Source organism: Moschus berezovskii, chromosome 22 (genome assembly GCF_049115385.1).
Source record: "Moschus berezovskii isolate FMDL1 chromosome 22, NW_MosBer_1.0, whole genome shotgun sequence".
Classification (NCBI taxonomy): Eukaryota; Metazoa; Chordata; class Mammalia; order Artiodactyla; family Moschidae; genus Moschus; species Moschus berezovskii.
The window spans coordinates 9,911,295-9,980,563 of NC_142481.1; the positions used below are offsets into that span (position 1 = coordinate 9,911,295).

At 51.8% G+C, this 69,269-nt stretch overlaps 3 protein-coding genes across 10 annotated transcripts in view; 2 read left to right on the plus strand and 1 right to left on the minus strand.

Annotated features, from left to right (window-relative positions):
* The first annotated feature begins 22,914 nt into the window (after positions 1–22,914).
* On the plus strand, positions 22,915–38,268 carry SLC1A5 (solute carrier family 1 member 5). Its single transcript, XM_055411784.2, has 8 exons — positions 22,915–24,130; positions 26,662–26,704; positions 27,135–27,182; positions 28,005–28,171; positions 32,009–32,242; positions 32,987–33,181; positions 33,328–33,462; positions 34,896–38,268. Exons 1-8 carry the CDS (start codon positions 23,562–23,564, stop codon positions 35,128–35,130), a joined length of 1,626 nt encoding a protein of 541 aa, XP_055267759.2. The 5' UTR covers positions 22,915–23,561; the 3' UTR covers positions 35,131–38,268.
* Positions 38,269–40,931: 2,663 nt separating this feature from the next.
* FKRP (fukutin related protein) lies at positions 40,932–50,865 on the minus strand. Of its 5 annotated transcripts, XM_055411787.2 has the most exons (4): positions 49,959–50,381; positions 49,669–49,729; positions 49,296–49,357; positions 40,932–44,678 (listed from the first exon to the last, which is right to left on the minus strand). In XM_055411787.2, exon 4 carries the CDS (start codon positions 44,637–44,639, stop codon positions 43,152–43,154), a length of 1,488 nt encoding a protein of 495 aa, XP_055267762.2. In that variant the 5' UTR covers positions 44,640–44,678; positions 49,296–49,357; positions 49,669–49,729; positions 49,959–50,381; the 3' UTR covers positions 40,932–43,151. The 5 variants fall into 5 exon arrangements, with proteins under 5 accessions (XP_055267762.2, XP_055267767.2, XP_055267766.2 ...); XM_055411792.2 differs by lacking the exons at positions 49,669–49,729; positions 49,959–50,381 and adding an exon at positions 50,844–50,865; XM_055411791.2 differs by lacking the exon at positions 49,669–49,729.
* STRN4 (striatin 4) overlaps positions 50,465–69,269 on the plus strand; it is a 24,816-nt gene continuing 6,011 nt past the window's right edge. The window contains exons 1-9 of one of the 4 annotated variants that reach the window (XM_055411780.2): positions 50,465–50,788; positions 57,662–57,765; positions 58,228–58,301; positions 59,229–59,307; positions 61,348–61,545; positions 63,697–63,871; positions 66,986–67,142; positions 67,690–67,803; positions 68,142–68,257. In XM_055411780.2, the coding sequence (XP_055267755.1) occupies positions 50,504–50,788; positions 57,662–57,765; positions 58,228–58,301; positions 59,229–59,307; positions 61,348–61,545; positions 63,697–63,871; positions 66,986–67,142; positions 67,690–67,803; positions 68,142–68,257 (1,302 nt within the window). In that variant the 5' untranslated portion in view covers positions 50,465–50,503. The remainder of the gene's footprint in view (positions 50,789–57,661; positions 57,766–58,227; positions 58,302–59,228; positions 59,308–61,347; positions 61,546–63,696; positions 63,872–66,985; positions 67,143–67,689; positions 67,804–68,141; positions 68,258–69,269) is intronic. The other 3 variants (XM_055411781.2, XM_055411782.2, XM_055411783.2) reach the window with 3 other exon arrangements.

Sequence of the window (69,269 nt, forward strand, 5' to 3'; positions counted from 1 at the left end):
TCTCTCAACTGCCCTCAACCCTTGGTTCCCCTGACTCATCAGTCTCAAGGAGAAGACCACCCCCCCAACACACACCCAGCAACTCTCCCGCTATGGTGGGTTGTCCCTGATTAGCATCTTAGTGGGTCTACTCTTACTTCAGGACCATGAACCTCTAGGGGGCGCTCATGTTATCCAGCAACTCTTAGATTCCCTAGGCCACTGGCTTTTCCAGTACCTTTAAATATTTTTTTAAAAATTGTTGTTAAAAATACATAAAATAAAAATTTACCATTTTATGCTGGACAAGGTGTGGAAAAAAGAGAATCATCCTATACTGTTGGTAGAAATGTAAGCCGATGCAGCCACTATGGAAAACAGTATGGAGGTTCTAAAAATAGAGTTACCATTTGATCCAGTAACCGCATTCTTAGGCATATATCTGGAAAAACGAAAACTCTAATTTGAAAAGGTGCATGCACACCAGTGTTCATAGCAGCACTGTTTACAATAGCCAGGACACATAAGCAGATGAATGGATAAAGAAAATGTGGTTTATATAGAAATATATATGTGTGTGTAGAATGGAATACTACTGAGCCATTAAAAAGAATGAATAATGCCATCTGCAGCAACATGGATGGACCTAGAGATTATCATACTAAGTGAAGTAAGTCAGACAGAGAAATATGACAAATATGTCAGACAGTGACAAATATGTCACTTCCACATGGAATCTAAAAATGATTACAAGTGAACTTATTTATGAAACAAACAGACTCACATAGAAAACTAAATTTTGGTTACCAAAGGAGAAAATTAGGAATTTGGGATTAATAGATACACACTACTTGATGTAAAATAGATAACAACAAGAATTTGCTGAGTAACACAGGCGAAACCATGTTCAATATCTTTAATAACCTATAAAGGAAAAGAATCGGAAAAAAATCTATATGTATATCTGAGTCACTTTGTGGCACACCTGAAACTAACACAATACTGTAAGTCAATCATTTGTTGTTGTTTATTAAGTCTTGTCCGACTCTTTACAATCCAATGGACTGCAGTACACCAGGCTTCCCTATCCTTCACTATCTCCTGGAGTTTACTCAAATTCATGTACATTGAGTCAGTGATGCTATGTAACCATCTCATCCTCTGCTGCTCTCTTTTCCTTTTGCCTTCAATCTTTCTCAGCATCAGGGGCTTTTCTGATGAGTTGGCTCTTTGCATCAGGTGGCCAAAGTATTGGAGCTGGAGCTTCAGCTTCAGCATCAGTCCTTCTAATGAATATTCAGGATTGATTTCCTTTAGGATTGACTGGTTTGATCTCCTTGTAGTCCAAGGGACTCTCAAGAGTCTTCTTCAGCACCACAGTTCAAAAGCATCAATTCTTTGGTGTTCAGCTTTCTTTGTAGTCCAACTCTTATATCCATACATGACTACTGGGAAAACCAGCTGAGCTATTTTTAAATCCTAAAAGATGATGCTGTCAAAGCACTGCACTCAATATGTCAGCAAGTTTGGAAAACTCAGCAGTGGCCACAGACTGGAAAAGGTCAGTTTTCATTCCAATCCCAAAGGATAGTGCCAAATAATGTTTGAACTACTGAACAACTGCATTCATTTTGCATGCTAGTAAGGTTATGCACAAAATCAATCATACTTCATTTTTTTTAAATTACCATTATAGCATGTACAATTTGGTATCATTAAGCATGTTCATAATGTAATGCTACCATCACCACTATCCATTTCCACAGCTTTTTCATCATCCCCAATAGACACCCTGTACCCATTAAGCAATAACTCCCCACTCCCTCCTCCTAGCTCCTGGTAACCTTTATTCTCCTTTCTCTGTGAAAGTACCTATTCTGGGTACTTCGTGTAAGTGAACCAGTACAATATTTGTTCTTTTGTGTTTGGCTTGTTCCGTTTAGCATAAGATTTTCAAGGCTCGTCTGTGTTGTAACATGTGTCAGAATTTCACTCCATTTTTTTTCCATTGAGGTATTTTATCTGTATGTTGTGTTATAGCTCTAGAAAAAAGAATCTGAGGGCTGTCCCTCCCATGTGCTTTTGTCTCGCTTCCTCTTGGTCCGTGATGCCAGCTGTGGTCATCAGAACAATGAAACTAAACTAACGGGACGGGCTTGTGAGGTTCACAACCACTCACCCTGCTCTGTTATCATCAATGTTTTCAAATTTGCCAATGTAATCACGTTTCATCATCACTATTAAAAGCTGGAAAATTACTTTGGAACATAGCCTAACAAGAACTTGGCATCTGCTTCTTATTTTGGCCTTGCTGATGTCCTCGAGAACTTCATCCTGGTCATTCATGCCAGCATAATGGTGGCACTTAAAGATGGCAGCTTAATAATATTCCATTGTGTAGACATACTGTGTTTTGTTCATCCCTTCATTTTTTGATGTCAGTTGGTTTGCTTCCTAGACTTTAACATTTTTAATTGATTAATTAATTTTAGTTTTTGGCTGCACTGTGTCTCTGTTGCTGTGCTCAGGCTTCTCTAGTTGCAGCAGGTAGGGGCTACTCTCTAGTTGCGGTGTATGGGCTTCTCATTGCGGTGGCCTCTCTTGTGGTGGAGCACGAGCCCTAGGGATCACAGTCTTCGGCAGTTGCAGCTCCTGGGCTCCAGAGCACAGTCTCAGTAGTCGTGGCACATGGGCTTAGTTGCTTCAAGGCATGTGGGATCCTCCCGGAACCAGGGATCGAACCCTTGTCTCTTGCATTGTCAGGCAGATTCTTTACCCCTGAGCCCCCAGGGAAGCCCCCCCAACAGGCCTTTCGAGTCTTCTGAATTCAGCACCCCGACCAGATCTTATCCATTTAAATTAATAAATGACAATATTTTAAAAATTAGCCCAGCACCTGGCATGAAATGAGTCGGCAACTGGAAGTTATGTGTTTATGACCATGGGGAAACAAATGGGCTCCTTGGCTGGCTCCACGTGCTCCCTCCTCCTCAACTCCCCCATTCTCCATTCTGGAACACTCCTGCCTGGGAAGCTGCATCTCCTCTGACCCTCCCCCACGCTGGCCCAGCCCAAGGCCAGCTCTAGAGATGTTTGATCTGACCACTTCAGAGCCTTCATCTTGGGCCTGCAGCCCATCAGAGGTGGCTGGAACTGGGAATCCTCCCCACATGGGCCTTTGAGGATAAGACGAAAGAGGCTGGGGATCCTCCCTAGAGGATCCTTTGAGGATGGGATGAAAGAGGCTGGGCTGGGTCAGGAAGAGGCGTAAGCAGAAGGGAGGCCAGGAGGCAGAGAAGGCAGGCCTTCCTGGTGATGACCAGGGCATTTACTGAGCACTTGCTGTGTACTCAGGCTTGTGCTGCGTAGTGCTGGAGATACAGTTGTGACTGGCTCTGACTTCACAGGGCAGAGAGGGAGACAGGTCTGTGACCAGGGAACTACAACTTACAGTGAACAGGATTAGGGTGAGGGAACCTGATGCAGTCAAGGAGGGCTTCCTGGAGGAGGGGACACCCAGCTCCTTACAGAGTCTCTGACATCCCTCATGGAAACCTACCTTTCCAGTTGCCTCTGATGATACTTTCCCTCATTCCCTCGAATCTAGCCACACTGGCCTTCTCTCTGATTCCACAACTCTCTGAGCTCATTCCCATCCTCTGAGCCATCACACTTGCTGTTCCCTCCTCCTGATTCTCTCTTCCCAGTTCTTCACCAAGTGAACTTCTCCATTCAAACTGCAGACCACTTACTCTTGCAGTTTTTAGTTCTTTTAAAGAATTCTCTTGTTTCTAGTTCCTACTGACTCCTTTGTTTCCTGCCCTTCCCAGCTAGGATGTGGCCTCTCCTTAGCGCTTGCTCTCCGACCCCTGGCAGGGCGCCTGACAAACGCTTGATGCCTGGTAAATCTCTGTGACGTGAAGGAAGGAAGCTAAGACCTCCGGGCTAAACCAGGGTCCAGGGAAGAGGCAGGGGAAAGGAGTTCCAGTCAGAGGGAACAGAAGCGACAAAGGCATGGAGCCTTTGGAGACACAGTTGGTGTTTCAGAGGCGCTGGGGAGGTGGTGTGTGGCTGGAGGGAGGCTCCAGACGAGGGAAGCAGGGAAGCGGGAGGAGGCGGCGGGTAGAGGAGCAGGGAGCAGAAAGAGAGAGGAGGAGGTTGGAGGATGAGTGGGAAGGCAGGGGGAGAGCAAGAGAGAGGAGCTTTTATACCCTGACCTGACCGGCTGGGGAAAGTGGACTCTTACGGGGATCTTTTTATGTAGAGGCAGAGCTGCCTTTTTTTGGGAGACCCGCCTGTCTGGCTTGCAAAAACCCCAGGCTTGAGGGACAGGCCTGGCCTCCCAGAGCCTTCTAAGGGCTTCATGGAGGACATTCCACAGTCGGACCTTCTGGAACAGGCCATGAATACTTGGCAGCCGCATCCGGCCCTCCCCAGGTCACTGCCCTGGCCTACTCCTGGCTCGGGCTCTCACTCCTCGGTGTCCCAGCTCCCCACGGCAGCCTGTGGCAGTGCTTTTAATAGAACACTTGAAAAAAAATATTAATAGGTAATTAAAGGCACATGGCACAGATTTCCAAAGGTACACAAGGGACACAGCGAAACCTTTCTCGTCTCCATTACCCCGGAGTGCTTCCTGCGAGGCTCTGCGGCCGGCAGTCTCTTGGATTTTCTCCCAGAGACTGTCTGTCATATGTAAGTATAGCTAGGGGAATATTATTCAGGTTATTTACACGATTCTGCAGCTTATTTAAAAACATTTTTTTAATTCATTTTTTAAAAACTGACCTAGAGTTGATTTACAACGTTGTGTTAGTTTCTGGTATACAACAAAGTGATTTAGATATATATGTGTGTGTGTATTTTCAGGTTGTTTTTCATTTTAGGTGATCATCGCTGTTATTGTTCGGTTGCCAAATCGTGTCTGACTCCGCACGACCCCGTGGACTGCAGCACGCCAGGCTTCCCTATCCTTCACCATCTCCCAGAGTTTGCCCAGGTTATAGGTTATTACGAGAGACTGAACAGAGTTCCCTGTGCTGTATACAGTAGGTCCTTGTTTATCTATGTTATATATGGTAGCTTGTACCTGTTAATCCCAAACTCCTAATTCATCCCTCCCCACTTTCCCCTTTCAGTTCAGTTCAGTTCAGTTCAGTCGCTCAGTCGTGTCCGACTCTCTGCGACCCCATAAATTTCTTTTCTGTGTTTGACTCTGCTTTTTAAATAAGTTAATCTGTTTTTATTTTTTGGCCACAGTGAGGCTTGTGGGATCTCAGTTCCCCAAGCAGGGATCCGACCAAGACCTCAGCAGTGAAACCACTGAGTCCTGCCCACTGGTTGTCATTGTTGTTCGGTTGCTAACTTGTGTCCAGTGGACCACAGGGAATTCCCCATCTGTGTGATTACTTTTTAGATTCCACATGTAAGTGATATCATATGATATTTGTCTTTCTCTGTCTGACTTACTTCGCTTCGCGTGATGACCTCTAGGTCTGTCCATGTTGCTGCAGAGAGCATTACTTCATTCTTTTTCATGGCTGAGTAGTATTCTATTCTGTCTATGTACAGCATCTTCTTTACCCATTTATCTGTTGATGGATACTTAGGTGGCTTCCATGTCTTGGCCATTGTAAATAGTCTATGCTTCATTTTTTAACCTAAGTGTATACTCATTTATTCAATAAATATTTACTGAGCACCCTCTCTGCCAGGCACTCTTCTAGGCACTGGAGTTAAAGCAGAGAAGAAAACAGACAGAACCCCCTGCTTTCAAGGAGCTAATATTCTAATGGGGGAGACAGACAGTCAATGAATAAAATGACAAGCACTTTTTTTTTTGGCTGCAGGGTCATGTGGGGTCTTAGCACTGCGTGTGTGATCTTAATTCCCAGACCAGGGATCAAAGCCACGCCCCCTTCATTAGAAGTGTGGAGTCTTAACCATTGGATCACCAGGGAAGCCCTGGCAGGTATTAATACATTTTAACATTACATAGTAGGTCGGATGGCACAGTCAGTGCTGTTGCTAAAACATAAGGCAAACAAAGAAGATGGAGTGTTGAGGAGGCTGGAAGGTTTCTTTTTTTTTAACAGGGTGGTCAGAGAAAGCCTCAATAAAGGTGGCATTTGAGTAAAGGCCTGGAGGAGGTGAGGAAGCGAGTCATGTGGGTTAAGTGAGGGAGAGCAGGGGAACAGCAAGTGCAAAGGCCCTGAGGTAGGTGTGAGCTTGAAGTGTTCCAGATCCATCCTGGAAAGGAGAAGTAACGAGGAGGGCGTGTGCATATGTAGGGGGTGAGATACAGTCCTGCAGAGCTTTGTCCATAAATTGACTTTGCTGTTTCATCTTGGAACTGTGCCGTGGTGTGTGGGTGCCAACTTGTAACAGTTTCTGAGGGCTGATTGCTAAACTTCCGGGAATTGTGCAAGCCTGTGATTAAGGATAGCTTTTACTAAAACTTAAATTATAAAAACTTACAACTCAATAAATTTGTACATTGCCTGGGAAATCCACTGGACAGAGGAGAAAGGCAGGCTACAGTCCATGGGGTGGCAAAGAGTCAAACACGACTTAATGACTAAACAACTCAATAAATTCTATTATGCACAACGATACGTAGTCACAATTTATCGCTTCTTAACTGTTTTCCTAAAGAAAATCAATCCTGAATATTCATTGGAAGGACTGATGATGGAGCTGAAGCTCTAGTACTTTGGCCACCTGATGCAAAGAGCCAGCTCATTAGAAAAGACCCTGATGCCGAGAAAGATTGAGGCAGGAGGAGAAGGGGATGACAGAGGATGAATTGGTTGGATGGCATCACTGACTCAATGGACGTGAGTTTGAGCAAGCTATAGCAGATGGTGAAGGACGGGGAAGCCTGGCATGCTGCTGACCATGGGATCGCAAAGAGTCGGACACAACCGAGCAACTGAACAACAACAGTTGTTATACTACATCTTACTGCTGTCTTTGCTCTAAAGGGTATGAAAATCTCACATCACGGTGAGCTATTGAGGAGCTCTTCCAAGTTCTGCTTTCAGTGAGGCCACGTTGGTAGCTTAAAATCAGCTGTGATGGTTCAGTCATGTCTGACTCTGGAACCCAATGGACTGTAGCCCGCCAGGCTCTTCTGTCCATGGGGATTCTCTGGGCAAGAAAAATGGAGTGGGTTGCCGTGCCCTCCTCCAGGGTATCTTCCTGACCCAAGGATCAAACCCACTCCTCTTATGTCTCCTGCCTTGGCAGACAGGTTCTTTAACTAGTGCCACAGACACTGGCAAATGCTACATGTTAAGACTGTTTCTTCCCCCAGAAACCTGGCAGTTAAACATTTACCAGCCCACCAACCTAATGCATAGAGATGTGGCTCATTCTTTTGTAAAGGTGCGTAGTACTCCAATGCACAGATGGGCCATGGCGTAGTTTGCTGCCCCCTTCCTGATGGTTGTTTGACTAGCATCCAGTCTCTTATGGACACAAACAGTGTTGATTTCCCACATGTGTGCCTATAACTGTAGAATCAACTCCTTGAGGAACTGCTGTGTCAGAGGCCATGGGACCTTCTAATGTGAATCCCTCTTGCCTAATACATCTCCATGGAGGCTGTACCAATATCCATAGCCTCCAGCAAATGGGTCAGAGTGCAGAGGCTTCTTCTAAGGACGCAGATTTGATTGTGTCACTCTGCTGTTTAAATCCTTAAATGACTACTGCTGCTCCTAGGACAAAGCCTTTCGGTTTTTCCCAAGGTCTAGGCCCCTCATCAGCAGGCCTTGTCCTTTTCTTTCTGCAAGTGGAGGGTGGCACCATGACCCTACTGTGACCCCTTGTAAATTCCACATTGCAGTCACCTTGATCATCTGCTGTCTGTCCCCCGAAATGGGCCATGTTCCCACCCACTCTTGTTTGTTCATGCCTGTCCCTTCCCTGGGAACTTCCCAGCATCTTAATCACCTGGCTAACTCCCACTCCATCCTTTCTATCCCTTAAAAAAAAAATCATTTATTTTAGTTTTGGCCACACTGCACAGCATGTGAAATCTTACTTCCCCAACCAGGGATTGAACTTATGCCCCCTGCAGTGGAAGCTCAAAGTCCTAACCACTGTACTGCCAGGGAAGTCCCAATTATGTCCCTTTTTGTTTCAAGAGGCTGAAAACCCCAGGGTAACTGTCTTCTGCAAAATCGGGAATTGATCAGCTCATCTGAGTAATGAAATCGAGTCGACTGGTTTCAGGCATAGCTGGTTTCAGGAGTTTGGATGATCCCATGAAGCCAGTCTTGGCCTGTCAGTTCTGTTCTCTTCAACATCGGGACCCTTTGGCACCCCTGCCTTCAGAAAGGTGGCTGAGCAGGTAGAGAATCCACTTGCAATGAGGGAGATGCAGGAAAAGTGGATTCGATCTCTGGGTCAGGAAGTTCCCTGGAAGAGGGTATGGGAGCCCACTCCAGTATTCTTGCCTGGAGAATCCCATGAACATGAGCCTGGCGGGCTACAGTCCATGGGGTCGCAAAAGAGTCGGACACAAGAGCATGCATGCATGCCTTTAGAAACTCCCTCATGGTCAGAGGAGGCAAAGAGTTAGAGATGGAAAAGAAGGTTCTAGGCAGAGAAAACAGCCCAGAACTGGTGTTTGTAAACCCAGATCCTGACTGGGCGTGGTGGATAACCTGATAGGTTCATAACATCCTGCAGGGTGAACTCCAAGGAGAAGACAAATTCTTGCCCCCATGCTAAATTCTTCAACTGAGGGGTCTTCCCTGGTGATCTAGGGGCTAAGACTTCACATTACCAACGCAGGGGGCCTGGGTTCAATCCCTCATCAGGGAGCTAGATCTCGAATGCTGCAACTAAAGAGCCCAGATGCGTGTGTGCTTAGTCGCTTCAGTCGTGTCCGACTCTTTACTATGAACTGGAGCCGGCCAAGCTCCTCTGTCCATGGGGATTCTCCAGACAGGAATACTGGAGTGGGTTGCCGAGCCCTCCTCCAGGGGATCTTCCTGACCCAGGGATCGAACTCAAGTCTCTTATATCTCCTGCATTGTCAGGCGGGTTCTTCACCACTAGCGCCAACTGGGAAGCCCCAACTGAGACCCAGCACAGCCAAATAAAGAAATAAATACATGTTTTGAGAAAAATAAATAAATTCTTCAACTGGGAGGCAGGGTAGGAAGAGCTGCTTGGGTTCTGGAGGTAGAAAACCGGGGTTCAAATCCTAGGGTGATGAAAAATATTCAGAACTAGGTAGGGGTGATGGTTACACAACACTGGGAATGTGCTCAAGGCCACTGAACCGGACACTTGAAAATGGTTGACAGGGTCACTGTCACATTATGTATCTTTTACCACAGTACAAAAATAATGAGGCTGACGATGCTAAAAAAAAAAAAAAGAATAAAAATACAAAGAGGAAAAAAAGCCTGACTCTACCACTTCCCAACCATACGACTTCTCTGTTGTTTTTCTGTTGCTCAGTCATGTCCAGCTCTTTTCGACCCCGTAACCTGGAGCACACCATACTTCTCTGTACTCTTGTTTATTGAACTATAAAATGAAGACAATAATAGGACCCCCCACCACACCTGCTTATTTGAGCCTCAGGTAGATTAACACATGTACAGTCCTCAGGGTAGTACTTGGGATCTAGTCACTTCAGTTCAGTTCAGTCGCTCAGTCGTGTCTGGCTCTCTGCGACCTCAGGAACTGCAGCATGCCATGCCTCCTTGTCCATCACCAGCTCCTGGAGCTTACCCAAACTCACGTGCATCGAGTTGGTGATGCCATCCAACATCTCATCCTCTGTCGTCCCCTTCTCCTCCTGCCCCCAATCCTTCCCAGAATCAGGGTCTTTTCCAATGGGTCAGCTCTTTGCGTGAGGTGGCCAAAGTGTTGGAGTTTCAGCCTCAGTATCAGTCCTTTCAATGAACACCCAGGACTGGTCTCCTTTAGGATGGACTGGTTGGATCGCCTTGCAGTTCAAGGGACTCGCAAGAGTCTTCTCCAACACCACAGTTCAAAAGCATCAATGCTTTGGTGCTCAGCTTTCTTCACAGTCCAACTCTCACATCCATACATGACCACTGGAAAAACCACAGCCTTGACTAGATGGACCTTTGTTGGCAAAGTAATGTCTCTGCTTTTTAATGTGCTATCTAGGTCGGTCATAACTTTCCTTCCAAGAAGTAAGCATCTTTTAATTTCATGGCTGCAATCAGCATCTGCAGTAATTTTGGAGCCAAAAAAAAAATAAAGTCCTACACTGTTTCCACTGTTTGCCCATCTATTTCCCATGAAGTGATGGGACCAGATGCCATGATCTTAGTTTTCTGAATGTTGAGCTTAAGCCAAGTTTTTCACTCTCCTTTTTCACTTTCATCAAGAGGCTTTTTATCCTCTTCACTTTCTGCCATAAGGGTGGTGTCACCTGCATATCTGAGGTTATTGATATTTCTCCAGGGATCTAGTTAAGAGTTCAATAAATGTTAGTTTTTATGGTTAAATCAAAATATTGGATGGATGGCCCTGTGAAATAGGCCAGATGCAGAAGATTACTGCTTTAGCTTGTTTGGGCTGCTGCTCTAACAAAAACCACAGATGGGGTGGCTTATGAATAACATAAATGCATTTCTCAGGACTTCCCTGGCAGTCCAGTGGTTAAGACTCTGCTCTTTCAATGCAAGGGGCATGTGTTTGAACTTCCTTAGCTCCTGGCAAGGTCCAGGAACTAAGATCCCACAAGCTAAGTGGCATGGCCAAGAAAATTTTTTTTTTCTTTTTAATGTATTTCTCACAGTTCTGGAGGCTGCAAGTCCACGATTAGGGTAAGTGGTTGGCTGAGGGCGCTCTTCTGGGTTGTAGACTTCTCATTGTATCCTCCTCACATGGGCAGAAGAGGTGAGGCATCTCTCCGGAGCCTCTTTTATAAGGGCAATAATCCCAACCTTAGGGCACCACCCTCATGACCTAATGATCTCCCAAAGGCCCTACCTCCTAACACCGTCATCTTGGGGGTTACACTTCTTTTCTTTACATGCATATATATCTATATTTTTAGCTTCTTTTCCTTTATGGGTTATTACAAGATACTGAGTCTAGTAGGCCCTTGTTGGTTATCTATTTTATGTATGTGTGTGTGTGTGTGTGTGAGTGTGTGCGCATGCTGTGGTTTCCCTCATATACGGGTGGTGTCAGTGGTAATTAATCCGTATGCAGTGCAGGAGATGCAGGTTTGATCCCTGGGTCGGGAAGATCCCCTGAAGGAAGGCATGGCAACCCACTCCAGTATTCTTGCCTGGAAAATCCCATGGACAGAGGAGCCTGGCAGGCTACAGAGGTCCGTGGGGCTGCAGAGTTGGACACAACAACTGATTGGGCATGCAAGCATACCTATGTTAATCGCAAACTCCTAATTTAATCTTCCCCCTTCCTCTTTGGTAACCATCAGTTTTTGTTTTGTTTTTTTTCCTTATGTCTGTGGGTCTATTTCTGTTTTGTATATAAGTTCATTTGTATTATTTTTTAAGATTCCACAGGTAGTGATATCTTATGATCTTTGTCTTTATCTGACTTCACTTAGTACAATAATTTCTAGGTCCATCCATGTTGCTGCAAATGGCATGATTTCATTCTCTTTTTTTTGTCACTGAGTAATATTTCTTATATAAATATACCACATCTTCTTTATCCATTCCTCTGTTGATGGATATTTAGGTGGCTTCCATGTCTTGGCTATTGTAAATAGGGCTGCAAGGTAGATTTCAACATATGAAATTGGATGGGGGGGAGGGGATGCAAATACTCAGACTATCACAGTCACATATTGTAGGATTCCATTTGTCTGAAAACATCCAGAATACGCAAATCCTTAGAGACAGAAAGTAGACTAGTGGCTGCCAGGATCCGGTGGGAGGGGACACAGAGTGACTGCTGGATGGGTGTGGGGTTTCCTTTGGGAAGATGATGAGAAAGATTTGAAAGTACCTAGAGGCGACGGCTGTGCAATATTGTGAAGTTACTAAATGCCGTTGTGTCATACACTTTAAAACGGTTGGTTTTTATGTGAATTTTTACCTCAAAAATTGTTTTCCATTCGTACTTTGGAAAAAAAAAATGGATGGAATATATCTTGATGTCCTTCTCAGGCTGCAAAGCCTTGAGACTTCGTTGTCCTGGATAGATTGGGCCCTTCCCTCTTCCAGGGACTGATAAATCACCCCTACCCTGGGCCTTAGCTGGCTTGGCTTACAACTCATCCCCTGGGTCTTGCAATAATTAGCTGTGGGTCTTTGGAGCTCAGTGTCCTTGTCTGTACCAAGAGAGCCTTGGACCCATTGGTTTCTCTCTTTTTTTGGCCATGCTGTGAGGATTTCAGGGGCTTCCCGGGGCTTCCCAGATGGCTCAGTGATAAAGAGTCCACTTGCCAATGCAGGAGACGCTGGTCTAATCCCTGGGTTGGGAAGATCCCCTGGAGAAGGAAATGGCAACAGATGCCAGTATTTTGGTCCCAAAAATCTCTCGGTCTGAGGAACCTGGCCGGCTATGGTCCACGGGGTTACAAAGAGTCAGACACAACCAAGTGACTGAGCACGCATGCACACACACATGTGAGGCTTGTAGGATCTTAGTTCCCCAACCAGGGGTTGAACCTGGGCTATGGCAGTGAAAGTGCTGAGTCCTAATCACTGAATCTCCAGGGAATTCACTGGTTTCCAATGAGTCGTCAGATTTCGCAGGCCCAGGCATTACTTGAGCCCAATGCTGAAGTTGAAGCTCCAATCCTTTGGCCACCTGATGCGAAGAGCCAACTCCCTGGAAAAGACCTTGATGCTGGGAAAGAATGAGGGCTGGAAGAAAAGATGGCGACAGAGCATGAGATGGTTGGATGGCATCACCAGCTCAACGGATGTGAGTCTGAGCAAACTCCGGGTGACGGTGAGAGACAGGGAAGCCTGGCGTGCTACACTTCATGGGGTTGCAAAGAGTCAGACATGACTTAGTGACTGAACAACAAAACAACAGGTGGTACCCCCTTCACCCTACCCTTCCCCCTCTAAATGCAGACTCCCTCCCAGCTCTAGCAGGATTTTGCACAGAGCCTGGGAATCAGCATTCAGACACTCGCCCCCATATTGGACTGCAGACTCTAACAGCTCTCGAAGTCAGGCTACCTGCTCCTCACTCCTCTCAGAAAGGAAGGCTGAGGCCCTTTGGACTTTTCTCCCGGGATCCAGCTGGCTGCACACAGTGATGGGAGGGACCAGGCACTCCAGGTCTCTAGCCCCAGGCGGTCAGAGGTGGTCATTGTCTGCAGACTCACAATGTCCTGGTCCTTTGGGCTGGCCACCTTCAGAGATGGTGCCCACACAGTCACAGGAACAAATTGTGTGGTTATCTGCCTTCAGAGCTGGTTTCTGACAGGGCCTCATCCTTCACAGCCCCAGGGCAGCCCAGCGTCCCCTCGGCCTCCCCCATCTGTGGCTTGGCTTGCCTCTGACCAGGGCTCTCTAAAGACAAAAGCTAATAATCACGGTAATAAAGGCTCCCCAACATAACTGCCTCTCAATACATCGTCCAGACCCATGCGAAGGACTTTTGTCACGCTATTTGTTCGTTTCTTGATTTTTTGGTTTAGTTTTTTGTTTGTGCTCTGCTGGATGTGGGATCTGGCCAGGGATCGAACCCGTACCCCCTCCAGGGGCAGCACAGTCTTAACCACTGGACTGCCAGGAAAGTGCCCTCTCACACGGTTTTGTTTCATTCTCTTACACCACTGGGGTGGAAACTCCATCCTGTTTCAGACTGGAGGATCTGAGACTTGGAGGTGGAATGCTTCGTCCAAGGTCAGCTAAGGAGTGGGCAGGCTCATCTCTCTGGCCCCGCCCCCTCTGCCTTTGACCATTTGATGTTGTTGGTCAGTCGAGATGCTGAGTCTGACTCTTTGTGACCCCATGGACTGCAGCACGCCGGGCTTCCTTGTACTTCACTGTCCCTGGAGTTTGCTCAGACTTGTGTCCATTGGGTCGATGATGCCATCCAACCATCTTGTCCTCTGCCATCCCCTTCTCTTCCTGCCCTCAATCTTTCTCAGCATCAGGGTCTTTTTCAATGAGTCCATCGTCTTAGCCTATCTCCCTGGAAGCATCAAATGTCTTTCTCTGCAGGTCACCTGAGCTCCTGGACACCTATGGGGTCCCAGGGCAGGGCCTGGAGTGGTGGCAGGGTCGACTTCCTTGGAAAACAGCTCCCATAGCCTTGGCTGGATCTGGGCGAAGGGCACTGTCCGACTCTCCCTGTTCTGGGCCTCAAGAAACCTGAGTTACATGTTGCACCACAAGCTGCAGGGACCAGACAGCCTACAGCTGGGGGAGGTGGGGCAGAGCAACCCAGACAAGCTAGCTTTTAAATAAATAACTAGAGAGGTAGGAAAGGAAGGTCTGGGCCAGTCTCCAGTATCCCCAGTTGCAGCTTCCCAGCCAGGCCAGAAAGCATGAAGTCCCCATAATTCTTGGCCCTGATAGACCCAAGGGTTCTGCTTTCTCCTTTCCTTCCTATTTCTTAAAGACTCAACCCACACTCCCAGAGTCCCTACTGTGTGCCTGGCCCCATGCAGGGTGATGCCTGGGGGGATTCAACAGTGGTTGAGAAGGTCCCCATCCCCAGTCCAAGGGAGGGCACAGACTCATCCCCAGAGAGTGACCACCCAGAGTGGGCAGGGCTGGATGGGGGTGTCCAAGGCGCTGGTGGAGACTAGAGGGACACCTGAGCCAGCCTCAGGGTCATGGAGACTCCGGGGATGCCTCAGGGGAAATCTGAAGATCTTAGTTACTTGAAGAGAAAAGCATGTGAGAAGAAGAGGTGAGGAAACAGGTCTAAAAATTTAAGGAGGGAGATCACGCAGGGCTCCTTCGGCCACCGTTTTTCAAGCTGTTTTCAATTAGAGACACCATAAAGTGTTTATTTTGCATGCAACATAGTATGTATATGAACAAGTATGCACACATACATAAATTAAAATTTCATAAAACAGTAATGACTTGTACAATATGTTCTATTTGACCTTTTTTCACTTTTTTAATCGGAGTATAATTCCTTTTCAATGTTGTATTAGCTTCTGCTGTACAACGAAGTGAATCAGCTATATGCATGCATGTATCCCCTCCTTCTCAAACCTCCCTCCCACACCCCTCCTCTATTTGACATTTTGAAAAATGAACTACTTGGAACCCACTACTTTATTTCATGCCCTACTAATAGGTTAACACTGGGGTTTGAAAATATAGTTGTCCAGGCTGTGCTTAGAACACGCGGACTCCAATCAAAGGAGGGGAGTTCTAGAATCAGCAGGTGTGATGTCTTAGGTCTGCTCAAGGATTCTCCCATCCTCCTATCCCTCTAGGCACATGGTGGGATTGTACTTCCCTCCCTTTGGAAGACAGCCTTGAAGCCCAGGAAGCTGCATTTCAACAGACAACAGGAGCTGTGAGACTTGGGAAATTTAAGAAACAGTGACACAGTGATAAACCCCGAGAGGACAAGGCAGAATCTGCCTTGGCCATTGCACAGACCCCAGAAGGACCCAGCACAGAGCTGGGTGCTTAGATAACATGTGCTCAAGGAATGATTTTCACTTCAGTCTTTTTATTTCTGTCTACCTGATCTAAGGCTTACCTGGTGGCTCAGTGGTAAAGAATCTGCCTTCAGTGCAGGAACCACAGGAGATGTGGGTCCAATCCCTGGGCCAGGAAGATCCCCTGGAGGAGGGCATGGCAACCCACTCCAGTATTCTTGCCTGGAGAATCCCATGGACAGAGGGTCGCAAAGAGTCGGACATGACTGATAGCGCTTACCTCTCCAGCTTCATTTCTCAGTGATCTCCTCTGCTTCCACTCTGGCCAGATGGAGCTGTTCTTGGTTTCATAAATTTCCCATCTCCAGGTCTTTGCCCTTGCTGTGTCCTCTGCCTGTTTCCTTTTCCTCCTCTCTTCACTGTCTGGCTCTGACATCCTTCCAAATGCAGCTCAAATGTCCCCTCCTGCAGGAAGCCTTCCCTGACTCCATTTCCCAAGCTGGGTTTCCCCTCTGAGCTCCTCCATTCCAGCCCTACTCACTCTGGGTCATCACTGTCTATCTATCCCACTGGATTCTGAACCCAAGGAGAGTAGGAACTAGGCTTGTCTCAGCCACCGCTGGATCCCCAGTGCCACCCAGCACAGGGCACACAGTAGGTACTCAGAAAAGGTCCGGTGAATGCATGAATGCAAATCTGAAGTAGGAGGAGAGGCCTGATCACAGGCCTGATGGAGAAGGCTGAAGCCCTGGAGTTTACTCAATCCCTCCCGAGGTCAGACACCTAGTCCTCTCAGGGAGGATGAAGTTCAGAACTATGCCCATTTCACAGGCGGCAAACTGAGACCAAAAAGGGTCTTGTTCTCATCCCAGCCTCCTCCTGGACCCTCTCACCTCCTTCTCAGAGTCTTTGTTTTTTTTTTTCTAATGATGAAATCTCAATCTGGGTAGGAGGTTTGGCTGAATAGCAAGAAAGCTGGCCGAGACTAGTTGTCTGTTTTTCTCTCCAAGTCTGAGGAGGACGTGGGGTGGGGCATTCCTGGCCAATCCTGAACCAACCCTCAAACCCTACCCTCATGGCTGGGACCCACTCTACTTCCTGAAGGTTCTGGGATTCTACGATCTCTGGTTCTGGAGCCTTCTCCCTTCCTCCCCTCCCTGTCTGGCACTCCTGTAGGTGGCCAGTGACTAGACCAAGGCTGGCCCACGCTCATGTTGTCCAACTGGCCTGGGTTGCTTCTCCATTGCCAGGGTCTCTAATTACCAGGAAGGCTGCCAGCAGCTTGCTGGCCCCCAGCCTGGCCACCTGGTGCTGGGTCCCACCTGGGACCTCTCAGGCTCTTTTGCTCAGTGGTCCCTGGGGCCTGAACATTCCTCGGCAGAAGCACCAGTCTGTGTCTGTGGGAACTCACAGAGAGGTTTTTTTTTCGCTTTCACTCTTAGGTATAATGTTGATATCAAAAAGTCATCGGAGCTTAAAATACCATGAGGTTATGACTTGCCAGACACCAAGCCAAGCATTTTACACACATGAACTTGGTTCACCTTCCGTGACCTTGGAGGCACATGCTACCCTTTAAGCCCATTTCACAGTCAGGCAAACTAAGGCTGGAGGATTGAGTGACTTGCTGAAGGTCATTCAGCTGCTAAGCCATGAGACAAGAAGATGATGGTTTCGTGGCGCGGTGCTGCACTACAAAGCCACAGACTTCCTTCCTGTAAGTTCCCATTCTGAGCAGTTTCTGTGAATTCTTGCAGAGATAGTCAATGCAGAGGAAACATTTATATATATATTTAATTTATTTTAAGTAAATTTTTATTTTAGTTATTTAACTTTATTTAATTACTTATCAATAATTACCTTAAATGTAAATGGGTTGAATGCCCCAACCAAAAGACAGACTGGGTGAATGGATACAAAAACAAGACCCCTATATATGTTGTCTACATATTTTATTTTTATAAATATTTTATTTTAATTAATTAATTAAAATTTTTGTTATATATTTAAATTTTATTTTTATTTAATTTTTTACATCACTGGGAGGCATGTGGGATCTTAGTTCCCATCTACCTAACAGGACTGAACTCGAGCTTCCTGCAGTGGAAGCACAGATTCTTACAGATTCTTAACCACTGGACCACCAAGGAAGTCCCTATGTACATATTATTATATGTACACATATATATTTTTTTGTTATATAGACTATTTGTTTTTTTCCCCACAGATGGTAGGATGCCCTGTCTTATACACTCCTCCTGCATCTTACCTTTATTTTCTTAGCAATATTTCTTGACCACCTGATTTGGTACTGAAACCTGCCCTCCACCCAGATCCCCATCTGTCTCATTCTATTTGGTGCCTCTCAGTGGGTCAGGAGGGCTTCCGAGGTGGCACTAGTGTAAAGAATCTGCCTGCCAGAGCCAGAGACTCGGGTTCCATCCCTGGGTTGGGAAGGTCCCCTGGAGGAGGGCATGGCAACCCACTCCAGCATTCTTGCCTGAAGAATCCCATGGACTGAGGAACCTGGCAGGCTACAGTCCATTGGGGTCCCAAAGAGTTGGACACGACTTAGTGACTAAACAATAACAACAAAATGTTCCATTCACTGGATGTGTTTTGTTGAATGATTAAAGGAGTGAATTACTGAATAGACAGATGCCTGGCTAAAGAGCTTAGACTTTGTCCTGAGAGAAGTCACTGGGGTGACTAGATTAGATCTGTGCTTTTGAATATTCTAGGCTCTTCTCATGTACTTGTTCCTTCACTCTTTCCCTGGGTTTGGTCCAACCCCTCCCTATCCCAGCTGGGATGCCTCCTCTTCCAGGCAGCCCTCCTTGACCCCCAGTCTGGGTCAAGCATCCCTTCTGGGCTCCTTCAACCCAGCTCTGCTCGCTCTGTGTTGTCACAGTCGGAGGGTGTGTCTGTCACCCTTTCTGGACTGTGATTCTCCAGAGGATAGGGTTAGGACTATCTTGCTCATTCCTGGACCCCTGGCACCACCTATCATAGGGCCCAATGCTGTGATCAGAATAAATGATGGTCCCTGGAAGGAAATAGCTCAGCTTGGGATGGAGACCAACTGTAGGATAGCTGGGGTGTCAGATAAGGGTTGAGGACACCTGAGTTCAAATCTCCTGCCCAGGTAGGAGTGGGGCCACAACAAACCTCATTACCCTGTCTGCTTCCAAGTCACTAAAACAGGATTGATCTCAAAGATTAGTGAACATCTGAAAACCTTTGATAGCATCCACAAAAGGGCACAAACCCTTCCTGCTGCCTTAGAGGTTTGGACCAGGTTCGATCCCTGCTCAGGGAACTAGGTCCCACGTGCCACAACAAGAGCCCGCGTGCTGCAACCAAAGATTCTATATGTTGCGACTCAAAGATCCCACTTGTCTTAACGAAAAGTTTCCACGGGCCACAGTGAAGATCAAAAATTCCACGTGCAGAAGCTAAGACCAGGGCAGCCAAATAAATTAATTAAATAAATATTTTAAAAAGAGAGAGTTCTTCCCAGATTGTCCCAGTGGGCTCCTTCTTGTCGTTCAGATCTCATGGCAAATGTCACCCCCTCAGAGTGGTCCATCCTGTACTGTTCTGTCTGTCTCTCCTGGGCAATGAATGGTTTCTCTTTCTCCAGCTCTTATTCCCACCCAAGTTCATTTCCTCATCTTCCCTTGCTAGAATGCTAGTGAGGAGTTTTGTATGAGTTATTATTTTTAAATTTTATTTTAAAAGAATTTATTAAAGAATGGTTGATTAACAATGTTGTGCTAGTTTCTGATCTGCAACAGTGATTCAGATATATATGTATATGATTCAGATGTGTATATATATATTTTTTTTTTTTCCACTAAGGGTTATTGTAAGATATTGAGGGAATTCCCTGGTTGTCCAATGGTTAGGACTCATGTTTCACTGCCAGGGCCCGGATTCAACCTCTGGTTGGGGAACTAAGATCTTGCAAGCCACATGGCACGGCCAAAAAAAAAAAAAAGATAATGAATATATTTCCTGGGCTTTATTTTTAAGTTTTTCCTTACTGTGGAATCCCCAACCCCTTGAACAGTACTGGGCCCCTAGTAATGGCCTGAGGAGTATTTGTGGAACGAACAGAGTGCTGAGGAATTGTCCCCTCGTGTTTTGCATCAGGGGTCTCTGTGTATGCCATCAAATTTATACTCACAGGGACTCTAGGACAAATGAGGAAACTGATGCTTAGCTGATAAGTGGTGGAGCCAGGATTTGAACCAGTCTGTGTGGCTTTAGTGCTCATGCTCTATGACTAGCAGAGAGCCAGGCACGTGGGAGTTTATTGTGAGTGCTGAATGAAGACAAATTTAGACTCGGAGGGTGGGGTGAGGGATGGGGGCTTTCTGAAGTAGGAGGCGTGGAATCTGGGAGAATTTAGGAGGGAGAGCATCCAAGAGACCCAGGAAGGAGGTCCATATGGCCACCTGTGCCTGGGTGGTGGGGTCTTCATGTTCTGGGCAAATTCTCAGCTCGGTTTGGCCCCTTCAGTTCTTGCCAGATGTCCTTATAAGCTCTCAAAGCTCCTGTCTAGGCAGGTCCAGGGCTAGGGCTGGCTGAGACCAAGTGACCAGGAGAAATAACTCACCACCAGGGGCCAACACCATCTGGAGCTGGTTGGGGACTCCCAAACCATGTTCTTCAATAATAATGACAATAACAATAATAGGGTCTTCCTTGGTGGTCCAGTGACTAAGAGTCTGCATTCTCAACGCAAGGGGCCCAGGTTCAAATCCTGGTCAGAGAACTAGGATCCCACATGCCACAAGGAAGATCAAAGATCCCGCATGCCACAACTATGACCTGGTGCAGCCAAATAAAATATTTTAATAAAATAATAATGCTTATTTATTGCTTCTGGGAAGAAAAGCTATGACAAATGTAGGCACTGTATTAAAAAGCAGACACATTACTTTGCCAACAAAGTGATGGCAAACAGTCAAAGTTATGGTTTTTCTAGTAGTCACATATAGATGTGGGAGTTGGACCATAAAGAAGTCTGAGTGCCAAAGAATTGATGCTTTCAAACTGTGGTGCTGGAGAAGACTCCTGAAAGTCCCTTGGACAACAAGGAGATCAAAGTGGTCAATCCTAAAGGAAATCAACCCTGAATATTCACTGGAAGGACTGATATGAAGCTGAAACTCCAATACTCTGGCTGTCTGATGCAAAGAGCTGATTCATTGGAAAAGACCCTGATGCTGGGAAAGATTGAGGACAGGAGAAGGGAGTGATAGCGTCAATGACTCAATGGACATGAGTTTGAGCAAACTCCAGGAGATAGTGAAGGGCAGGGAAGCCTGGCATGCTGCAGTCCGTGGGGTTGCAAAGAGTTGGACATGAGTGAGTGGCTGAACAGCAACAACAAATATTTTAGAAAGATAGTGACAACAAATAGTTAACTTTATTAGGGGTTAACCTATACCCCATCTAAATACTTTGAATGTAGGGTTTCATTTGATCGGTCTGAGCTACTATTGTTCTCCCCATTTTACAGACTTACAAGTGAAAACAGGCTTATAGAGGTGGTGATTTGCCTAAGGCCCCACAGTTGCTTCAGAAGGAAGCCTGTGAGATGATCACTATCAATAGTCTTTACAAGTGTGAACACCTGATACGTTATCAGAGAACAGTCCACATGGGAAGGAAGTAGGATTTCAACATGGCCAGGAGAAGCAGGAGATCACAACTGATTCCCTTTAAGGGTAGGGTCTTGAGAGGCAGGCTTGCAACTCCCAGGTCCCTTCAGGTGTGGCTTCAAGGTGAGTGACTTCCTCTGGCCATAAGGCCCAGTTTTGCCCATCTGGAGAATGGGTATATTCAGTTCAGTTCAGTTCAGTTCAGTCGCTCAGTCGTGTCCGACTCTCCGCGACCCCATGAATCACAGCACGCCAGGCCTCCCTGTCCATCACCAACTCCCGGAGTACACTCAAACTCATGTCCACAGAGTCGGTGATGCCATCCAGCCATCTCATTCTCCGTCGTCCCCTTCTCCTCCCGCCCCCAACCTTTCCCAGCATCAGAGTCTTTTCCAGTGAGTCAACTCGTCTCATGAGGTGGCCAAAGTATATTAGTGGACCCAATTTCCCCAAGCAGTTATGGAGATTCCAGTGAAATCAGGCATATGCATTTGTCAAAAACTAGCAGGCATCACTAATAGGTTTGCACATTCTGTGAGAAAGGACCGTGTACAGGGAATTCACTGGTGGTCAAGTGGTTAGGATTCAGCACTTTCATTGCCCAAAACGTGGGTTCAAGCCCTAGTCAGGGAGCTAAGATCCCACAAGCCAGAAAGCATGCCCCCCCAAAAAAAGAGGACTGCATACAAATATTGAACGCTGATTAATAAATGCATCCTGAATTGTTTAGAGAGAAAGGGCCCTGATATTTGCAACTTACTTTGACATGTATCCAAAGAAGGTAAATGGGTAGATGACTAGAGAAAGATAAATGGATAGAAATTGTATATAGAAGTATGGTGAAATAACTCTAGACTCGAGGTCTAGGCTATATGGATGTTCACTGTAAAATCCTCTAAATTTTTTTTTAAGTAATTAATTTATTTTTTATTGGAGGCAAATTATTTTACAATATTATATTGGTTGGTTTTGTCATATATTGACATGAATTCGCCCCGGGTTTACATAAGTTCCCCCTCCTGAACCCCCCTCCCACCTCCCTCCTCCCTAAATTTTTTTGTATGGTTGAAAATTTTCATAATAAAAAGAGGAAAATATTTGATGAAAGCAAAAGCCTTAGATTAAACTGAATCACCATTTAAAATAGATAACTGCAAATCTCCTACTTAGGGGGAAGTGGATTACAGTCTTAATTGCCATTAATCGACACATGTGGGGCTCTGAACTGAGATCCTTTATTCTGAAAATTATTAACATCATTCAATCACTCCATCTTATTTAACTCTTACACCAATCACGTGAGGGATCTGTATTTTACTTTGACATCGAGGAATGGACAACGAGGAACAAAAGACTGGAATTTAAGGCGGAAGGAGCTAAACGGATTTACACGATAAGCCCCCCGCGGATTACCTGGCACTTTCTAGATGGCTTCAGGGATTTTTGTGGTTTAAAGCCCCCAATCGTAGCCTTTGGCGGGAGTAACAAACCTCCTTGCAGCGCCCCGCCCCTGAGGGCCCCCCACGCCCCACCCGGACCCCGCCCCTGAATACAAACTCGGTGATTTCGCCTTCCCTCGGGGTGACTTGGCCCCACCCCGGCCCTAAGCCCCGCCCTATAAGCGCGAGAGCCAATCGGCAGCGGCGCGCTGGTCCCCCGCTCTCTCAGGCCTCGCCCCGGGATTCTTAGTCCCGCCAGCTTCCGCCAAAGCCGCTCAGAGCCACGCGGCGCGCGCGGGCGGGTTGGTGAAGGCTAGCAGCTGTTTGCTCCCAGGGTCTCGGGCCGCCACCTTCGGCACCCCAGGGCTCCAGTCTTCCTTCCGGGACTCAAGAACCTGGCCCCCTCTCTTCCCGGAGCTCCGTCTTCTGGCCCTCAGACTCAGACTCCGCAGCCCTCTGTTTCCAGGACCCCGCCAACCTCCAGGTCCCCGCCTCCCGGATCCAGGCGTCCCGGATCTGAGCCACCAGGACCTAGCCTCTTGAAGACCTCCGCCGCCTGGACGTCTTCAACCCTGCCGGAGCCGAGGACCCCAGGGTCCCATTTCGAGAAACTCCCGTATTCCTAACCCCTACGGTCAAGAACGCCAGCGCTCCCACCTCCCAGCTTTCAGCGCCGGGCACAGACCGAGAACAGAGGAACCCCAGCGCCCAGCCAAGGGACTCTCAAACATCTCAGCTTCTAAGAGCCAAGGAACTTGAGCGCTGTGAACTCACAACTGCAAAGAACTCTTGAAAGTTCTAGCCTCCGGACTCTGTTAAAGTTTTAAGGAACGTCAGCGTCCTGAGAAGGAACCCCAAGCGCTCCCAGCTTGCAGGCGCTAAGGAACCCCAGCGGCGTTCATCATGATGGCTGATCCGCCTAAGGGAGACCCCAAAGGGTACGCGGCGGCGGAGCCCACCGCCAACGGTGTCTCGACGTTGGTCCCCATAGAGGACGCAGGCTCGGTAAAAGGCGGCCGTTGCGGTTCCTGGGATCAGGTGCGTCGCTGCCTTCGCGCCAACCTGCTGGTGCTGCTGACGGTGGTGGCCGTGGTGGTCGGCGTGGCGCTGGGGCTGGGGGTCTCGGGAGCCGGCGGCGCGCTCGCCCTGGGCCCCGCGCGCCTGGAAGCCTTCTCCTTTCCGGGAGAGCTGCTTCTGCGCCTGTTAAAGATGATCATCTTGCCGCTGGTGGTGTGCAGCCTGATTGGCGGCGCCGCCAGCCTGGACCCGAGCGCCCTCGGCCGCCTGGGCGCCTGGGCGCTGCTCTTTTTCCTGATCACCACACTGCTAGCGTCGGCGCTCGGCGTGGGCTTGGCGCTCGCGCTGCAGCCGGGCGCCGCCTTCGCCGCCATCAACACCTCGGTCGGGGCCATGGATCCGGTGGAAGAGGCCCCCAGCAAGGAGGTGCTCGATTCGTTCCTGGATCTTGTGAGGTCAGAGCCCGCCCTACCAGGTGGAGGGGTGGGAGGTAGGGGTGCTTCAGCCTGGTGGGAAGGGCAGTCGCCACGCGGACGGAAGAGGGTTTGGGGTTCTGGGTTGTGGGGGCCGGGACATCCCCAGGGCCTCAGGAAAACGGGGTGGGATAGTTGTGGGGGCTCTGGGGAGGGTCAGGGAAGGGAGGGTGAGGTTTCTAAATGTGAGGACTTGGGTGCATAAACCGGACCCCACAGCAGGAGAGTGATAGGCATGGAAGTCTTAGGAGTGATGCTTGGCAGGCGGGGTGGTGGGGAGGGGGTGTTGAGGGGGGGCCTAAGAGGGCCTCTGCTGTGAAGGGGGAGGATGCTGAGGGGATATTGGAAGGGAATCTGAGTGTTGGAGGGCCCCAGAATGAGATTTCTGGATAAAGATTTAAGTCCCCTGTCCGGATAAAAGTTTTGGGAGCGGCTGCATCAGGGGGCCTTCAGGACTTGAGGAGATTGGAGGGGACCCCCCCCAACCGAGCCTCTTTTCCCCGACTGGTTCCTCTGTGCTGGGCCCTGCGCGCTGCCACCTGTGCAGCCTTTCCATCCCATTTCCTGTTCTGTCTGGTTCCCGGCCGCCCTCCACTGGCACTTGGCTGCCCAGAGAGGGGGCAGATTCTTTTCCTTCGGGCTTTTGCTCCCTGCTCCTCAAGAATGGCTCTTCTCCCTTTTAAGGAGGGCGGATGGTCTGGGTCCACGTGACGTTGCCTCTGAGGGCTGCTGATTCAGTGTCTCCAGGTTGGTTGGGGACTTCCTGCAAGTGGCAGAAGGAAATGACGAGTCATGGAACAGGGTTCCCCCCTGGCCTCTTGGCATCAGTGCAGGCTGATATTGGGGGGAAGACTTGGTGTCCAGAAGTTAACGTGGGTGGGCACCTCTCGGCTCAGGCAGATAGCTGCGTCCTGACACAACCCTGGCTGGCCTGGGTGAGTACAGGCTGACCTGCAGACAGACAAAGCCACCTGAAGGCTGTTTTTATGTGTGCAAGCTTTGCTGTTGTGCCAGATCCACATAACGCACTTGGCCAGTCACTCAACAATTGACCTGGAACATCTCAGAACCGCCCAGCTTTATAAGCAGCTGACGCACAGCTGGACACAGGCATGCAGACACGCAGCTGTGCCCACACACACTGGGCACTGCCACCTTTTCAGCCCGAACAGCCATTCACTGATGCTGCTGATCACACCAACATGTGGAACACTGCCTAAACACAGCTCAAGAGCACACAGACACTCACATCCATCTTCAGGGTCACACATCTCTAAACACTAAACTGCACCCCCACAACTGACAAACTGTTTACCAGTCACCAGCAACAGCTGCGTACCCATGGCTTTAGTGAGAAGGGAGGATTTAAAGTTACCGAGTGGTTAGGACCGGAGAAGGCAATGGCAAGCCACTCCAGTACTCTTGCCTAGAAAATCCCATGGATGGAGGAGCCTGGTAGGCTGCAGTTCGTGGGGTCGCTAAGGGTCGGACACGACTGAGCGACTTCACTTTCACTTTTCACTTTCACACATTGGAGAAGGAAATGGCAACCCACTCCTGTGTTCTTGCCTGGAGAATCCCAGGGACGGGGGAGCCTGGTGGGCTTCCGTCTATGGGGTCACACAGAGTCGGACACGACTGAAGTGACTTAGCAGCAGCAGCAGCAGCAGTGGTTAGGACTGTGAAACCAGCCAGCAGGGCTCAAATCCCAGCTCTGCCACTTCTGCCAGTTTCTTCACCTGTCAGTGCCTCAGTTTACTTTCCTGTCAAATGGAGATAATAGGGCCCCAACCCAAGGGCTGTTGGGAGGATGAAATGAGTTGATTTATATACAACACTTAGTCCAACGCCCGTAGTTGCCTTCGCTGTTATTTTGTCTTAACCTGAGAGACAGGGGGCCGCTGTCTGACTCCCTCACATGCTCCGTGGGGTTTAATGCATGCCACTGTACCCTAAATCACACCCAGACACCCTCACACAAGAGTGGCCACATAAACAAAGATGCCTTCACGACTGCACAGCCAATCCTTGTCACTTTCTTACCAACACACCCAGATCTTCTCCACACCCTGCAACCCTCCAGCCAGCCCCCAGGGCCAGCCCTTCCTCAGGCCTGCAGGAGGAAGTGGCTGATGCAAGATGTCTAGGGTGTTGAGGCTGCTACAAGGGTGGAGCCAAGGCCTTGTAACCCTGCCCCAGACGGCATGAGAAGGGCATGGGAAGCTGGCATTCATCAGTCTCAATCAACACTCCCTTGGGGCTAGAACACTAGTCTCCTGGGGCCCCAGGAGTCCAGCTCAGTCTCCCCACACCCTGGAAAAATGTGTAGGGCCAGGTCCATCTCTGCCTGGCTGAACCTGGCTGAGGCATGATTGGGGACCACGTCTGGGTACAAATGGGGCCTCTAAGGTTCCCTTCACCCCAAGAAGCCAACCCAGTAACCCTGATACCCCCTGGTCTCCTGCCTTATCTAATACTCCCTCTCCCGACCCCGCCCATGTTTCTCTCTGCAGAAATATCTTCCCCTCCAACCTGGTGTCTGCAGCCTTCCGCTCAGTGAGTCCTTGGGGGTGTCCCTCAGTGTTGGGGGGCTGGGCAAGGAGGGAGACAGGCAGTTGCAGCCGCTGGATGCCTGATTTTGGGTGGCGCCTGGAAAAACACACGCGCCTACCTATTTATAGCCATAGTGCGGGGCTCCTGGATGACCTATGAAAGAAACCCATCCACGTCTCTCATGAGAAAATGGGTTCTGAACCCCGTCTGGGTTCTAATTCTAGCCGGGTGAGCCTGAGCAAGTGCCTTTACCTCTGCGAGCCTCACAGTTTCCACCTCTGGAAAATGGGGGTATGAATGGTCCTACTGCAGTAGGGTTGCTGGTGGGATGCCTCGGGTGGGCTTTGAGTATTACCAGAGCCGGGGTGGGGTGGGGGAGCCTCAATGACAACTGACAATAACTGACCCTGACTCTCCCCAACCCCTCCTGCAGTACACTACCTCCTATAAGGAGAAACTGTTCAACGGCACCCTGGTGAAGGTAAGAGGTGGCAAGGGTTGGGGTGGGCGGGGGGCTGCACCTTGGCCCATTGCTGTGGATTTTTCATTTTGTTCTTACCCCTGTCTTGTCTGCCCTCTGAGTCTTCTAGCGTTTGGGGTGCAGATATTTTAAATTATCTGAAGCCCCTCCCCAATTTCTGTCTTTTTTGCCTTTCTGGAATCTCCATTTTGCCCTTCTTCCTCCCTACAGCCATGCTCTGAAATGGGTTGTTATTCTCACCCCCACCCCCCTTCAGCCTGGCTTTCCAAAACGTGAAACTGACCTCTCCTCTCTTCCACCTAAAGCCCTCTCATGCTTCTGAGTGCCCTTGGAAGAAAGCCCAGGCTCCTCGCCATAGTCCATGGGGCTCTGTGAGGTCCCATCCCTGCCCATCCGCCCACCCCGCCCCATCTTGTGACTCTGCCCGGCCCATTCTACTCCAGCTTCTTTTCTTCTTTGAATGCCTGAGTTAGAGTCATTTCTAGGTTGTTGCATATTGTTACCTCTCTAGAACCGCTCTCCCTTCCCTGCTTTATCTTGTTCACCCCTGGTCTCCAGGTCTTAGCCGTCTCCTCCAGGAAATCCTCCTGGATCCCCCTCCTCCAAGCTTGGCGGCACTGCCTTCCTCAGTTCCCATACTCCCCTGGGTTCCTCCTTGCCCACTGTGGGTGGTCCTTGGACCTGGACTATGAGCCTTTGGAGGAAGGGGCCCGGGGAATGGTCTTGTCTCTGCTGGGTTCCAGCAGTGCTCAGGACAGGCCCCCAGTCCCTGTGCAGGTTGACTGAATGGCCCCTCCTGTCCCCATCTGTTCTTGCCCAAAGGTGCCCACTGGGGGTGAGGTTGAGAGTATGAACATTCTGGGCCTGGTGGTGTTTGCCATCGTCTTTGGCGTGGCCCTGCGGAAGCTGGGGCCCGAGGGAGAGCTGCTCATTCGCTTCTTCAACTCCTTCAATGATGCCACTATGGTGCTGGTCTCCTGGATCATGTGGTAAGAGAGGGGAGTGGGGACATCTGTTCCTTCAAACCAGATCGTCTAGATTCAAATCTCGCATTGACTGTTCCCTGGCTGTGTGACTTTGGACAAGGGACTTACTCTGTCTGTGCCTTAGTTTCCTTATCTATAAGACGACAGTGCTGTATTCCATGAACCTTCCTGATCCTACTGCTAAGTCGCTTCAGTCGTGTCCAACTCTTTGCAGCCCTTTGTACTGTAGCCCACTAGGCTCCTCTGTCCATGGGGGTTCTCCAGGCAAGAATACTGGAGTGGATTCCCATGCCCTCCTCTAGGGGATCTTCCCAAGCTAGGGATCGAACCTGAGTCTCTTTATGTTTCCTACATTGGCAGGCAGGTTCTTTACCACCAGCATGACATGGCACTGGAAGGTGACAAAAAGACAGCCAGGCTGTGGCGACAGCCTGGCTAACGCATCTCAGTTTTCCAGATTTCATTGTCATCAAATGTTTGCCTTTGGGTCAATGATCGAAAATAGTGCCTGCTTTATAGGGTTATCATGAAGACGAAACGAGTGACTGGGGCGTTAAGTAAAGCACTTGGAAGGTGTTGTAAATATCTCGCGCCTACTGAGCATTCATTTAATGTCAGCTACAATTATTATTAATATGTATGAGCTTTCGTTACATGGCCTCAGATAATGAGGGAAGAAAACAAATGCTGAGGCTTTCGGCTTCACCCTCGCCTCCTCCCTCTGTTGTGTCTCCACATGGTATCACATTGGTTCTTAGCACCCATCCTAGAGCAGAAGGTCAGACATCAAGAGGTGGGGGACTTCCCTGACGGTCCAGTGGTTGACTCTGCTTCCAGGGCAGGCTGGTGAGGGTTTAGTCCCTGGTTGGGGAACAAGAATCCCACATGCCATGCAGCATGACCAAAATAAAAGAAATCAGGAGGTGGGTTAGGGCTGCTGCGTTTCTACCAGATCTCCCACCCCGACCTTGATTCCAGTGTAGCTGACATCTACAAAGCTGCTGTTGGAACTAATAGAAAAAGTTTGTTGTTTAGTCGCTCAGTCGTGTCCGACTCCTTGCAACCCCATGGACTGGAGCCTGCCAGGCAACTCTGTCCATGGGATTTTTCCAAGCAAGAATACTGGAGTGGGTTGCCATTTCCTACTCCAGGGGATCTTCCTGACCCAGGGATGGAGCCTGTGTCTCCTGCACTGGCAGGTGGTTGTTTGTTTGTTTGTTTTTTTACCACCGAGCCACCTGGGAAGCCCAGTAGAAACACTTGGTGGTTAGGTCAGAGTAGGCTCTGCAGCTGGATAGCCTAGTTCCCATCCTGGTGCTGCTACTTGCCAGCTCTGTGCCCTATGACATGTTACTTATCCTGCCATGCCTCAGTTTGCGCATGTGGAAAATGGAATTGATAGTACTGGGCACGAGTGAGTTAATATGTGTAAAGTTCTTGGGTCAGTGCCTGACCCATAGCGTGCCTACAGTAAATAAGCTTAGCTAATATTTGTCAAGTAATGGTATAATTTCTGGGCGCATCCCAGTGGCTAAAGTTCAGGCATTTGGCCAAACCGTGGTACACAGGTGGCTGGAAAACGGTGCTTTTCTTCTGTTACTAAAGAGGAGAAAGGGGCAACCTCCCTAGTGGTCCAATGGTTAAGACTCCACGCTTCCAATGCAGGAGGCCTGGGTTCCATCCCTGGTCAGGGACCTAGGTCCACATGCCGCAACTCACTTTCAGCACAGCCAAATAAATGTTTAAAAAAAAAAAAAGGAGAGGAAAAGGGGTTTGGAAACAAGTAGCCATAGTGATCAGACAGTTGTGGTGATGATGGGAGCCCTCCTGGCAGGGAGGCACGAGCAACCCCTGGGATCTTCACTCCAGGAGTTAGAATAAATTCCAGCTAAGGCTATGGTTCCCGTGGTCATGTATGGATGAGAGAGTTGGACTGTGAAGAAAGCTGATCACCGAAGAATTGATGCTTTTGAACTGTGGTGTTGGAGAAGACTCTTGAGAGTCCCTTGGACTGCAAGGAGATCCAACCAGTCCATTCTAAAGGAGATCAATCCTGGGTGTTCATTGGAGGGACTGATGCTAAAGCTGAAACTCCAATACTTTGGCCACCTCAAGTGACGAGTTGACTCACTGGAAAAGACTCTGATGCTGGGAAAGGTTGGGGGCGGGAGGAGAAGGGGACGACAGAGAATGAGATGGTTGGATGGCATCACCAACTCTATGGACATGAGTTTGAGTGAACTCCGGGAGCTGGTGATGGACAGGGAGGCCTGGCGTGCTGTGATTCATGGGGTCCCTGAGAATCGGACACAACTGAGCGACTGAACTGAACTAAAAGTCTAGTTGTTGTTTAGTTGTCAAGTCTTGAGACCCCCATGAACTGTAGCCCTCCAGGCTCCTCTGTCCCATGGCATTTCCCAGGCAAGAATACTGGAGTGGGTTTCTATTTCCCCCTCAGGGGGATCTTCCCGACCCAGGGATCAAACCTGCATCTCCTGCATTGGCAGGCAACATCTTTACCACTGAGCCACCAGGGAAGCCCAGCTGAAGTCTATAGACTTCACTTATTGGGCACAGAAAGCTTTCAATTCATTTCAACTGGCATCTCATTTAATCCTCCCATAGTTCTTGTGAAGTTGGTAGCATTATGGGTTCCTGTTTTATAGACAGATTTGATTTTGTTTAATGCAATGATAGCTGCAAGAGTCTCAAAATAAAAGCTCCCTCATGGGGTTGTGGTGAAGATTCCATCCTCTTCAAGGGCTCAGCACATCATAAATGCTTCATACCTGGGAGCTGTCATTAAGACATGAGTCACAATCCTTATTTTTCTTTTTTTTTTAATTGGAGGCTAATTATTTTACAATATTATATTGGTTGGTTTTGCCATACATTGACATGAATCCGCCCTGGGTGTACATGAGTTCCCTTCCTGAACTCCCCTTATCCTCCCCTGGGTCATCCCCGCATACCAGCCCTGAGCATCCTGTAACGTGCATCGACCCTGAACTGGTGATTCGTTTCACATATGATAATATACATGTTTCAATGCCATTCTCCCAAATCATCCCACCCTAACCCTCTCCTACAGAGTCCCAAAGACTGTTCTATACATCTGTGTCTCTTTTGCTGTCTCGTATACAGGGTTATCATTTGCATCTTTCTATATTCCATATCGGAGAAGGCAATGGCAAGCCACTCCAGTACTCTTGCCTAGAAAATCCCATGGATGGAGGAGCCTGGTAGGCTGCAGTCCGTGGGGTCGCTAAGGGTCGGACATGACTGAGCGACTTCACTTTTCACTTTCACACATTGGAGAAGGAAATGGCAACCCACTCCTGTGTTCTTGCCTGGAGAATCCCAGGGACAGGAGAGCCTGGTGGGCTTCCGTCTATGGGGTCACACAGAGTCGGACACGACTGAAGTGACTTAGCAGCAGCAGCAGCATATTCCATATATATGCGTTAGTATACTGTAACAATCCTTATTTTTCATGGAGAGACAGTATATTGGTTTAAGTCATGTCAGCTGCTGTAACAAACCCCAGAAAATGTAAATGGTATGCACAGTGGGTGTTTCTTTCCTGGTCATGTGTTAAGTACAGATCTGGTGGGTAACTCCGCTCCAAGTGGTGATGGAACCACCCAAACTTCTTTCACATCCCAGCAGCCCCATGTTCAAGGGGAGAGAGTGGCAGATGACAGGGGAGGTGTCCGAACATCAGCCCATGGTGCAGGGGGTGCTTCCTGACTTTGAGGAAGGCTGAGATGTGCCCAGCACAGTGCCTGGCACAGGGTGAACACATGATCAGAGGTGGCAATCTGTCTCTTGGGCAATTAGGTACGCCCCTGTGGGCATCTTGTTCCTGGTGGCCGGCAAGATCGTGGAGATGGAGGACGTGGGGCTGCTCTTCGCCAGTCTCGGCAAATACATCCTGTGCTGCCTGCTCGGCCACGCCATCCATGGGCTCCTGACACTGCCCCTCATCTACTTCCTCTTCGCCCGCAAGAACCCCTACCGCTTCCTGTGGGGCATCATGACGCCGCTGGCCACCGCCTTCGGGACCTCCTCCAGGTGTGACCTTGGAGTGGACTAGGGCAGGGTTTTTAAGAGTAGGGGATCTGGAGTGGGTGTCTGTCTAAAGACCCCTGGAATTTTGTTTGTGGGACATGGGATCTGGGCACAGAGGTCATGCTTCGGTATTTCTCATAAGGTCCTGGAAAACCCCTCTTGAGAAACTGCTGTCTTGGAGATTTATTCTTCCCTTCCTGAGAAGCCCTCCCCACCCCCAGGCCTGCCCTTGAGGGACTCTAGGACCCTGGATCCAACCTCTCAAAAATCTCCTTCCACCTCTCCTGGGTGGTTTGTCCATCCTCTGGCCCTGCCCCCCCCCCCCCCCCCCCCCCCCCGCCCCGAACCCAACCCTCCCTACAGCAGCTTAGTCGAGGTCTGTTATAGGTAGATAGGGAAGGGGTGTGAGTCAGCAAGCACTCAGAATTTAGGTATGAGTCTTTATGTGTGTTTGGTGAGTAGTGGTCGGTACCCTCCCTGGAGGTCCTGGACTCTATATTTTGGAGTGCTTTAATTCTACGGGATCCCTAGTGCCTTCTGTCTCTGGGAAGAGAAGGCCATGGAGGGCTGGGGAGGGCTGAGGACGGTGGGGGAGGTCTGGGGGTGTGGGCTGGTGGGCGGAGCATGTGCCCCAGTGAGGCGCTGTGGGCGGGGCCTGACCCATGGGCTGGCGGGGGCGTGGTTTGGGCGGTGGGCGGGGCCCGGCCCAGGGAGCGAGCGCTGACTCATTTCTGTGGTCCCTCGCAGCTCCGCCACGCTCCCACTGATGATGAAGTGTGTAGAGGAGAAGAACGGAGTGGCCAAACACATCAGCCGCTTCATTCTGCCTATTGGTGCCACGGTCAACATGGACGGTGCTGCACTCTTCCAGTGTGTGGCTGCAGTGTTCATTGCACAGCTCAACCACCAGCCCTTGGACTTCGTGAAGATTATCACCATCCTGTGAGTGTGGGGTGGATGTGGCGAGGACCCCAGACCCACCTAACCCCTCCCTTGACAACAGAGAAAACCTGGGCGGAGCAGCCGCACCCCCGCAGCTTCTCCCACTACCGAGGGACCTCCTCGTGACCTCCCTTCTCCTCCACCAGGGTCACGGCCACAGCATCCAGTGTGGGAGCGGCGGGCATCCCATCTGGAGCGGTGCTCACTCTGGCCATCATCCTCGAGGCCGTAAACCTGCCGGTTCATGACATCTCCTTGATCTTGGCCGTGGACTGGCTAGTGTGAGTGTTGGTTTGGGATTTCAGGGTTTGCTCAGGGGTGCTCCTGGGGAAGGGAATGAGCAAGAGGGTCATTGATAGCCTCTGAGCAGAAGAGGAGAGGAAGGAAGGAATTCTAGAAGAAAGGGGAAGGGATCTAGAGTGTTCCAACCAGAGGGAAGGGAGGGATCTTTGGGGTTCCAAGAGGAACCCAAAAAATGTAGCATGCCCTGGTAGTTAATGGAGCAGACTCTTCAATCAGGCTCTCAGATCAGCTGTTGCTGGCTATTATGACCTTGGACATAAGATATGTAAGATTATTACACATAATATTATGTATAACTTTATCACACATAAAAACTTAATCTCCTTGTGTCTCAGTTTCTCCATCTGTAAAATGAGAATAGTTCTCCTGAAGGACTAGATAACTTAATACAAGCAGCTTTCTTAGAACAGTAAGTAGTAAGTGCTACATCATTGTTAGCCATCATGATGAAGTATTAAGAACCTAAAAGATTAGAAGACAGTTTGGTTTCAAAACTTGGAGAGTTACCGTGTATCTTAGCAATACCACTCCTAGGTTTAAACCCAAGAGAATTGAAAACATGGCCACAAAAACTTGTACATGTTGTTCATGGCAGCACCATTCATAATAGCAAACAGGTGGAAACAAACCGAAAACTGATCAGTTGATAAATGGATAAACAAAGTGTCATATGTGCATACAATGGAATATTACCCAGCAATACAGTGGAATGAAGCAGTGATAAAAACATACAGAACATATGACCCTTGATTATGCTAAGTGAAAGAAACCAGACACAAAGGACCACATTGTATATGATTCCATTTATATGAATTGTTCAGAAGAAGCAGATCTATAGACAAAGTAGATTAGTGATTGCCTAGAGCTGCAGGGTGGGAGGAAATGGGAAATAACTGCTTAATGGATACAAGGGTTTCTTTCTGCTGTGATGAAAATAATCTGAATTAAATAGTGGTGATTGCCTAACTCTGAAAAGAAACTAAAACCCACTGAGTTGTATGCTTTTACAGGGTGAATTTTATGATATCTGAATTAGATCTCAATTTTTTTAATAGCATACACACCCACACAAAATGTATAAGAAGAGGAAGGAAGAAGATCCTTAGGGTTCTAGGGAGTTCAGGGGGCCTGAGGGAGAATGTAGTATTTCAGAAGGAGAAAGAGGCTTTGAGGGGTCTTCTGGGGCCCCCAGGAAAGGGAGGGGTGACTTTTTGAGGTTCCAGAAGGAACGAATCTTGTATTTTACTGGAAGGATCACTGGGGATCCAGGGAGGATGGAGGAGATCTTTGAGATTCTAAAGCAGAGAACTGCATGATGGGGCGCTTGGGATTGTGAAAATTTGGGGGGGGGCGGGGCTGGGGCCTGACCTCTCCTCTCCCACTCACTTCCTTGTCACTGTTCCCCCTTCAGGGACCGGTCGTGTACCATCCTCAACGTGGAAGGTGACGCCTTTGGGGCGGGACTCCTCCAGAGTTACCTGGATCGCACAGAGAACCGCAGCTCCGTGCCGGAGCTGATCCAGGTGAAAAGTGAGATGCCCCTGGCCGCGCTGCCGGTCCCTAGCGAGGAGGGGAACCCTCTCCTCAAAGGCTGCCCGGGACCTGCTGGGGATGCTGACACCTGTGAGAAGGAATCAGTCATGTGAATCCCTGCCCCGACAGGGGGCGCTCTGGACATCGGAATCATGGGGTGTGGATGAACGGACAAATGAAGCCTCTTGGAGGGCCCTGGCCACACACTTGGGAGCCATGGGCTTCAGCTTCCCTCCCTGATGTCAGATCCAGGAGGCCTCGCTGCAGGAGTGTATGTTGCTTGTGTGTGAATGAGTGTGTGTGTGTGTGTTGCTTGTGTGTGAATGAGTGTGTGTGTGTGTGTGTGTGTGTTCGTTCTGTGACTCCATGGTACAGCCCTCCCTGTCCCTGGGCCCTCTGTTCCCTCCACAATAGCAAACACTCCTTGGGAACACTGAAGTGAGACGAATAACACATTGCTGTTACTCTGAGGATGTTTATAACAATAAAATTGTCATGTATATCTCATCAGATGTAAGAATTTGACTAAAAATGCTAGCTATGCAGAAAACAACAGAAAATACATGACAAATAGGACTTCATTGAAATGAAATATCTGCTTATTGAAAAACACCATTGGAAACCACCATGAGATACTGCTTCACACTTATTGGCATGGCAGCGATCAAAAACAATACGAAGTGCCGATGGGGATGTGAAAGTGAACAGAGCCCGTGTTGTTGCTGGTGGGAATGCAAAATGGTCTAGTCAATTTGTAAAATCACTGGGTGATTATGAAAATGGGGTGTTTTAATGTCAAAGCATATATTAAAATATCTACTTAACCAGGGAGCTTGTAAGTCTCAGTCCTGGGAATGTACCCAAGAGAAAGGAAAGCTTCTATTCATTCAAAAACTGGTACACAGATGTTTAGAGTTGCTCTCCGTAATTGTCAAAACTTATAAACATCAACTGGATTACTGGGTACAATCATCATTTGATGCAAGGCTGCTGGGCAAAAAAAAAATAGATATAGATACACTAAATGCGATGCATCTCACAGATAACATTTTGAGTGAATGGAACTGGAAATAGTGCCTTATAATTCCATTTATATGAAGGTCTACATGCTAAGTTGCTTCAATCATGCCCGACTCTGTGCAACCCTATGGACTATGGCCCACCAGGCATTTCTGCCCATAGGATTCTCCAAGCAAGAATACTGGAGTGGGTTGCCAGGCCCTCCTCCAGGGATTTTCTTGAGGGATCGAAGCTGAGGTAGATTCTTTACCACTAGTGCCACCTGGGATGTCCCATATGAAAGTCTAGAGCAAGCTAAACTGGTCTATAGTGAGAGAACTCAGAACAGTGGTGACTGATTCCTGGGTCAGGAAGATTCACCGGAGAAGGGCTAGGCTATTATTCTTGGGCTTCCCTTGCGGCTCAACTGGTAAAGAATCTGCTTGCAATGCTGGAGACCTGGATTTGATCCCTGGGTTGGGAAGATCCCCTGGAAAAGGGAAAGGCTACCCACTCCAGTATTCTGGCCTGGAGAATTGCATAGACTGCGACCCACAAAGAATAGGACATGACTGAGTGACTTTCACATGAGGATCTATCGATTTGGAGAGGGCAGAAAGGGACTTTCTTTTTAAACAAGCTGTAGGACATGTGCCATCTTAGTTCCCAGCCAGGAATTGAAATTGTGCCCCCTGCCTTGGAAGCGCAGAGTCTTAACCACTGGACCACCAGGAAAGTTGAGGACAACTTTCTATGACACAGCAAATGTGTATCTTGATATGACTGATGGTTCAGTTCAGTCGCTCAGTCGTGTCCGACTCTCCGCAACCCCATGAATCACAGCACGCCAGGCCTCCCTGTCCATCACCAACTCCCGGAGTACACTCAAACTCATGTCCACAGAGTCGGTGATGCCATCCAGCCATCTCATTCTCGGTCGTCCCCTTCTCCCGCCCCCAACCTTTCCCAGCATCAGTCTTTTCCAGTGAGTCAACTCGTCGCATGAGGTGGCCAAAGTATTGTAGTTTCAGCTTTAGCATCAGTCCTTCCAATGAACACCCAGGATCGATCTCCCTCAGAATGGACTGGTTGGATCTCCTTGTGGTACAAGGGACTCTCAAGAGTCTTCTCCAACACCACAGTTCAAAAGCATCAATTCTTCGGCGATCAGCTTTCTTCACAGTCCAACTCTCACATCCATACATGACCACGGGAAAAACCATAGCCTTGACTAGACGGACCTTTGTTGGCAAAGTAATGTCTCTGCTTTTTAATATATTATCAAGGTTGGTTACACAGATGCAAACAGTTGGAGAAACATTAACCGGTACACAATACGTGGGTATTATCTCTCCTAGGTATGTTATCTTCTAGTTAAAAGCTTTGTACCACCAGTGGTAAATTCCTTTCCCACTGTAACCACCTCTGTACTAATTCAGTTTCCTCTTGGTATCTTTATTTTTTTTTTTAAATCTTTGCTGAATTTGTCACAATACTGCCTCTGTTTTGTTTTTTGGCCCCCGAGGCATGTGGGATCTTATCTCCCCAACCAGGGATGGAACCCACATCCCCTGCATTGGAAGGCAAATTCTTAACCACTGGACTGCCAGGGAAGTCCCTACCTCTTGATATCTTAAGTCTCATTACCCTAAAATAATGGCTTGCTCTTTTTTTTTTTTTTAAAATCCCAATTTGCTGTTTGAATCAAAAACTTGCTGTGTAACTGTTGGCAGTCCTGTTTGAGTCCCTGATGCGGAAGACAGCAATCGAGACTCACTTGTTCTAACAGGATCCTGTCTTGTGCATTGTTGAAGCGCATTACTCAGGACTGATACTCTCTTCCCCTCCCTGGGTCGCTATGTAGACTTCTGTGGGTGCCTTCAGGCACCACCGATATAGATCCAATTATAAATGTTATCTTGTGACTTTGACCTTTCTGGGGAGTTATTTAGTTGTATCTCCTGATCATTGCTGTGTGACCCTGAAAAAAGATTCGTATCTGATTCTGTGCAAAACTGTGTATCGTGCACAAACATAGCCACTAATGAGTCCATTGAGTTAAAAAATTAATTGTTTTCAATGTTTTCTATTACGCCAGATCCTTAGTGGGTGGTTATAGAAGTGTTTGATAAGAGTGTTGAATGATATTTACGGAAATCATTTGGGGTTTTTGGGTGGAGAAAGAGGTGTCTTATTTTCCTTTGTCTTATTTCCTACTGTCTTATTTCAATAAATATTGAAATATTCTCCAATTTTCTGTTTTGTGCTTTTGGGGGAATGGATTAGATTTCGGTGATGAGGAATGGCTGTTTAAAGATATAAACACCTACATATGTAATAAATTGCATATGCAATCTATGTAGAAAATACATGTGCATATAAAGACTATGTGATGGCCAAATTCTGGGCCATCAACATTATTTGATGGGGGATCAAATAATTGAGGGATCAATTCTGGGGGATCAACATTATTGAGTATAACTTACATACAATAAACTGTATCAATCAAAGCACACAATGGGAGGAGGTTTGTTTTTTGCCTCGAGAATCATGGGATATTAGTTCCCTGACCAAGGATTGAACCCGTGCCCCATGCAGTGGAAGCTCGGAGTCCTAACCTCAGGACCACTGGGGGAGTTGAAGGATGAGTTTTGACAGATACTTACACTCGTGAAAAACCACCACCTCTGGTGGTGTATTCCCACTGCCATTTCCTCATGCTCCTTTGCATTCCCTTCCTTCACCCCAGGTCCAGCCACCACTAATCTGCTTTTGATCCCAAAGGACTCCTTTTGTCTCTTTTAGAATTTCACAGTAGCAGAATCGTACAGTATGGGGCTTTTTGCATCAGCTCCTTTGACTCAGCATAATGCTTTAGAAATTTAGTCATGTTTTCACACGCATCAGTAGTTCATCCCTCCCCCTGTCCACCTTAATCACTGAGAAGTATTCCATTGTGTGGATGTATACAGCTTATTTCATGTGTTCAAGGACACTGCATCATTTCCAGTTGGGAGTTGCTGGGCACAAAAGTGCATTTGTAAACATGTCTTTGTGTGCTATTCACTTTTCAGACCAAATATTCTGTAATGTCCAGTGGTAATACACAAAAGGGGCACTACTTAGTAAATGCATTGGCCCATCTGACAGCCACTCGACATGGACCCCCTTTCCTCCCACCGTTCCTAGTGTTAACCCTGGGCTTCTGGTCAGGGGGAGATCTAGGGAGGGTGTCCCTAGGGAGAGCCAGGATAATAGGGGACTCTTGGTGGTCCAGTGGTTGGGTTTCTGCACTTCCACTGCAGGAGGCATGGGTTCCATCCCTGGTCTGGGAAGTAAGATCCCCCATGCCGCACAGGGACACAAAAATTAAAAAAGAGGGACTCTTGGCAGGGACCATTTACCAGTGAACTAATAACCCTTAAGTTAATGTTTCTGTGTTTAAACCACAGGCGTGGCCACACCAGTGCTTGTGGTGACTTGCATGTCGGCTCTGGGAAAGCCCTCTTGGTTCTCCTGAAATGAGGTTCACAGGTAAAATAACCCAATCACACCTGCTATTAAAAATGATTCCAAAAAGCAGCAAGGTCCTGCTATGCAACACAGAGAACTAGATTCAGTATCTACAATAAGCCATAACAGAAATGAATGTGTGTATGTGTGTACAACTGAATCACAGCAGTGATTAACACGACATTGTAAATCAACTATATTTGGATCAGAAATAAAAATTCAAAAAGCAAATCCTTTCACACACACAAAATAATCCCATATTGCCCTAACTGTAAGAAAAAGGAGAAATAAAAGAATAGGAATTTGGGACTTTCCTGGTGGTCAAGTGGTTAAGAATCCGCCTTCCAATGCAGGGGATATGGGTTTGATCCCTGACTGGGGAACTAAGATCCCACATTGCAGTAGGCCACCCTCCCTCCCTGGTGGCTCAGACAGTAGAGAATCTGCTTGCAATGCAGGAGACACGGGTTCGATCCCTGGGTGAAGAAGATCCCCTGGAGAAGGGATATGACTACCTTGGCTTCTTGCCTGGAGAATTCCATGGACAGAGAAGCCTGGCAGGCTACAGTCCTCCTGCCAGGGGTTGCAAAGAGTCTGACACAACTAAGTGACTAACTCTAGGCCAGCCCACAATTACTGAGCCCGAGCACTCTAGAGCCCATGCTCCACAATAAGAGAAGCCTGTGTACCGCAAGGAAGACCCAGTGCAGCCAAAATAGCAAATAAATAAAAACTTTAAAAAAAGGATAAAAATTTATAATATGTATTTCAATATGCAGATATGTGGGGCCACCTCCCCGGAAGCTGAGAGAAACCAAACATTTACACCTGTAAAGTAGGCAGCTCCCTAGTCTGCTGTAAACACACAACGTAGGTGTCGAGTTACTGAGAACCAGGTGGAACATGGTTTTTTGATATTGTTGACAATCCCTGGCCAAGCTTTGAACAAAACCTGATACAAGCTTCCCTCATCTTACATTGTAGTTGAACTTCCTGGAGAATTCAGAACTAGTGAAAACCGTCCAAAAAGGACTTTGTGTTTGCCCAAGGAGAGTCTAGTTCTGGGCTTGGATAATTCTTAACCAGGTTTTTCCAAGTAGGGCTAACATTTCGTTCGTTTGTGCTAGTGTGGATGAGCTGGTTGTTAAAATATTGAAAAAAGCTTCTGTTCTGGCTGGTCAACAGTATAAGAGTAATTGAGAAAGCAGTAAAATTCAAAAAGTCAAGTTAGTTGTTGTGATGGGTTTTCTGTCATCCCATTACTTAGTTGAATATAAAGATATTGAACAGACAAAGTGATTAAACAATATTTTAAGGGCTAGAAAAGTCTCAAATGTAATGGCTGCTAGTTCAGGAACTGAAAACAGAGAGTTCAAAAAAAAAAACACCAACACAAGAGAAATTCTTTATCTACTGAGATCTCCAGTTTCTAATGATTCGCATTTAATGGAAAGTTGCCAGAAGCATTTGATGTGGTTCCTTTCTCAAACCACAGCTAAGAAAAGTTGTTTTAAATATATATATGTACATATATTTTATGTATATATGCATATACAGCCGTGTCAATCAAGAAGTCACACTAACAATTTCTAAATGAAACAAAACCATTACAATAATTTAAGTGATTTGAGTTTCAAGTTAGGTTCTTGGCAACAAGAAGTATGGATATATAGATAATTTTGATCATTTTGAGAATTAAAAAATATTTTTAAAATGTGATGCATATATTGATTTATTTATTTATATTACCATACCAGTTGCAAAATATTTTGACTATCACCAGTCCTTCATGAATGCCTGATGGGATATATTGAAACAGTATGTGACAAGGGTCCCTGTATTGTTGTGTGCAGGTGCCCTGTGTATAAGACATTTCCCTGGACTGTGCAGAGAGCCAAGAACACTGTCCAACCGCATCAATAACCGGAATCATCCCCATAAGTTTCCAGAATGTTCCCTGGGAACCCAACAGACTGCCAGCAGTTGGCAGGTTCAGTGGTTAGAAAGAGGCTGCATTATAAGAAGTCAGGCTTGGGTTGTCTGAGCCTCTGGAGACTGGGCTGAAGTGGCATTTAGCTCCTCTTGCTGGTGAAGCCTCCAACAAGGGCTTCACACTTCTGCAAGATCACCAATCCCTCCACCCATTCAGAGAAGCAGTGACTTGCCTAAGGTCACAAAGAAAGACAAGAGCCACACTTGGTCCTGACTCACAACCGCTTTACTCCTGCGGGTCGAGGATCACCGTTACCTATTTTTCAGGTGCAGGGAAGCAGAGTCCCTCGTGGCCCTAGCTCATAATGGGAGGAAGCAGCAGTCGTTGGATTTGAACCCAGGCCCCTCCCTATTCAGAGCCTGTGCTCTCAAAGCCAAGTGCACATACCCAAGGGGTGTGCAGGACATGTCATTGGGATAAGGCTGGTCAACAAAGCCCTATTTATTTTTTGATTTTAAAATGGAATAATTTGAGCTGTATTACTAATATACAGAATGCCAGTAGTGCCTGGATATAATTTAGCAATAAATACACACATTGGAGGTACACGCCCAGACAGGATTTCCTCTTAGGCGCCCGATCACCAGAGGAAGGTTGCCATCACATCACCTGCTAAGTGCTTTGGCTTCCCCAAGCCCCCACCTTGGGGTACCAGATCCGCAAAGACGATATGGGCAAAGGCAGTGAAAGCTTCAGACTGACAGCCTGGGTTCGAGTCCGCCACTCTGACACTTCCCAAGCTGTCTGACCTTGGACAAGTGCCTTTATCAGTTTCCTCCTCAGTAAAATCAAAACAATAGCAGCTCCCACCTCAGACGGTGGAGGTGAGGGATAATTCAGTCACTCCGTGTGAAATGCTGAGAACGAAGCCTGATATATAGTAAGTGCTCAGTAAACGTGAGCTATGAGGACTGTTCACCCTGCCTTGCGAGTGGGCGAACAGGTGCAGCGAGCTAAAATAATGAGGTAACACAGTTCAGTGGCCTGGGGCTGGGATCCAGAACCATATCTGCACCTCTGAGCTCTGAGCCTGCTTCCTTCTCTGCAAGATGGGGTGAATAGCAGCATGCAACCCCCAGGGCTCACCCAAGAGGGAAGGAGGTCATTTTCTGAAAAAAAAAAAAAAAAAAAAAGGGGGGGGTGGGCGTTGGGGTGGATGCGGATTTGTTATTCTGTCCAGTCAGGCACAAGAGACCAGAGAGAAGACCAAAGGTTCAAGAGACCGGGAAGTCAGTGGAACACAGGTCCTGGGCTTCCACTCGCCTTGGCCCCAAGGTAGGACAAGGGCGCCCTCTAGTGGCGAAAGCAACCCAACAGCCAAATGTCCTGGGTTCTGCTAGACCCCGAGGGTTCGTGCGGAATACCCAAGGAAACCCGAGGCACAGAAAAATCGCAACAAGACAGTCTGACCCAAGAACCTACACTCATATTCTCCTTCTCTTCCCAAAACTCTGTCCCAGCCCCGGAGCCCCGGTTCTGAAACTCTTGGGTAGAGCGGAAACTTGACATCCAGGGGCTGGGCGGTTTCGCATCCCTGTGGCCCGCCCAACCAAACGCCAGCTGCACCAAGCAGAGGACAGCGCCCTGTGCCCGAATGTTCTCCAGACGCCGGGAGCAGGCGCGGCAGCTTCACCTACTTCCCCCCAAACTCAGGAGCGCCGGGTTTGGATATTCGGGGTTCTCGATGACCCCGGGGCCGAACTTGAGCTCCAGGAAGCGGCGGTAGTTGTTAGGCGCCTGTGCCACGAACCCGGCAAAGGGCAGGGGCACGAGGGGTTGCAGGAAGTGTTCGGGGAACTCGACATCCTGCCGGTGGTCCAGCCACGTGTCCTTGGTCATGACCCCGTTCCGGGGGTAGAAGGGCCACAGGTCCACGTGCAGGTGGTTGCTCTCGCTGTACTGCACGCGGAAGAAGTCGCCCTCCACCGCCTTCTCCCACACGAAGCCGCGCTCGTCCACCACCGAGCCCGCCTCGGCACCCCGCAGCTGCTCGCAGTTGCCCACGTCCTCCAGGTAGATGCCCAGGTCCACGTCGTAGTCCCACGGGATGATGTCCCCGTGGCGGGCCGCCCCCAGCAGCGAGCCGCCCTCCAGCCAGTAGCGCACGCCGGCCGCCTCCAGCACGCCCACCACGTAGCGGGCCGTCTCGCGCAGCGCGCGCAGGCAGCACGGGGGCGTCCAGCGCTCCTCGTACAGGTAGGCCGGCGTGTCGCCCACCACCGTCCCGAAGCAGCGCGGGGTCTCCTTGTTGCAGCCGAACCACTCGAGCCGCCCGCCCTCCCAGCTCACCAGGCGGATGCCCAGCGCCCGCAGCAGCGCCGCCCGCCGTGCGCGCCCCTCGCGCTCCGCCTTCCAGCGCGCGTGGGCCGTGGCCAGAGGAGGCTGGCGCGCCGCGCTGAAGGGCAGGTCCAGCATTTGCACCGTCCAGCCGCGGAGGGCGGTCTGCAGGAAGAGGCCGGTGCCCACGGGCCGGGCCAGGGGCGCCGAGAGATTGAAGAGGTCGCGGGCGCGCAGGAGCACCACGGCGTCCCCGTCCAGGGCGTCGCAGCGCAGTGCGGAGGGTGCTGGGCCGTAGCGGGCGGTCCACTCCCGCAGGCTGATATTCAAGGCCAGGCACCGGGCCGGGTTGGCCGAAGCGACGGGAGCGGCCACCAGGCGTGCGCCGCCCGCTCGGAGCATCTCGACCATGCGCTCCAACTGGCCTGGTGCCTCGGCCCTCGCCCCGTCGGGCACCAGGGCCACGTACTCGGTGGCCACATAGGTCTCCGGGCGCGCGGCTGCGGCGGGTCGGTCCAGGGCAGGCTGGAGCAGCCCCAGGCGAACGTTGGGAATGCGCGGCAGGGCCAGGGGCGGGTAGGGGAGCGTGTCGGCCACCACCACCACCGGCTGGGTGGGCTCTTGCTGCAGGAAAGAGTCCACCAGCTCGGGTACCGCGTTGTCAAAGGCCTCGAACTCACGCACCAAGATGGTGACGCGGGGGCCGGAGGCGGATCCACGGCGGGAGCCCCTGGTCCGGGAGCTCCTGGGCTGGTGATGCAGCCATGAGACGTAGAACAGGACCAGAAGGTTGAGGGTGATGGCGGCTGCCAGGGCAGCCTGGCAGCGGGTGAGCCGCATGGGGCTGAAGTCAGGCCCTAGCTGGGCTTCCAGAGTATCCTGGGGTGGGAGTGGGGGGATAAAAGGGGAGACTGGAACTGGTTGTCAGAAACTCCCCCACCCATCCTCAGCCTCGTCTTCCTCTCCCAGCCCTTTCTTTGACTTCAGTTCTGACTTTTCCTCCTCCAGGAAGCCCTCCCTGATCCCAGGCTGAGTCATGCAACCCCCTCTGGTCTCCTTCAGCCTCCTCCAGGTTCTCTGACTCTAGCTTACCACTCTAATTCATTACCAGTAGGGACCAGGCTGTGTGAGGGGCGTCCAGAGCCTGTCTTGGTCACTGTTGGGTCCCCACGGCCACCCAGCCCAGAGCCAGGGACACACTAGATGCTCAGGAAGTTTTTAATCAAATGAACCACCTTCCTGTCTTTCTTGTTCAATCCCACCCTTTTATTCATTGTCAACTTTTTCAGTTTCGGGTTCAGTTACAAATGCCCAGACCTCTTCATTCCCTGCTCTTACCCCAGAACTTTTTCTTCCTTTCCCTCCCACACTGTGGCCCTGGGGTCAGAGCCGTGGCCACCCATCCCCTCTCCCCTACTGTCTCCTTCTCACTTACTCAAATCCTGCACCATCTGGCCATCTCTTTCCTGATGATCAGCCAGATGGTTTTGCAAGAAAAGCTAGAAGTTTTAAGTCACAAACTAATTTGTAAGGTTGGCTACTAATTAATTTTCTTTTTTAATGGAATGGGTCAAACTCACAGAAACAGGAAGTAGATGGTAGTTGCCAGGGACAAAGGAGAAAGGGGAATTGTTAGTTAATGGGAATGGAATTCCAGTTTTGCAAGACAAAAAAGTTCTGGAGATTGCTTCCCCAATAGTATGAATATACCTAACTCTACTAAACTATATGCTTGAAAACTGTTAAGATGACAAATCTTGCTATGTGTCGTTTGTCACAATTAAAAAATCATTTTTTAAAAAGTAGAGTATGTGCATGCTAAATAGCTTTTAGTCGTGTCCAACTCTTTGTGACCCTATGGACTGCAGCCTGCCATGCTCCTCTGTCCATGGGATTCTCCAGGCAAGAATACTGGAGTGGTTTGCCATTTGCTTCTCCAGGGAAACTTCCCGGCCTAGGGATTGAACCTGCATCTCTTACGCCTCCTGCATTGGCAGGCAGGCTCTTTACCACTAGAGCCACCTGGGAAGCCACTCTCCCCACTCCCTAAAAGTAGAGTAGGCTGCGTCAAAGGAAAGGCTGTGCACCATAGAGCACCCGCTACGTTCTGTTCACTGGTTACATTTCTAGGCAACCCCCAGGGGGCGCTGTCTCCCTATCCTCATCACAACTTGAAGCTTGGGCGGGTTTCCAGCATAGAAGGAATAACTAACTCGCCCCATTTTGAGCAGATACTCAAGAAACAGTTTCCCCACGAAGGATCATCTTAGGTTCAATCCTTCCCAGAAAGGGGGACATTAGAGACCTAGCTAATCTGCCTCCCTCCTGAGTACTTCGGACCCTCCTCATTCCCCCAGCTCCTGCTTCAATCCGGGTTCACCCAGATCCCCACTCAGCCTCCTCCTGGTCTCCTGACCAAGTCCCTTCCTCATGGTAGCCACAGGGGTCTGCAGAAAGCAGACACTGACCTCTCCTTCTCTTGCTCAGAATCTGCCATGGCTCCCTAGTGCTCTGGGGAGAAAGTCTAAGTTTCTCACAATGTCCCACAAGGTGTGACCTGCCTGCCCAGCCCCGTCTCCTGCCACACTTCCTCGAATTCTGAGCCTAAGCCATCTTGGGTTTTGTTTCAAACAGGTCTTATTCACCCCCACACACACACGATTTTTAAATTTTTTCTGGCCATGCTGCACTGCTTGTGGGAGCTTAGCTCCCTGATTAGGTATTGAACCCAGGTCCACAGCTGTGAAAGCTCAGAGCCCTAACCACTAGACCAACAGGGAATTCCCAAACAGGCTTATTTCTAAGTCTTTGCATATCCTGTTCCTCCTGCCTGGAAGAGTCTCTTCTTGAACACTTTCTCCCCATGCCTCTCTTCCTCTGGAGAACTCCTGCTTATGTTCAGGCTTCAGCTCAGATGCCCCCCTCCTCCAGGAAGCCCTTCCTGAACCACTGGCTGGGTGAGAAATTCCCTCTAGGCTCCCAGAGCCCTTGGGCTGCCCATTCTGGTTTGCCACTGTCTGGGAATGGGTCTGTCTGCCCCCACTAGACTGTGAGCCCCAAGAGGTCAGAGCCAGGGCTGTCTCAATCACCGCTGTGTTCCTTGCATGCAGCTGAACACTGAAAATGTACTTGGGGAAAAGATGATGACCGGGGGCATGGTTTCTGTGTGACTGTGTAGCCCACTCAGGTCCCCAGGGCTGCACTGGGGCCGTGTACCTGGGGCCCTGCCCTGGTCTCCCTGTCTCCTCTCTTTCACCCACCAGGAACACCCTCCCATCCCCTTCAGCCATCCAGGCCTGCTTGTCCTTCTCTGATCCAATTCAGATGGCGCTTAAGAACCTGCGTTGCACTTTCAGAGTGACCGTTGTTCTTCAGGACCTTGGAATTGCCTTCTGGACCTTCCATGGACCCCTCCTTCCTCCCACCCTTCAGCATCTAGTTGTGGAACTCTACAACACAGAGGGCACTGTCCTAGGCACTGGGGACCCAGCTGTGGACACACAACATAAGAGAAGACAAGACTCCTGAGCTTGGCCAACGCACGTTACAGTAGGGGAGGAAACTTTGAAACCACGGAATGTTCGGGGTCTTAAAAACCTGAGAATTTTAGCACTCAGGTACACAGAAGCACAGAACAGACTCTTAGGTGGTTTCAGAATCTTCCAACAATTCTCAAGAGACCATCCTGGGACTTCCCTGGTGGTCCAGTGGTTAAGACTCTGTGCTTCCAATGCGGGTTCGATCTCTGGTCAGGGAACTGAGAATTGCACATGCCGCCGTGTGGCCAAAAAGCAAAAATTAAAAATTGAGGACCGCTTGGCTTCCCTTATAAAAGAATAAAGAGACCATCCTGCTGCTTCACCCTTGTCCTCTGTGGTCTGGGTCCCACTCAGAGCCCAGAGGGATCCTGTTCAACCTTGAATTAGATCCTGTCCTGCCTGCATGTCCTCTCAAACCTTCTGTGGCTGGAGACTCACTCAAACAGTGGGCCAAAGTCTTCACTGGGACCCACAAGGCCCCACGTGATCCCTGCCCTCTCCCGCTCAGCTGCAGTCACGTGGGCCACCATTCTCCAAATACCCCCGGGAGACCTCAGCTGCGGCGCTCACTTGCTCCCTCTGCCTGGACACTCTCCCGGCCTGGCAGCAGCTGTATGCCCCCCCCCCGCCCCGCACCACCAGCCATCAGATCTTGGCCCCTTCCTTTGGCAACCCTACTTAAAAAGCCTCACCCTATCACCCCCATACTTCCTATGGCTTTCCTCTCCTAGCAGTTCTCATGAAGATGTGACTTATCCTGTGTCTTGTTTTGTCTGTTTTGTTTCATGTTGTATACCCAGAACATGGCTCAGTATCCTGCCCACTGCAGGTGCTCAATAAATTTGCGTGGAAAGAATGACTGATTCCTGTTATTCAAATGGGGAACCTGAGCCCCAGAGAGAGGAAGGCCAGAGGGAGCAGAATCCAGGTCTCCATCCCCCGGCTCTGACTCTCACTAACCACTGTCTGGCTGACTCTGAGCCAGGAGGTGCCCCACAGAACACGGGGACAGGAGCTGGTTTCTCAGAGACCAGTGGGTATGAGAGCCAAATGAGGAGGTGATGGGACCAGCGAAGAAAGAGGACTCATCTAGTACCATGACAAGACTGGGCTCGGCTTCCCCAACTGGAAGGACTCAAAAACTGGAAGGACTCAAAAACACTGGGGCCAAGTGGATGAAACGAGGCTTCTGAAAGATCATAACAGGATCATAATATAATATCAACAATTCTAGCCACTCATGATGTGCCAGACTGTATTCTAAGCATTTTACCGGTATTAACTCATTTAATCTTCACATTTGATCACATTAAAAGATGAGGAAACAGGCACAGAAAAGTAAAGTCACTTGCTCCAGGTCACACAGCGGGGAAATGGCAAACCCATGATTGGGTGGGGAAGCTGGGTTCAGAGTTGTGATTTTAGCCAATAAACTTGGCTGTCTCTTTGGGGTCCACAACGACAATCCGACTCTCAGCCCATCTTCAGTGAGACAACCCTCTTTTCCCAGTCTTCACCTAACAGGTACTTTAAAAGCTGAATATGGCCCGTTAATTAATTAATTCAACTTGTTACTCAACAAACAGGTATTTATTGAGTGTCCTCTGTGTTCTGGAGACCTGGGATTAACCAGACAGTGGTTGGGTAGGTCCTTCCAGAGGTTGGAAGACAGACAAAATCCCTGCAAACAACTGACAGAGCAGGAAAACAGAAGGGGGCGTGAGAGAGAAAAAGCGGTCAGGTGCGGAGAGGATGGTTAAGCTGAGACTGTCCTGCCCACCAGTGTAAGCGGATCTATACTCACGTCAGGCCAGGTACCTGGCCTGAGTCTCAGTGGCTGCATCTGTAGAATGGTAACGTGATGGATAAAGATGGATAAACGTCTGACGTGTGGAGAAAACTTTGGGGTCAAGGGCAGTTTCCACATGAGTGCTGGTGACACTGAGGGATTTCTTACCTTTTAGGTTGCAGGATGAGGGAGCTTCAGGGGGGCGGTTCCAGCCCAACTCAGCTGCACCACTGAGGGAAGGAGAAACCAGGAGACCCCAAATCAGTCAATTTCACACAACAGAACACAATTTCATCTCACCTACAAAAGTGAGATGGGAAGGATGTCATAGCAACGTATAACCACCCCTTCCTTCATAAATGTGCCCAGAAAGGTAAGACTGGAAGTGACAGGTGTTACCATGACAACCCCTTCCCTAGACCCACTCCATCCTAAGAGACAATCTTAAATTGTCCTTTACCTTGGTGGGTCTTAGGGTCACTGGAAGGGGGACTGCCCCCATTACCATAGTAACCAGGACTTGGCTTTGCTTGTTTCTCACCTCTCTGGGGATGGTCCAGGCCTTGTAACCATAGCAACTACTTCTCAGCAGAGCATCTCCTCTAAATAAAAACACCTGGTTGGTTTGGTCCACAGACCTCCCACAATGGGAAAGGGGGAGATGGTTACCATGGTAATGCCAACTGTGTGGCTGAGGGGAGGGGCTGGGAAAGAGCTGCTTCCCTCAGCAGTGTCCTTGGGGCTGGGGTCCTTTCTACCTGAGTGCTAGGTGAGGTTGCCATAGTAACCGATGAGGGTAGGGGCATAAGGACCACCAGGGACTTGGGTTACCTTAGCAACCTCTTCCTGGTGCAGGGTCAGGAGAGAGTTGGAGCTCCGTAACCACAAAGGTGGAAGGGAGGGGAGGCTAAGGGTGTTCCAGACTGGGAGGAGTTACCATGACAACCGACCTGGGCCAGAAATCAGGATGGGGTCAATGCTGAAACCATCCCTGATGGTCGTTCTTTCCCTCAAAGAGTGACAGTGATTGTGGAGGAGAAAGCTATTTGGGTCTGGAGAGGGCTAGAGTCTTTCTTTGGGGTGAAACGGGAGGAGGCGGGTGGAAAGCGGCCCCTCCTCAAGCACCGCGTTTCCCAGGGGCGACCCTCGCGCGGAGCCAGGGTCGCGTTTGCCCTCCCCCGGGCGCGCGCCCCCTTTCCGCCCCGCGCCCCCTGCCACGCGCGCGCCCTCGGGGTCGACCCGGGTGGGCGAGGCGCGCGCCCGCCTTCGTTCCCGTCGCCCGCCCCCCGGCCCCCCCCGAGCGCGCGCGCGAGGGCTGGCGCGGCCGCGCAGGCGCGCGAGGCGCAGCGGGCGCGCGGGCCGGCCCCGGGGCCTCCATGATGGAGGAGCGAGCGGCCGCCGCCGCCGCCGCCGCCGCCGCCTCCTGCCGCCCGCTGGGCTCCGGCGCGGGACCCGGCCCGACGGGGGCGGCCCTGGTCTCCGCCCCCGCCCCCGGGCCCGGCCCGGCTGCCAAGGGGGGCGGCGGCGGCGGAGGCAGCCCCGGTCCCGCGGCGGGACCGGAGCCCCTGAGCCTGCCCGGGATCCTGCACTTTATCCAGCACGAGTGGGCGCGCTTCGAAGCGGAGAAGGCCCGCTGGGAGGCCGAGCGCGCCGAGCTGCAGGTGAGCAGCGCCCCGGGACCCCCGCCCGCGCCCGCCCGGCCCGGCCCGGCCTCACCCGCCGCCGCCGCCGCCGCCATCTTGGAGCAATGGCCGCCGGGACGGCCGGGGGGCGGGCGGGGCCGGCGACCGGCCGGGAGCCGGGGTGAGGGGCCGGCGGCGGGGCGGCCAGCGGGCCCCGGCGGCGGGAGCGGGCCCGCGCGGTCGCCGGGAGAAGGCGGCGCGGGGGCCCGGAGCCTGCTGGACGTGGAAGTGGGAGCGAACCGACCGGCGGAAAGGCTCCTGAGAGAGTGGCCTCGGGGCCCGGGGGGAGCCCGGGAGAGCTCAGCGAAGGGTGTTGGGACAGGATGGAGGGGTCTTGTGTACGAGGGAGCTCAAAGCGCCCAGGGTGCCGCCCGAGGGACGCCCTATTCCGTCCCCGACCAGGTGCGCGTTGCAGGTGGAGCCCGATGGACCCCGGGTGGGTGAGAGGGGGCGTCGGGGCTGACTTGGGATCAGCCGGGGGCGGGAGCGGGGCGGGGAGCCCGTGTGCGTCGAGAGAGGAAGCCAGGGAGCCCGGGACGGGTGTGTTTCGGAGCGTTTGGACTGGAGGGACTGAATGACGGCTGTGTTGAGGACTCCAAGGATGCGGAGCAAGATCTCCGGGCGGGAGTTGGGGGGCATGAAGGTGTGTGTCCTCTCCTCTGAGGAGGAAACTTTGGGGAGCCCTGGCAGGTCTGGCTTCTGAGTGCGGGGCAGCGTGTGTGGGGGGTCCCAGGGTTGGAAGCACAGATGGAGCCAGGACGTGAGCCAGGAGCCTGTGTTGGAAGAGAACGGAGAGCTGAAACTCTTTGGGGATGTGGAGGCGTGGGGGCCCCCGCCGTGACATGGGAGGTGTGTGGGATGTCAGATGGAGACCCCCTGAACTGGAGAAGGGGAGGGTCAAATTTGGCCAGCTGTGGAGAGGGGCGGTGGGATGGAGACAGGGAGGAGGAATCCGGGGACCTGGGGCATGGCAAGGGGAGCCTTTTTGTAGAGCAGGAAGACAGCCAGAGGAAACATTTCAGAAGGATCCTGGGGTGGGAGGTGTTTGTGGAAGTTTCTGGGAAAGGATCCTATGGTTTGTGGAGTAGATTTGGGGAGGAAGGTGTCCTGAGATGTTTGGAAGAGGCTGAGGAGCTGGGCTGGGTTTTGTGACCTTGAGAAGTGTGGGTCGATGGGCAGAGTGTCCTGAGGAGCCTGGGTATCCCAGGGGCGAGGATTTGGAGGGTTGGGGCATTGTTAGCAGAAGTTGGTATCTCCTTCTAGCAACTGGCCTTTCCTCTTCTGAGTTGCTGTTTTGTATCTGGTTGAGGTGGGGACCCAAGTAAATAACCAGATTAGAATTTTCTCCCGAGGATGACTAAAGAGAGCATCCCACACTTCTCCCACCCCGTAGGGAACTTCACTATGTGGTGGCTGAGGCTTGGGGTTAGGGTGGGAGAGAAAGCCTTACGTAAGTACCCCTTGCTATGGTATCCCATCTCCACTTCCCGAGCGCTTGCCCAGGATACATCTTATTAGATCTTCTCAATACCCCCATTGTGGAGACAGGGCCAAGGACTTTGCCCTTATTTAGCAATTATAATAGCAGCTGCTGTTTATTAAGTACATGTTACAGGCCAGACACTGTATTAGACACAGCAGATACTTAGTATCGTTTAATCCTTGCAGTATTCTGGGAGGGTGAGGGATGTTATTCCCCTTCCCTTCCTTTTCAAAAATAATCAAAAGAGGAAGTGGAGACTTTGAGACGGTCGGTAATTATATGGAAGGTCACAGCCTGTGGGTGGCAGGGGTGGTCTGTGGGCTTTCAAGCCCGTGGATTATACGCCCAGGATAGATGACAAGCTTGTTTCAGGAAAGCTCAGTGACCTTCCTAGGATCATCCAGGCGGTCATAGCAGACCAGGGTACCCTACAGCACCCACCACCCCGCTGCCTCATCTTTGAGACCAACAAGAGGAAAGATGAGTGTGCTCCCGCACTTAGTGAGCCTTCTTGGAGTCTGAGCAGAAGTTGTGGTTTGTGCCCAGTTGGGCTCTCCTTTGTCCGGGCTCCAGCGTCACTCACTTTGCACTCTTTTGTTGTTATTGTCCTGCTGCATTAGTAAATTTCAAGGATCTCAGAAGTGCCTGTGTGTATAGATGTACACACACACCCAAGTGAGTGAGAAGGGAAGATCCACTCCCCCAAACCCTGTTATTGCTATAAAAGTAATTCAGCTCTGTGTGTGTGATATGTGAAATCCTGTTCAGTTCAATTCAGTCGCTCAGTCGTGTCTGATTCTTTGTGACTCTATGGACTGCAGCAAGCCAGGCCTCCCTGTCCATCACCAACTCCCGGAGTTTACTCAAACTCATGTCCATCGAGTCAGTGATGCCATCCAGCCATCTCATCCTCTGTGTCCCGTTTTTCTCCCGCCTTTTACATCTATTATATGCATCATTTTGTGACTTATTTTCACGTACTTATAATCTTTGTGTTTCTTTCATGTGAGCACACAGAGCGCTTATTATTTTTGAAAACGACATTCCGCGGGTGTTTGCACCACAGCTCATTTAGTTTGTGCTCCCTTAATGGGTTTTTAGGTAGTGACCAGTTTTTGCTCGTTGGAAGTGGCTGCGGGGACTGTCCCCGTATTCCCTCCTGTGTGAGTGTGCAGCAGAATAGACAGGTGGGGTGGCGGAATAGACGTGTTTATAAACTAGTGATTGATTCTGCCGAGTTGTCCCACATTTACACTCCCCGCAGCAGCACCTCTTTTTATATACTTTTACTTGAGCACTTATCACTTAGAGAGGTGTGACTTCTCCAGCGAGAGCCTTCAAGGCCTGGACTGCATCAGATTTTCCCCATAAACCCCGAATACCTCTTCTCCAAATAGCTTCTTCGTGCAGCTGCTCCTGGCACCAATCAGTGTGGGGGAATGGCAGAAAAGGCAACTTCTTGGGAGGTCCTGCCAGGAGGCTCCAGGAAGGTGGGAGCAGGGAGCTGGCATCATGGGGGGATTCTGAGACAGAGGTGGTGAGGTTTCTGCCCTTCAGAAACTCCCAGGCTAACAGAGAAGGCTGGTTTGCGCAGGGGGTTACAGAGGTTCGCCCGCAGTTGAGGTTTCAGTGGTGTGGCTGCGGCATTTCTGCAAAGGGCAGTGAGCCTTTTTGAGGACGAGAGGAACCTCGAGAGGGTGGGGGCTCTGACTGGACATTCAGGAAGATGAGCAGGGGCAGTGAGTGCCCTGCTGCAGGTGGAGAAGATGGGGGGCTGGCCCCGCCCCCGCCAGCCTCACCAGTGGCTCTGAGGGAGCCTCAGGGACTCAACCCTGCCAGAGCCTGGGGAGGAGGGAGTGGAGTGCAGGAGACACAGGGCCAGATGGGACTGAAGGGACTGGGAGGGGTGGGACAGAAATCTCGGGATGGGGAGAGTCAGCAAGGGCTCCCGGGAGGACTGAGATAGCCAGGTTCCTCCCGTGCCGCCTGGATGGGGAGGAAACAGCCGGAGGAGAGGCGGCCGCCCTGCCTCAGTGGCAGTGGGTGGAGGTGCTGGTTGGGTAGAGAACTTCCAGATCCCAGCCTCACCTGCCGGCCCGCTGCGGCCCCTGCAGGTCAGGCAGCCGTGGCCATGTGGCTGTGACCGCTGGTGTGCGCAGGGTGGGAGGGCCGGCCCCCAGTGCTTCCCCTCTCTGTGGCATTCTGCCAACTCAGGACACTTCACCCACGTGTTCCTGGTTCTCCTTCTCTGCTGGAGGAACTGGGAAGGGGACCATAGAGCAGAGTGATATTCTCGCATCATCATTCGATGAGCGCTCAGGGAGCAAGGGGGGCCATGGTGGGTGAGCAGGTGCAAGGTCTGGGCATGACTCTGACCCTGCTTCTCCCCCTCCACTTTCTTCCCCCACAGGTGAGGGCCATCTCCTTAGTACCCTAAACCCACTCCCCACCCCACCCCCCGCCTGTTCCTAGTTTGAACCCCTGTCATTTCTCCCTGGGATCTGCCTCCTTCTGTGACTGGTTTCTGGGCCTTTAGCTTGGCCCTCTCCCTGCCGCTCCCCCGCCCGCGAGCAGGTTTGATGAAAAAGCCTCTTCTGCTGAAAAAGCCCTTCCATAGCTTCTCCTGTGCTCTTAAGGTGGAGTTCAAACTTGTTTGCATGGCCTGTGATTCTTTATCAGGCCGACAAGCTTCTCTGACTTACCTCACTAACCCTAACCCTTTTACGCATTCTCAGATGGAGCCATACCGGCCTTTATAGAGTTTGCCGTTCTCTACCAGCTGCGTGCTCCACCCCTGGCTGCCTGCTAACCAGTCTCAGGTCTTAGCTGAACTGTCACTTCTTCACATAGGTCTCCCTCCTCCCCAACCTCCTCTGCTCCCTCCAGGGGTCCGAGTCGAGTCATGTGTTAGCTGTGGCTGTTCCTGCCCGGCCCGTGCCCTGGACTGAGGGCTCTGTGGGGGCAGGAGGTGCTCATTTTCTGTTACTCCACCAGCCCCGCACCCTGAACCTGACCCATTACGGGCGGGTAGTCACCAGTGTCCAGTGGGGAACGCCTGTGGGCCCAGCAGGCGGGGCAGGCACCGGCAGCAGAAATTTGTGGATGGAAGCCCAGAGGGGCGAGGGCATGGGGAGACAGGGCGTGTGTTTGGTGATCAACCTCGTCTTCTCCACCACTCCCCTCACCTTCTAAAACTCACTCCGGACAGCATTGATTTGGGTGGCTGAGAAGATCCACGAAGGACATGAATTCAGACTCCGGAGATGTTGATCACGTGTGTGTCTGCCTGTCTGGCCTTAGGTATTTATGTAGGTACGTGTTGATTTAAAGTGTAGGGAAGAGAAGCACTGGGAGGAGTCCCGTTCTCTTGGTGGACAGGTGAGGTTTATCTTCCGTGGCACACCTGCGGTAGGTATTTATTTGTTCACTGCTGGTCCCACACCCTCTTCTACAATGTGAACTTCATCTTCTTCAGTTCTGTGTCCACGATTGTATCTGATACAGAGTAAATATTTGCAGAATAAATGAAAGATACTTTTGTTGTGCATTGATATATGCGAAGGAAGGAAATCTACCCTTGAAATTATACTTATGGGGTAAACTCCTTAGAAGCGGAACTGCTCGGACAAAAGGAATGTGTATTTAACATGTTTATGGATGTGGCCAGATTGCCTGCTGGAGGAGTTTGTGAACTTGTGGCCCCACTGGCGGTGTCTTAGTGTGCCTTTTCCCCTGGCCCTGCGCTCAGGCCAGTGCTCAGCAGCACTCAGCCCACATTTGATTCTCTGCTGACCTGAGGGAAAGACCTGGTCCCTGGAGAAGGAGGCGGGTGATGGGAGGCATTTGGGCACAGGGCCGTGTAGGGCACAAGTGCCAGGGGCAGGGAGTTCAGGGCGCTTCGAGCCCCAGGGTGAGGAGGAAGCATGTTCATGGGCATCTGAGAGGCCACCAACCGTGGACAGTCCTGGAGCAAGGCTTTGGGAATGTTCACCTCCTGGCAAAGGTGTCTGGGGGCTCCTGAGGGAGCTGCGGAAGTTCTTCAGCAAGCACGTGATGTGTGAGGGTCGGCTCTAGGACGACGCAGCTGCCGGGGGCGGGGGTGGCGGGGCAGAAGGCCTGTCAGCCACGGACACCTCTGCTCCATGGTCTCAGGTCTCAGGGATCCTAGCTCCCGTGAAGAACTGGGCCCCGAGACGTTTCTGTGGTCCAGTGGTTCAGAATCTGCCTTCCAAAGCAGAGGATGCGTGTTTGCTCGCTGGTCGGGGAACTGGGATTCTACATGCAGCGAGGCAGCTAAGCCCACAAGAGAAGCCTGTGGACCACAAGGAAAGATCCCGGATGCCTGCATGCCAGAACTTTGGCTGCATGCAGCCAAATAATCAAGTATTTTGAGAGAATAAAAATAACAAGAGGTGGGAACTGGCATTTGTTAGCCCTTCATCTGTACTAGGCTTTGGACTGAGAACAACTGAACACGTCGGGGGGCAGGCACTCTCAGGAGCCCCGTTTTCTGGAAGCGGAAGGGGAGGCTCAGAGAGGGCTGACGACCCGCCTGCGATCGTGCCTCGCGGAAGCGGCCGAGCCAGGCCTGAAGCTCGGGCAGTCGCAGCCTGGGTCAGAGGAGCGCTTGAGGGGAAGCCAGGGAGGAGCGCGGCGCTCAGGGCTCTGGCACTGGGCTTTCGGAACACTGTCGGGGGCCAGGAGGCTGCCTCGAAGGCCATTGGTGTCTCCAAAAGGCCTGTTGACAGGCCAGAGCAGACAGGGGCAGCCCGGGCCAGCAGACGGTGTGAAGTGGTTGGCATGGGCCCGGGGTCATGTCTGTGACACGTCTCTCTTCCTCTGGGCCGACTCCAGTAGGACGGTTGGTCCCCACCTTGGAGGTCGGGCGGCGAAGCTGTTGCATTGCAGCGGGAGCCGAGCCGAGCCACCCACTCCTGTCCCTAAACTCCAGAAGCAGCTTCCCACACCCCCCAGAGACAGAAGCTCTGGTTGAACAGTGCCATGCCACCTCCCCCAACAACCTCGGGGATGGCACCTGCCCGGGGGTCGGGGAGGAGGCGCCCAGGGCTCTTAATACCTACCGCCCCAACCTTCTCCCCAAAGGTGGGGCCCAGGGAGCCCTAGGCTGTTCCCATTTAGTCTCTCTTCAGTCATTTCATCACGGGTGACAGGGAAACAGATCTCGCCGCCCTCTCATTGCTCCACTGAACCTTGGCTCAGGGTCTCCATGCTTGAAGAACTGGCTGCTGCGAGTCCCGGGGGTGGGAGGGGATGAGGGGGGCTAGAGCTGCTTGTCCCCGAGCAAGCAAGGGACACAGGTCAGTGAGCCTGAGCCCTGCTGTTTCCCGTCCCCTTCTGTCCGCCTGCAGGCTCAGGTGGCCTTCCTCCAGGGAGAAAGGAAGGGGCAGGAGAATCTCAAGACAGACCTGGTGCGGCGGATCAAGATGCTGGAATACGCGCTGAAGCAGGAGAGGTGAGCCCTGCCGTGCCCAGGCCTGCCTGGTTCGAGCCCCTGGGAGCATCCTCTCCCCCATCACTCAGTACCGCATGGTCCAGGAGAGGGGGGCAGAACAGGCCCTCATGGGTGGGGTTCAGGGCAGACCGCGAGCAACAGCTTCATCATGGCGGCGGCCCACCACGTGGCAGACGCCACACCGTCCTCATCTCATCCCTCCCTTCCAGGGGCCTGATGGGTTCAGGTGAGGCTTCTGGAGGGAGAGGACTTCTTCAAGGACTCTAGAGCTGGGACGGCAGCCCAGTGTGCCCAGCTCCCAGCAGCGGGCTCGCCACAGTGCCATCTGTGCCACCGCCTCCGCCACGGCTGCTTTCCAGTCGGGCAGAATGGAGGGTGGAGGAGAGCGAGAACCTAGGCTCTGGGATTCTGGCCTTGTCAACGCTTCGGTGCCTCTCATTCGTTCATCATTTGACCTTTTAGGGCCAAATACCATAAATTGAAATTTGGGACAGACCTGAACCAGGGAGAGAAGAAGCCAGAACTGTCGGAACCAGGTACCCACACCAGCCTGATCCTCCCTGCATGCCTGCCCCCTGCAAACCGAGCGTGACAGAGCAGAGATGGACCCCTGAGTCTCAAATGCTCCACGGCGAGCCGGCTTGGCCGGGACCAGGAGTGGTTGGGTCTCACTCTTGGTGCCCTCCTGTCGGGGGGCAGGGGGTCGGGAAGGCCTGGGAGTCCTGCCCGCTGTCCCTTTGTCTGTCTGAGGCAGACAGACACACGAGGCCCCTGAGACTCGGAGTTCCTAGAAAGAGGCATCAGTTCACCATCGGGGGAAGTCAGGAGGGTGTTCCAGGTGGAGGGAGGAGGGTCCAGGAGCGCGGAGACGTGGAAAAGCGTGGTGTGTTCACAGTGTGAGGCTGACGGTGGCCGTTCTTCATGTCGGACGCCGACCACAGCGCCTTCTGCAAGGACAGGGGTCTGTGTTGACCGATGCGGTCCGGGCACCTAGCTGGCCACATAATAGATGCCCAATAAATATTCGATGAGGAAAGTAAACAGGCTGCCTCATTCAGTCCTCACAGCAGTCCCAAGAGGTGGGTGCTGTGATTGTTAACTTCGTTTCTCAGATGAGGAAACTGAGACTCAGAGAGGTGAACCTACTTGCTCAGGCCGCATAGCCAGGAAGTGGCCAAGGCGGACTAGGCCACAGTCGTCTGCCCGTTCGTTCCGAGCCCAGCCCGTTTCCTGTGGGGAGATAGCAGAGCAGAGTCTGAAGACAGCCCGGGGATAGTCTGAGGAGCGACCCAGAGGGACTAGAGAAGGGGAGGGCAGGGGAGAGGGAGGCTCCAGGCCCGCTCAGCAGGTGGCTCCGTAGTGATGACTTAGGTTTGAGGGTGAGGACAGGGCTGCTGGAGAAGGTGGTGGGCGCCTGGGTGGTGCCCTCGAGACAGCCCGCCTCCTTTCTCTCCACCCCTCAGTCTCCAATGGCCCCGTGGAGTCGGTCACCCTGGAGAACAGCCCGTTGGTGTGGAAGGAGGGGCGGCAGCTTCTCCGACAGTGAGTGCGCGCCGGGCCAGGGCGGAGGCTGGGCCGGGGAGATAAGCCCGGGGACGCCACAGTCCTTCCTGTCCCCATTGGGGACCGTGAGCTCTCAGGATCCCTGCTGGCTACAGCCGCAAGGGCCCATCACCCTGTGGGGGCGGAGCACAGGAAGACTCCTGGCAGGAGGCAGCTGTGGGGGACCCCCACACTTGGAAAGCAATCCCACATGCCCTTCCCCCACCAGGGGGTAACGTTAAAATTTTTTTGTTTTTAATTAGAGAGATATGTGTGTTTTAGAAAACTTGGGAAACAGGAAAACACAGAAAAGAACAAAAATCACTCACAATTCCACCACCCAGAAAATTTCATGCCCCTGTAAACACAGGCTTTCTTTTCTGTATGTATGTATTTGTGTGTGTGTGTTTTATAAAAGCAGGGGTTCCCCCTTCGCATTGTTTCATAAAGCGTTGCTTTTGTTAAGTGTTGTGAACATTTTTCTGCATACATTAGTTCTGTTGCATCATTTCAAGATCTTCTGTTATGTGGATAATCACAACTTCCTGTGGTCAGTCTCTTCTCGTGTATTTTGTTCAAGGCATTTTTTTAATAGTGTGACAAACACCAGGAAGCTAATTGTCCGTGTCCTTGATTTCTTTACGCTAAATGTTAGAGAGTGTAGTTGCAGTTGCTAGCTTAAAGGGCGTGCAGACAGTGATGACAGAAGGATTGTCCCAGGCGATACCAGGTACCTGTTATGTGCCCAGCACTGGGTTAAACACCTGGCACACAAGGATTCCTCACGTAAATCCCCAGGCAGTGTAACTGCTAGCGTTCCCCTCATTTTCACAGGTGAAAAAAATGAGGTGCAGAGAGGATATCTGTGCAGAAGGTCCCAGCTAATAAGTGGAGGGTCTGACGTGTGATCTTAGGAACCCATTCCCCAGAACCCAGCTCCTTCCACCCCACCTTCCCTGCCTCCTCCGCCTCTCCCTGGTGGTGGGGGCAGGGGAGCCTCAGATACACACGCACATGCCCAAGATGGTGTGTCTGTTGTTGCCCAAGGGGCAAGGTCACGGTCAACAGAAAAGGCTCTGTGGGAGCCCCCTGAGGACCAGCCAGGGACTCCTGTCTCCAGTGTTTTGAAGCCACAGATACCCATAATTGAATTTTTTCTGCCTTTTTGAGCCTTTAGGCCAGTCTCAGCTGGCTTCAGGTTTTGTAATCCTGGGGGTAATAAATGCCCGTGTGTAGAGTAAATGACAGAAGTTCCAGCTGATGTCCCTAATCTCACTTTGCAGAGGAGATCACTGCTCTGAACTTAGTGCGTTTCTGTCTAGGCCTGGTGTGGGGCGTGATACAAAATGTGTGTTTGTGTGTGGTCTGTCCTTAGAGGTGCGTTCTTTTTAATTTTCTACAAACACTTGAATTGTAAGGAATACCTAACTTACAGTTTCTGCTGTGCTATTCATTTAGCAGGCCCTCTCCTCCTTGGGCTTCCCAGGTGGCTCAGTGGTAAAGACCGCCTGCAGTGCAGGAGCCGTTAAGAGACATGGGTTCGATCCCTGGGTGGGGAAGATCCCCTGGAGAAGGGATGGCACCCTGCTTTAGTATCCTTGGACAGAGGAGCCTGGCGGACTAAGTTCCGTGGGCTCACAAGGGATCAGACGCAACTGAGCACGCAGTGAGCACTTGGCACTCTGCCTCGTTTATCCTGTGCCTAGTGTCCCGTCAGCCATCTACTTCCGTAGTCCTCATCAGCAGACGTGTGGGTCGGCCCCTGCCTTTAGGTCCCCCAAATGTACATTGTCTCTGCAAGCATCTGCGACAGCGCAATGTCCGTGTCGAAAGGCTTCCACCAGGAGTAGTCTTGAAGGGGAAGCAGCAGGGGCAGGGGAACACTTGTGTGAGATTTCAGTGTGTTGTTTTCAGTTGCTTCTTCAAAAAGGCTGGCCCAGTTTGCATCCGCCCCTGCGGTATAGAAAGGAGCCATGTGGTGCCTGACCCACCCCAGTTCCGCCTCCCCGGCCAACCTGTCCTGGTTCTGCCTCCCCGCAGGTACCTGGAAGAAGTTGGGTATACCGACACCATCCTGGATATGCGGTCCAAGCGCGTGCGTTCCCTTCTGGGCCGCTCCTTAGAGCTCAATGGGGCCGCCGAGCCCAGCGAAGGGGGCCCCAGGGCCCCGCCGCCCCCCGGGGGGCTCAGCGGCGGGGAGTCGCTGCTGGTGAAACAGATCGAGGAGCAGATCAAGAGGTGAGCTCTGGGGTCTGGAGGGTGTCTCCCCAATCCCACCCCCCGCCATGAGGCCGGTTCATGATCTGGGGTCGCGTCCTTCCTGGAGTGTATTGTGGGTTCCTCTGCTCCGGAACCCTCTGTCTGTCCCTTATGGGATGTGCAGGTTCTGTCCTGGGTCCCCCTGGGTGGCCCCCCCCCCCCCCGGCGTCACCTCCATGCTGCTGCGCTCCACAATTCCCCTCCGGCCCGGCCCTGCCAGAGGCTCCGGCTTGCGCGCTCCCCAGCAAATGCGGAGCCCCTGCTGAAGGCAGGCCCTGGGCCCACGCCAGGACCTGGGGGGCATAGCACGACACGTGGTGGCTGTCGTGGTGGCTGGGGGGCTCTCCTGTGTTCATTCTCTCATCAGTAGCTGTTGTTTGTCAGAGAATAACTAAATCGCTGATGACGCGAGGAGGTCTGTGAAAGGCAGTGAGAAAGCGGTGGGAGGGGCTTCCCTGCAGTCCAGTGGTTAAGACTTTCCCAGGTGGAGAGCTGAGATCCCACATGCCTCGCGGTCAAAAGCCCAAACATAAAACAGACGCAATATTCTAACAAAGTCAATAAAGACTTTTAAAATGATCTACATCAAAAAAGAAAAAAAAATCTTAATTTAAGAGAAAAAGAGAGACGGGAGAAGCAGTACTGCTTAGGACAGGATGACGTTTGGGCAGAGAACTGCATGGAGTGGAGGCCGAGCCAGCCGAGTAGCTGGGAGGGGAGTGTTCTCGGTAAAGGATCCAGGACAGGAGAGGGCTGGCATGCCCAGGAGCAGGCAAAGGCCAGCGTGGCGGCAGCGCTGCCAGCATGTGGTGCCTTGGTCTGTGGTGAGGCTGAAATCTCAGGAGTCCGATCACAGCGGGCCTCACGGGCCACGATGAGGAGCTTGGAGATAGGCTTGTGGTTTTGAGCCAGGGTGTGACATCATCTGATAGGTTTGGTCTTCTTCGAGATGGAGAGGCTGACCGAGGGCCGGGCTGGGAGCAGGGAGGGCGGGTTAGAGACTCCTGGAGACATCCAGGCCAGAGATGGTGGATGTCAGCGGTGGAGGGGTGAGGCCAGTTCGCTTCTCTGCGTGTTTTCAGCGGGAGCCGATGATAACAAAAGGACTGGCTGTGGGGGGAGAGGCAGAGAAACTGGGGTGACTGAAGGGTGGGGTCTGAGCAGCTGGGAGCAGCGCTGACCCAGATGGAGGAATTGGGTGGGGGGCTTCAAGGGGGCCATTCAGAACTAGTGGAGTGTGAGGCGTCTGTGTGAGCCCCTGTGGCGAGGGTAGGGGCAGCACTTGACTTGTAAATGTATCTCCCGTTCACCAGCACACAGGCGGGCTGGAAAACCGTGAGGCTGGGCAGTCACTGAGGCAGAGGATGTGGAGACGGCGCCAAGGAAGGAGCCCGTCCCATGTGTGGAGGCCCCGGAGGAGCAGGGGCCGGGCGGAGGCGGCTGGCGTGGGGAGGAAACCCCGAGCAGGGATGCTGGGAAGTGAGGGCTGGGGGCTGGACTGGCAGCCCAGGGGTGGGGGGTTTCTACTGAGTGGCACCTGTCTCGCCCGGGCAGCTGACACGAACGCTTGGAGCATCAGGTCGGTGGCAGCCTCCTTTCGAAAGGCCATTCGCGTTTATCTGAACTTCGAATTCTGCCCTCCTTTCTGCCCTGGAGTCACGTTTGGTGGCAAATGACTCCTTGGCTCAAACTTGTCGTCCCAAGGGAGCTACTCAACAGCAGGCCCGGAGGTGGATGGGCAGTGCTGTCTGGCGGTGGGGAGGGTGCAGGCCATGAGGGGCCCGAGCGGTCATGGGGTGACCGGTTCCGCTTTCCTGCCGCTGGGCGTGTCCCGCCATGCTCTACCCTGTGTGCGCATGGTCTGGCCGTGGTGACAGGGGCTGCGGAGTCGGCGGCGATCTCTCAGCCAGCTCTCTGACTTGGCACACTCAGGGGACGTGTGGTCAGGGTGGAGGGCTGGTCGGGAACTGCTCGGGGCAGGGGCAGAGCTCAGTGAGGTGTTCAGCCAGGGTGCGCCCAGCCGAGGCGGGGCTCCACGCCCTGTGCGGGGTCGGAGTCGAGGCTCCTCTGGGGTCGGGCTCCGGCCCCCCAGCCTCCGCGCACTTCCAGCCAAGCTTTGTCGTTCGGCAGGCCTGACACCCCCTCTGCCCCTGTCCTGGGCAGGAACGCGGCCGGCAAGGACGGCACGGAGCGCCTGGGTGGCTCGGTGCTGGAGCAGATCCCCTTCCTGCAGAACTGCGAGGACGAAGACAGTGACGAGGAAGACGAGCTGGACGGCGCGCAGCTCAAGAAGCCGCGCGTGAAGGTGAGCGCCGGCTGCCCAGGAGGAGCCCCAGGTGCAGAGGGCCTGGGGGTGCTCGGCCCGTCTGAGGGCTGCTGCATCCCTTCCCCTCAGCCCGTCTCCTGTCCAGCCACGCTGTGGCCTCTGGTCCCTTCCAAGGCTCCTCGATCGTTTCTGTCAGGGCAACCCCTTTCCCAACCGTACCCCTGTCATTCTCTCCACGTTCCCTCCTTGGGCTCTGACGTTTCCAGGAGGCCTTTTCTGAGTCACCCAGCCAGGCCAGCCCCAGGACGCCCTCTCATGGTGCGTTCTCCTTCCTGCCAGCCCAACCACAGTGGGACTTGGAAAGGTTCTGACACACCCCGGCTCTGTCTCCCGCAGTAGGCTGTGAGCTCCCCGAGCCAGGGGCTGGGTGGGTCTTTTCTGCTCTCTCCCAAGCACCCTTAGGGGATGTGGCCAAACCCCCAGCTTAGCTTGGAGTCAGGTTGGGGGTCTCTGGGGAGCACTTCATAGGATGGGAACGTCCGGTCTGCTGTTGGTGTTAGGACCCAGGCCCAGGGACACAGCTCACAGGGTAGAGTCCAGGCCTTCTCAGCTTGGCCTGGAAGTCGGGCTCCACCACGTTTCACCCCCGCTCCTGAACTGCCGGAGCCCAATGCTCCTGCCATCCTGATGGTGCTGTCCTTAGGCGGGGCCTGATCTCACCTGTCAGTGTAGGCCTTGTGGGCCAGGCTCTGTGCTGGCAGCAAGAACATGGAGACACTGAGGTCTGGTCCTTGCAGGGAGGAGCTTGTAGCCAGCAGTGGGCTTATAGGTAATCACGGGCAGGTTCACATGCCCATGAGGTGGGCCTGTGGGAGAGGAGACAGCCTCGGGGGCTTTCCTTGACCAGCTCTTCCCACCCGAACTCCAGCCCTCCCTGCTCAGACTCGCCTCAGACACCCCCTCCTCCAGAAAGCCTTCTCTAACTTGCCCTTGCTCCCCTTCTCCCCAGAGGGTCAGGAATCTCCTATGGGCTGCCCTGTCCTGACCAGGACCACCCTGGGTCCTCCCTGTCTGATGTCAGGCCTGTCCTGGCCTCCACTCCGTATCCAGGGCCCCCACCATGGCTCAGCGCAGGGTCCCACGCAGGTCAGGCGCTCAGTGACCGCACTGAGGGGAACAGAGCACTCGGAGCTGGAGCCCTGGCCCTGGAGTTCCAGGAAGAGCAGGGTGTTTCCAAGTCCAGAGCACCTGGTCCCTCCTGCCCCATCGTGGATTTCCACTCCTTTCTCAAGTTTCCCTCAGCCCCCTCTGGGAAACCTCCCCTCGCCCCTGCACTCCTGTTAGAAGTGCTCGCGTGCTCCCTGTAGCAGTCACTACCTCTGTCCCCACGTCTGTCCCACATCCCCTGTCAGGCGGCTCGCTATGCAAGTCTCACACTTCCCCAGGCCCCTGTCTCCACCAGCTGACCTTCGGTGGCCAGAACGAGATTCAGGAGTGCCTTCCAGAGTGGCCACTGGCCTGGCTCTATAACCGGGGGCATGTGATTCTCTTTGTCATGGTTTCGGCCATAGAGGCTGGTAGTCTGTTTCTGAGTTGTTGAGGAATTCATTAAAATGAGTCCTGGGAGTTCTCTGGCGGTCCAGTGGTTAGGACTCGGCACTTTCACTGCTGTGGCCCAGGTTCAGTCCCAGCTCAGGGAACTGCGATCCCATAAGCCACCACACGGCAGGGCCAAAAATAAATGAATAAGTAAATAAAATCTGTACGTTTGAAAAATAAATGAGCTCACACTGGGTAGATGCATGGCACTGACGGTCCCAGGCGGTGAGAGAGAAGCAAGGCCCCTCTCAGGGACCAAGCCCTGGGACGGAGTCACCCGCGCCCCGGAGGAGTTCACAGCCTGACTGAACCTGGTCCAGGCTGGGGACACTGAGGAGGGTTAAGGCTTCCTGGAAGAGGTGGTGTTTGAGTCCACTGGTCCCAGAGTCCTAGTGCTGAGGGCGGGCTGTGTCCTAAGCCAGCACCGAAAGCAGAACTCAGATATCCAGACGGTCTTTGAAAACTCTGAAACTCTCTTTAAGCGACGTAAGTGCAGTCTGTGAATTGCCAAGTACACAGCTCCCTCCCGGATGGCACTTGATGTAAAACATAGTGATGCTTAGGAAACGGGAGGCTAAAGGATTACGTGCAAGATGTCACTTCATGAGGCTGCATCTCAAAGGTGTCTGGTGGGAAAACGCAGGCGCGATGCTGCCCTGCAGTTCACAGGTCTGGGATGGGGTCCAAGCTTGTGACTGAGGAAAACGAGAGGATTTGGTTCTCAGCCCTGGTTACGACCGACTGTGGGAAAACTCAGCAGACTCTGTATTCATTCGCCCAGCATTCTGTTTCTCAGAAGGGAAGAACTGGGGTGTTTTCTTATTCTAAAAGTAGCTCCTGCTTATTATATAAGAAAACAAAAATGCAGCCAGTATAGGAAGTTATCAGGAAGACTTGGAGAGCCCCCAGGTAACCTCACACTCCAAAGCTTGTCTTTGATGTATGTGGAATGGCTTGGACCTGGGGCAAGGGGCTTCACTCTGCTCAGCCTCAGTTTCCTAAATCTGTAATATGGGACTAATAATGAGAAGAGTGGTAACTGTTCGTGGGTTTGTGAAATCATGTGCGCGAAGCTGGTTTGGAGCACTGAGTAACCCAGAGAGGCTGGCACTGTGGCGCATGTCCATCGCCATTACTGTCATGCCCACGGATCTGATCTCACTCTGCAGTGTCTGCTTCCACACCCGTACACCCATACACCCAAATATAGCTTCCCTCGCCCCCGATACAGGTTGTCATATTATCTGACGTATTTTCATGAGAAGTGTACTGGCCTGGGAGGCAGGGCATGGGGGAGCAGGAACAGCCTGAGCGAAAGCAGCAGGGCCCTGTGTGGGGGTCACTGCAGGCAGCATCAAAAGGGGTCTCCAGAGCCAGGCTGGGGGGCTGGCATGCCCCGGAGCCCTAGAGGCACAGCCCCGAGGGCTTCCAGTAGAGGGAGCACGGCGTCAGGGTGTGGGACTGGGGGCTGCAGCCAGGAACGCTGGTTGCTCTGCTCTGGGAGACTAAGTGGGCTGGGGCCCTGACCTCTCTCTGGTGGTCTCCACGCCCCAGCTGCCATCCAAGGCCCTGGTTCCTGAGATGGAGGACGACGACGAGGATGACTCAGAGGACGCCATCAACGAGTTTGATTTCCTGGGCTCGGGAGAGGATGGGGAGGGCTCTCCAGACCCGCGGCGATGCGCTGGAGAGGGGACCCACCATGAACTGGGTGAGTTGGGGGTTTCCTGGCCGGCCTTCCTCTCTGCGGGCGCACACTGCCGCCTGCAGCCTGCAGCTGCTTCCTGCCCCAGGGTCCCCACCGGATGGATACACTTCCTGAGAGAGTGGCCCTGGAGAGCTGGAGGCTGCACCACTGTGGCCAGGCCCTCTCCCCTTCCCTGGAAAATCTCAGGGGGTCACAGGCAGGCCTGGCTCTTCCTGAGGCAGGGCCTGCAGCCCTCCACCCCCAGCCAGTTGTTGGCTGACCTGGGGGGATTGGGAGGGGAGGGGGAACAGGATGCAGACCCGGCGTGGGGGAGGTGGGGGCTGCGCTTCCTGTCCTGTGACTCTGAGCTCTGAGGCCCCTGGGGTCACGTAGGATGGCGGGGGACTGAGGCCATGGAGGGTCCCCTCTCCATCTATCTCCTCTGCCTGTCCCTCACCCCCACTCGGAGCCCAGGGCTCTCCAGCCCCCCAACAGTGGCAGGAGAGCACCCTCCCCACGTGGCTGAGTGGCCAGTCAGTGACACCCGCCTATCTGCGCCCTGTACCTTCAGAAAGCCGGCGGGTCAAACTCCAGGGGATCTTGGCTGACCTTCGGGATGTGGATGGGCTGCCCCCCAAAGTGACCGGCCCGCCTCCCGGCACCCCCCAGCCCCGGCCCCACGAAGGTAAGCGGCCCCTGCACCCTGGCCCAGTCCTGAGGGGCCCACGGCAGAGGGAGGCTGCAGAAGCTAAGCCCCGGGCTTCTGTGTCCTCGGGGTTGAGGCCCAGCCTCTGGTCTGCAGCCTCCCTGTCCCAGAAGCTCGTCTGTCTGTCTCTGTCTCCCTCTCTTTTTGTTTGTCCTGCCCTGTCTGTCTGTCTGGCTCCCCCTGTCCCTTTCTTTCCAGCTGTGATTCTTGATCTTGCCCTCCCCCTGCCTCTCTGTCTCCCTTCTCACCTCTCTCCGCCTCTCTCTGTCTCTCTCCCCCTGCCCCTCTCTGCCCCCTCCCTCCCCTCTCCATACCAGGTTCCTTTGGCTTCTCCTCAGACGTTTTCATCATGGACACTATCGGGGGCGGGGAGGTGAGCCTGGGGGACTTGGCAGATCTCACCGTCACCAACGACAACGACCTCAGCTGTGATGTAAGTCCTTGGGGTGCCCCACCCCTCACAGGCCCCCCCCAGGCGTCCGGCGCAACACCGGGACTGGCTGAGCTCTGGCCGGGTGCCTGCCTGCACCCAGCCCCTCACACGGCAGGACAATGTGAGATCATTCGCCAGCTCACCCTGTGTCACAGGGGTGCCGATGCAGACGGGCGCTGGGACTTGACGGGGTCACCGAGGTGCCTGGCCTAGCAGGCTCTGGGGCCTAGGTTTCAGTTGTGCTGCCAGGCTGCTCCTGTCAGCGACGCTCCTTCCCACCCCAGGCTTGCATGCGCCTCACATCCAGGACCCACCATGGGCGCGAAGCAGGGGCAAAGGGGTGCTGAGTCCAAATACAGCATCAGAGGCAGCGGGTGCCTTTGGGCTGGGGCAGAGCAGGTAGGAGTCTGTGCAGGAGGCGGGGATTGTGGACAGGAAGCTGACCTCCAGCCACAAAACAAAACAAAATCAGGCTGATCTGGTATGAGTGGAGGCTAGCGGGGCTGTGGGGCTGGAATGCAGAGAGACCTCAGGGGTAGTGTCCTGAGCCTGAGATCTGTGGCCAGGCCGCTGCCTCTCCGGACGTCTCTGAAGTGGGCGCGTATGAGCTCGTTCCTGTGGTAGGACACTCACCGCAGCTTCCAGTGAGGCTCCGGGTGGTTGGTGATCTCAGCCAGCCTAGGCACTCTGGGAGGGCAGGGGCGGAGGATGGGTGGGGAGAGTTTGAGCAAGAAGATGCAGGGTTCTTCTGCTCCCCCAAAATGAAATGAAGACACCCCCCTCCCCCGGGGCTGCATATGCATGAGGGGGTAGACCCTCTAGTCTCCTGAACAACTGTGGCAGAAGCGATGACCTCAAGGGACAGAGCCCAGATGTGGAGGTCTGTCGGGGTGCACCCCGTCTTAGGGCAGGGTACTGAGGCTTGCCTGACAGTCTGCTCGTCTCCTTTCCCCAGGGGCCCTCCCTGGGTCCCTTCCCTCGAGAGCGACACCACAGTCCATGAGGCCCTCTG

Bases quoted from the DNA above. Each gene is read 5' to 3' on its own strand.
- SLC1A5 (XM_055411784.2), top strand. From the start codon at position 23,562: ATGATGGCTGATCCGCCTAAGGGAGACCCCAAAGGGTACGCGGCGGCG. The intron at 28,172-32,008 runs GTAAGAGAGGGG...TTGGGCAATTAG, and splicing joins CTGGTCTCCTGGATCATGTG to GTACGCCCCTGTGGGCATCT. The intron at 33,463-34,895 runs GTGAGTGTTGGT...TTCCCCCTTCAG, and splicing joins TTGGCCGTGGACTGGCTAGT to GGACCGGTCGTGTACCATCC.
- FKRP (XM_055411792.2), bottom strand. From the start codon at position 44,639: ATGCGGCTCACCCGCTGCCAGGCTGCCCTGGCAGCCGCCATCACCCTC.